A 72089-nucleotide genomic window follows, 5' to 3' on the forward strand; every position below is an offset into this window, starting at 1 on the left:
AAAAAAAAAAAATTCTTGGAATCCGTCCATTGGTTTCTCCGGCTAAACGAATACTTCTATCTAACGTGTGTCCAGTTATTCCACATAATATTATATTGCTGGAATGACTGACCCAGGATATAGTCATATTTTAGGCTTTAGGAGACAAGTTTATATTGATCCGGAAGACATATCTAAAGTACCTGACGCCCTTCAAGTTAATTACGACAACACGCTATATTGGATTTATATTTCAACAGAAAAACTTACATGTTTCCTATGCAAAGATGAAGGTCACCTCGCTAAACACTGCAAAAACGTGAACACCACCACCGAAGAACGAATAACAAAATCCCAAGATGAAATCACAACTACAGTAACCACAATAGTAAATCAAGCTAAAAAATCTCTTATTCCTTTAGACGTACAAGGGTCTCCCCCCTCACCAAATGACAACATCATGCCACCTCTTATAACAAAAAAGAGACCTCCATCCAACTCACTATCTACCATCGGCACTAGTGAAACCAGTTCCCTACTGAAAGAAGAGATTACAAGAGATCTGGTCACCAAAGGCGGAAAGAAAAAACGCAAAGTTGAACCTAAAACAGGGCCATCCACTGAAGAAATTTCTGCACTTCTCCTTCCATTCAAAGCGTTTTTTGAAGATGGAACTCATGTATTGCCATTAAACTTCGAAACCAGTGTTCAATTTTTAGTAGACACCTACGACAATCCAAAAGTGTTCGAAACTGCATTAACTTTTACTCGTGACATTCCAGCACTTATTAAGATGTTGACTTCTCTCAATGGTTATGCCTTGAAATGCAACCTAAAAGAACGTATTATTAGAATTATCAAACGACTCAACGGTTCACTCTCGGTCGAAGCAACCAGTGAAGACTCAAGTTCCTTCGAGGATCAAGAAGACCTTGCACACTAATCACTCCTACATATCCATTCACTCATGGCCAACATTCCTACGACTCTTCGCCCCTTCTTCTGGAATTCAAGAAGTATTCGTACAAAATTACCGGAAATTCAATCCATTTTGAATGATTATGACATCCTTATTTTTGTTGAAACTTGGCTAACCTTGAACGATACTATAAATTTCCCTGGGTTTCTATTGTTTAGGAAGGATAGGACGCACTCGAGAGGGGGCGGAATTTTTATTTTAATACGTAATAACATTGCGTTTGCACAAATAATTAACATAGCTTCTCCCGATGATTCAGTCGAGTTATGTGGAATTCACGTAACTAATGTAACCCCGTGTTTAGATATTTTTGTCTGTTATAGAGCCCTAGGTCAGATCCTTACCCAAGAACAATGGTTTACTATTGTTGGCAACATAGATAATAATCGAAATTGTATCTTTGTTGGTGACTTTAATGCACACCATACAAGTTGGATTTGTAACTATACGGACAGCAACGGAAGGAGGCTGTATAACTCTATAGAGCACGAAGACCTCTTTTTACACAATAGCGACTCATTCACTCATATAAATATGAACACAAATTTCAAATCTAATATCGACCTCCTTCTTTCCACTATGAACATTTGTGACATTATCAGTTCAAAAGTTTCTAGTGAGACCTGGGGCTCCGATCACTTTCCCATTTTCTTCGATGTCCAAGTGAGTAAATCTTACTATGAAAAGAAGACATTTAAAATAAAGTCGACCCGTTCCGACTGGTCCGGATTTAACAATTATATCGATGATGGTTTTACTAACTTCCTTACCGCTGACTATGAACAGCTTTCTCCAGTTGACAAATATGAATTCTTTGTTAATATTATCTCCAACGCAGTCAAAGACAACACAAAACAAAAACAAAGGAATAATATATGTCAGACGACATAGGAAGAATCCAGTTCCTTGGTGGGATAATGAATGTAACCGTTTGAAAAAACAGCGCAATTCTGCTTTCAGAAAATGGGAACGCTCAGGCAATCTAGCAGACCTAATTGATTACAAAAGAATCGCTGCTCTCGTAACCAAAACATTTAAGAAAAAGAAAAAAGACAGTTTCAGACTTTTTGCTGAATCAATTAATTTTCATACAAATCCAAGCTACGTTTGGGAAAAGTGCAAAATCTTCAAAAACAAACGGACTAAAATTCCTCCACCTCACAATACAGAAAACCTTCAACCTAACGATTCGATCACAACTTCCCTAAACAAGATCAGTCCTCCGTGAGTTGTAACCAATCCTCTAGTCTTTCCTAATTGCTCTTCTAACGACTTTTTCGACTCTCCTTTTAACTTTATAGAATTTAATGCATAGACGTCCTGGCATAGACGGAATTGATTTCGAAATCATAAAAAGGCTGAACATCAAATACAAACTACTTCTGTTAGATATATTCAACCTTATGTTCCATGACAATGCCTTTCCTCACACTTGGAAAGTTTCTTATATCCACTTCATAAAAAAAGCTGATGGTAAAAATTTTCGACCCATTTCTCTCACATCGTGCATGTGTAAACTTTTTGAAACCATGATAAAAAATAGACTACAATACTGGACAGAAGTAAATAACTGGCTGCCAATTAATCAACATGGTTTCCGAAAGGGCAACTCCTGTGTTGACAATTTAGCTAATTTAACCCTTAAAGTTGAAGAATCTTTTTCAGAACGAAAAGAAGTGGTAGCTGCCTTCTTGGATATAGAGGGCGCCTTCGATAATGTTAACATTAGTATCATGCTTCAAAAACTCGCTGATTTGGGCTGCTCTGATAAAATTCTAATATTTATAAACTTCATCACTCGTGAAAGAACCATATTCACTGAACACTCTCGATAAACCCAGATTTGTTTACAAAGGTGTCCCTCAAGAAATGGTTCTTAGTCCTTTGCTCTTCTTCATCTATACCGCGAAAGTTACTCAAGGTCTACCAAAGTCAGTTAATGTTTCACTTTTTGCTGATGACATTGCCATTTACACCAAATTTTCATCCTTAAAACGTGGAAAAAGCGATTAACATTGTTAGCAACAATCTCTTCAATCTAGGTCTAACCCTTACCCCAAGCAAAATTGGAGAGTATACGGTCAAATCTGTTAAGACTGTTCGATTTTTAGGTGTCCTGTTTGACAATCGCCTAAATTTTGGACCTCATGTAGATTATGTATACAATAAATGTATAAAATCTCTAAATTTGATAAAATTCTTGTGTGGAACGTGGTGGGGATCTGATCCCTCAACTCTGTTAGTAATATACAAAAGCTTTATTCGTTCCTTTATCGATTATGGTAGCTTTATATACTGGCCACGAACAATTACTCTCAAAAATAAAATGGATAAAATTCAAAACTCCGCCGTTAGGATAGCTCTCGGCTATCGAAGAAGTACCCCACTTAACGTGATGATAGCTGAATCTAAGATGATGTTACTTTCTGACAGAACGGCTTTTCTATGTGAACGCTACTTGGCCAAGATCCTATCGAATAAGGGTTCAATAATGTTCAATTCAATCTCCAAACATCATCACCTTTCCACAAGACTAAACTCAAGATTTAAACATAATATATTAAACAGTAGTATAGAATCCCTCTTTATTTTAAAAAACCAAATTATTTCTAACGATAACTTTAATTTATATTGTCAAGATTTTAACACATTATTTACATCTATTCCGATTAACACCAGCCTGGGCTGTGCGCTTAGAGACTCACCTAATCCTAATCCTCAAATCGACCAGGTCTTGTCAGACAATGCAGCTACTGCCATTTATACCGACGGCAGCAAAATTGGGAGCTCTGATTACGTAGGCTCCTCCTGTATTTGTTACGATTTAGATATTCGGTCAAAAACAAGTATTGATAGTAAAGCGTCGATCTTCACAGCAGAGTGTTTGGCCCTATGCGATGCTATGGACATTGCTCTTCAACATAGAAACCGCTCGTTCATTATTTTTTCCGACTCCTTAAGTGCCTTATTCAACTTAAACTCCACTAGCCTCAAAATTAGATTAAACCCTTACATCCTAGACATCAAAAGAAAATACTTACAATTCTGTCAAGATAATCCATATACCTTAAAATTTTTCTGGATCCCCTCGCATATTGCGCGGTAATGAAGACGCAGACTCACTAGCTAAATCTGCCACAACTTCTAACTCACTCGATTGTCCTCAAATCCCCTTTACCGACCTTACTTGCCACTTCAGATCCAAGAGCAATACTCGCACTAGAACTTTTCTTATTGAACAAAGCCAAACTAAGGGCACACACTACTTTCAAAAATTCAATAATGTATATCTAACCCCCTGGTTTGCTCACAACATGTCTATCAAATTCAAGAGTGACTTTATCTCCACAGTAAACCGCATCAGGGACAATCACTATAACCTTGCTGCTTCTTTGTACCGAGTAAATATCATTAATAATCCTAATTGTAAATGCAATGTATACGCCGAGGACTTAGACCACGTATTATGGCAGTGCTAAAGAGCTAAATTAGTAAATAAGCTACGCAAACTAAAGTTTTTTCTACCATTAAAAGCAGACATCTTTTTTGCCAAACCCAATATCAAAGCCTGTTTATACATTTTCAAATATCTTAACGATTGTAACCTCCACTTATAGCAAATAACACTGTTAAACTTTTGTACAAGCTATATAGCCAAAATAAACCTATAAGAGGTTTCAAAGGCTCAAAAAAAAAGAAAAAAAAAGGGCATGAGTGCGAGGAAGAAAATGCTCGGGCGCGAGAGAGAGGGAACCCGCGGGGCCCGAAAAAGCATCCCCACTCCTGCGCGCGAAAAGGACGGTTTCCCCCACCCTTACGCGCTTATTACGTTACATGTAAAATTTGCGTTTTTCTTATTTACTGATCACTGATAATTACCGACCAGTGGTGTCCCCCTCTACCTTAACGACCATAGGTAATAATTATATCCTACCTTACCGACCGTATGTAATAATTACCGACCCCCCACCACTTGTGCCCCCTCGCCCTCGTTTGCCCCTCCCCACACACCCCTCGCCCTCGGTTCCCCCTTCCTCCGCTCCCCCCTCGGAGCCCCTCAGCTTAGAATCGGCCTAGCTATACTACTTGCGCGAATAGATATTAAATTCAATTGGACGAAAAGTTCTATGTAATTACACTAAGTTTATTGTAACACTTATTGGTAAATGTCGGTCCTTTTTAACCGACTTCGAAAAGGAGGAGGTTATTCAATTCGACATGTATTTGTTTTTTTTTTGTCTGTTCACCGATTACGCCGAGATGGCTTGACCAATCGGAATGAATCCTCTTGCATCTTGTCGAATATTTCTTCCAGTTGGTCACGTGAAAGAAACATTTTGTGAGTTGTCATTTTTTAGCCGTTTTTTTTTTTAAACAGAAAAATTTTGTCTTGCTTCTTACTCCGAGACGGATGGACCAATCAGATTGAAACTTCTTGCATCTAGAAGAGCATTTGCCATTTGGTCCCATAACAAAACATTTGTCCTTAGTTTGTTTTTTACCACTTTATATCACTTTTTATCGCAAAGAGCGTACTATTTCACGTATGTTTGGCCTGAAATCGATGAAATCCCTTACATTTTGCTGCCGTACAGGTTTTCGCGATGATCACATTTCCAAAAATTTATGAATTTTTTAATTCTTTATAATTATTGCTATTGCAAAATTCCTTTTCTTTGCTGAAACTCGGCACGGAATTAACCGATCGAGATGGATTTTTCCGCAATTCATGATAGATGAATTCGTGATGTTCCCATTTGCAAAAATGTATGGACACTTCCATTGTTTGAAACCATTGTTGGTGCAAAATTGCTATGCTCTGGTGTAGCTCAATAAGGAATTTACGAAACGCAATCAATCCTTTCACATTTATTCCTGATAATCCCATTTGCAACAATACAAGGTGTCCTAAAAATGTTGGATGTTCTTGAATCGGGTGTTCTGTAATAAAAAATAAAATAACTTTTTGGAAAAAAATTTAACCGACTTCGAAAAAGGTGCAGTGAAAAGCATGAAATAATTTCTAGATAATGTATATGAATACGCACTAGCTCTAGATATAATTGCTTAAAAGTATGGGAAAATGCAGTGAAAAGCATGAAATAATTTCTAGTTAATGTATATGAATACGCACTAGCTCTAGATATAATTGTTTAAAAGTATGGGAAAATGCAGTGAAAAGCATGAAATAATTTCTAGTTAATGTGTATGAATACGCACTAGCTCTAGATATAATTGCTTAAAAGTATGGGAAAATGCAGTGAAAAGTGTGAAATAATTTCTATTTAAACTTCATTGTTCTTCACCGTCGTTTGATGAATTTGGTTAAATTATTCAATACATTATATTAAATGCAATGCACATTTTTCGGAGGCGGCGCATAATGTAAAATTACTGTCCTAGCGAATTATCGAGGACTGTCTGGATTCCAAAAAGATCGATATACGTCAACACGATTCGCCTGTCTCTCTCTCTTCTGTCTCTCTGACAATGTTGGCCACCACGGAGAGCGACGTGGTGCGGAGAGACGTAACCGCCTGGAAATTTTGACGTCCAAATTGTTCTTCGAAGATAGGAATACATAGAGCGCCACCGCTGACATGCGTCACGTAATCGTCATCGGCGTTTGCGAGAAATATGTTACAAAGCTTCGTGCTTCGTCTGTTTCGAACTGCGAGACTTCTTGACTTTCTTGTGATTCACCAGTTTCACATAAAAATCTTTATTTCCTTTAGACATCCGTATTTGCTTCGTCTGCGAAGTGGGACATTTCTTACGTTAATTCTGTCAACTCGACAAAATTCTGTTCAAGCAAAGATACCGAACAACTACCTACAGACACAACTACCAAATTTGGTTTAACTATTTGTCGAAGGAACAAAAAATATGAACTGTAATTATTGCTATTATACGTATTCATATTCATACAGTATTTCCATGGGGAGAGTTTATACATTAGCAGTAATCAATTTTGCCGCCTCTCCCCTCCAAAAAAGCCCCAAATCTACTCAAACTATATTTCCGTGTACATACTATATACATTAACTATTAATTCCACATAGACAATAAACATGTGTACATTGACAGCATTCAATATTGCCGCCTCTACCAAAAGCTAACCCAAACCAGAATTAAAAATTTTTTACATCTGCGCCGCCACCGAAAAATGTGCATTGCTTTTAATATAATGTATTGAATAATTTAACCAAATTCATCAAACGACGGTGAATAACAATGAAGTTTAAATAGAAATTATTTCACACTTTTCACTGCATTTTCCCATACTTTTAAGCAATTATATCTAGAGCTAGTGCGTATTCATATACATTAACTAGAAATTATTTCATGCTTTTCACTGCATTTTCCCATACTTTTAAACAATTATATCTAAAACTAGTGCGTATTCATATACATTAACTAGAAATTATTTCATGCTTTTCACTGCACCTTTTTCGAAGTCGGTTAAATTTTTTTCCAAAAAGTTATTTTTTTGTTTTTACACTCAATAGGTTCTTGTATATCACTACGCAAAACGGAAAATGTTTGTTAGACGTAACATGTCCACCGAGAATGTATCTCTGCAATTAACGAGGAATTGCATGTAAAAGTAATGTGCGGAAAAAGGAACACGCGATTTACTTGATTATCGTTTGCGATGCGTAAAAAACTCACTTGGTTAAAATCACACTTTTGTCTTGGAAATCGGCAATGGATAAAGGCGTTTCAAGGAGCGTACGCGACTTATATAGTCTCGTCTAACAAAGGATTATAGCCACACGATCGATAGATCGAAGAATTGATCTATCGATATTTGGCGAGGTACAGCGCGCGCAATCGCGCTTGCGTGGAGAGGTACATTCTCGGTGGAACTCAGTGAAGTAACTAGCAAGTTACATGGGTGGGGACTCAGCGAAAGCTACGTAGTCGCTTAAGCCAGTTCCCGTGTCTACAGGCAGTCGAAATGTATGTTAATCCCGAAACAGTTACAAATAGTGGACATATTTTTCTTATTTCTCACTTCATCTTTAACATTTCAGTTTCTTGCAACCATAAGTCGGTTCGAGTACCATAAACTGTACACAAAGTACTATATACGTATAATATAAAAATTATTTAAAGTCATTCACTATGCAAATTACCTTTGCAAAAAAAAGTGAAATTCCATAAAAAACTTCGAAAAAGTAAAAAAAATTACGCCAAGTACATGAAAAAATGGAGGACCCAAGGAGTTATCATAGCAAAATAAAAGATCCCCATAAAAAATTACAAGAAAGTAGAAAAAGATGTGAAATCGAGATGAGCTGCCAGTACATGAAAGTCCTTTCCAATAAAGTGTAAATGCAATACTGTGTAACACAATATAAAATTCGGTGCTTTCCAACTATGCGCAGCTAAAATGCTGTGTTCATATTCTAATGACAATTCATATAAAGTGACTGCTCCGCACTTTGGTGGTGAAATGAAGAAGCTAAATAGCATGTTATCCACAAACTGAGACTGTTTAAAAATTTGCCTAGATGTCCGCGGCCTGGAAGTGAAATGCTTGGCGTGGCCAGTCAAGGCATTCTCAGATCATCAATATTCATACTTCCTCTCTCGCAGGCTTTCACATAATTTATCAATTAAAAACTCTAACAATTTCAGTACATTTTCATTGTATTGCATTTTCAAATATTTCTAAGATCATTCATCGACACCGATACCTTTCCTCTTACAAGCTTTCAGATAATTTGTCAGTTTTAAGCACTGACAATATGAGTACACTTTTATATTTAGCGTTTTAAAATAATTCTTATTCATCGACACCTTGACCTTGGCTGGCCAAGCCAAGCATTTGACTTCCAGGCCGCGGACATCTAGGCAAATTTCTAAACTGTCTCAGTTTGTGGCTGATACGCTATTTAGCTTCTTTATTGTACCGCCAAAGTGCGGAGCAGTCAATTTACATGAGTTGTCATTAGTAGCTGAACGTCAGCATTGTTGAACACAGCATTTTAGCTGCGCATAGTTAGAAAGCACCGAATTTTACATTGTGTTAGTCACTGTCGCCTTTGCACTTTGCTGGAAAGTACCTCCATATACTGGCAGCCAGGATTACGAGTAATTAATTACTTTTTAGTCCTTGCAGCAATCACAGGCCCTACGGAGACACGGCTAAGCCTGCCGCGCGCCACTTCGGGCCGACGCGGTTCGATGCAGCGTTCCCTTCAATCAATTTTCATTCAGCCAATTTCAATTTGCCCATCTTTCTACAAGTACCACCAGAGAGAGGAAAAATGGGGCTATAAACTCATTTTTTTCAGATTTTTAAATACACACCCAGTGTAAAATTAAGGGATTTGTTTAAAACATTAAAAAAAGAATGGTTCAAAAAACTCTCTTTTGTTGTGAAATAATTTTTATTTGATACTTCCATGTCTTCATTATAAGCACGAAGAAGGTCATTCTCATCCATTGCCTAGTTCAATAGCTATATTTTTTTTAAGAGAAGATAGCACAAAACTTTAAACAGCTGTTAAATCGACAATTTTCAAAATTTTTTTAAATCCTTTGAGATACGTTGAAATATCACTAAAGACTACGACATATCCAAAATTCGGCAAAATCTAAGATGTTATTCCAAAAAGTGTCCCAGTTGGCATCGAATGACCCTCCAGCGATAAAAAAAATCTCCACTTTTTTAACTTAAACTTTTTTAAAGCGTCTGATTTAGCCTGCAATGCTCCTTATATTAGAACAATTTCGATTAGAGTTTCAGATTTTTTCTAAGTATAAATTATTACCAGCCAGCATTTACGGCTGGCAGTTTCAATAAAAAAATTAGTTTATTTGTCGAAAACGATTATTTGTGTAATACTATTAAGTCTTATATAGGTACATTTACCTTATGCAGATGTAAATAAATTTAATAACTAATTTCTACTTTGAACATATAGCATATAAATTAATATTCTGTTTTGTTTTCATTGCAGAATGGCTGGCATCGCAAAAAGTAAGACCTCCTATCTGTAATAACTGAACAATGTTGTAAGTACTTTATATATATAATTATATTTTTTTTCCAAAAGTCATTTATAGAATGTGCACTTGTTACTTGCGCCCACAGTTGTGGTCCGCAGTGGTGCCCCTGCCGCTGCTGCAGCCACCGCCGCACAGTGCACTGAACATATGGAAGATATGGACAAAAATCAAATGAGTAGTTAGATACTGTTTTTAATTTTCTATTTTTTTCAATTACATATAATAAACTTATTAAAAGTGTTTTTCTAACAATTACAAATTATTCAGAGTCATCGGTATCCGAATCAATTGACAAGTTTGAAATAAAATTAAAAAAAAAAATCTTAAAAACTTCAGATTGAACTTTTTCTGAACTATCACTTAACTTGAAATAATTCGAAGTGAATTTAAAAATTTCCAAATTCCTAGCATTGCTCGGAGTGGAACGTTTTCTATAAACAAAATTTTATTACAATTAGAGGGGCGAATTGGGGCAGAATTTTTTTTCATAATCTTTTACTAGGCAATCCAATAAAGAGTCTAAGCTAAAAATTCTAGAGACGGTTTTACCTTTTTTGAGAAAAATCAATTTCAAACTCTTGTTCAGAAGAAAAGGAGATAGTGACAAATTTGAAGTTAAAAAAATGGAAAATCGTTCAAAATAGTTCAAAATTATTTACCACACATCGTGAGACTCGTTTTGAATACGATAAAAAATAATACGGAAAGCTGAATAAATGTTTTCGGTTGGAGAATTTTTCGTAAGCTTTAAACTCAGTGGCGCCACTAATCCCAGTAGCTAAACAAAAATTTTCAAAAACTTTTTTTTGTACTTTTGTCCATTGTTCGATGCACTGTGCGCCGGCGGGGTTCGTATATGTACCACCATCCCCACCAACAGCGGCTGAATAACTACGGCTGTTTTCTCCACCGCCGGGGCCGCCGCTGTTTCCTCCAGAGACTCCTCCACCGCCTCCGAAAATATAGTACGTTTAAAAATAGTCCTTAATCAAAGTTATTATGTCAATAATTTGTTATTAGTACTTAAAACTAATGAATTCCGTTCTATTATTTTCAGAGAAGAAGAAGACAGAAGAGGAGGGCCTGGCGAGATATGGCCCAGGCGGCAATACGATTACTAAACGACAGTGGCTACACGGTAGCGCAGCCACAGCTCCAGCCGCAGCCACAGCCCCAGCCCAAGACGTAGCCCCCTGCTTTTTTTTTTTACGTGGAGAATGCCTTTACGCACACACCCCTCGAACAGGAGGGGGGTACTGTGGGACTCGCCCCTCTGAGGCGGGAGAGGGGAATACCCACTAAACTCCACGGCGACCCTCGGACGCCCTTCCGGCTTCTGGGGTATCGGGGGAGTCACGGGAACTCTTGCAAAACACTACCCCCTATCGTTCGACCGGTCATCTAGCCTTTGATAGCCGGCCGCGTCCCGAGGGGGGGATATACTGACCCCCCCCCCCTATCACCTTTCATTCTGCAGTGCAGGGAGGCCGCGTCCCGCACTGCTCCATCTCGGCGGTCGCTTTGTACAGGTGACCCAAGGCCCCCGCACTGGGTATCGCGGCCGCCCGGGGGGACAGTCGGCGGCGGAGGTTCATTTCAACCGTCCCCACCGCCAGCCAATATTCTTATCCGGGGGGCCCAACCGGGGGGACCGTCTCTGGCTCCAGCGGGTTCCCCCGAACCAGACGGGTAGCCCCCACGAGCGCATAGACTGACGCACGTGCAGCCGCCTGAAGTTCAAAGGGAATTTCCCCCGCCAGAGCCTGTGAAATAATTGTTGCTCTCACAGAGCACTCTTGCACTTGTGTGCACTTTACCTTACAGGAAAAAACTCTCTTTTTGCCATCTCATTGTCCATTTCTCTTTGTCTCATATCACTTGTTCAAAATGCTTTCGTATTACAAGGAAGCCCATGCCTTAAAAAACTGAGCGGACCGGCCGAGCTTCTCAGCGTGGTAGTCGGCTCCGCTACTCACTGCTCTACTGTCTGCCTAAGACGCAGCCCTAGGTTGTACCCCTACAACCGAGAGGCCGGGGAAGAGGAAAGAGCCGGGGAAGACGAAGGGGCATCATTAAAAATGTCAAAGTGATTTATATTAATAAATTTTAAGTTTAGTATAAATTTATCATAAGTTTATTATAAGTTTAGTATAAGTTTATTATACGTTTACTATATGCTAATAAATTTTGTTTACTTAAAGAAATAAGTGTTTTGCTTAACATTTTTCAATTTTAATATTTCGTCCGATCCGTGAAAATAATTTTTTTCCAACCGGCCTTTTTTTTTTTTTTATTATTATTATTATTATTATTGTGGGGACATGCGTAACGCATACCTCGGTTTCCCGGGGGGAAAAACCGAGGTTATGTGGGACTACCATCGGGGAGTGGGGACGGGCCGACCACACAACCTCGGCCCGTCCCGAGGGGAATTATATCCCCTCAGGGGGCCAGGGTCAGCTCAAGCCCCGGCCCCTCACATTCGCCGCCTCCATGCGAGGCACCTGTCGTCGCGGGGGCGCCCCTCGCGGCCCACCACTTTTTCCAACCGGCCTGGGGGCCAAAACAGTTGGCCATCCCTGGTCTAAACCATGTAGAAAACCGTATGTAGACTGACGATATAATAACAGCAGAAAAGACTGGTTTTAATATAATTAATTATATTCTTTAATATAATTCTTTAAATAATTCTGGTTTTAATATATTCGTTACACTTTGGCGGATGCGACTCCAAGGCCTGATTTTGCAATGTCGGCCTTAAAACTTTATAAACAATAAAAGTACGTTTTTTTTCTTATAAAAGAAATTTGTTTACAAACACTTTTTCCAACATCAGGCCTTGGAGTCGCATTTGCCAAAGTGTTACGAATATATTAAAACCAGAATTATTAGAAAATATTGCTTCTTTGCTTCAATATCATTGAAAAAACTCATGCTAGTCTAATCGTCCTGTCCTCGTCTCTTCTACAATTGTTGTATCGCCCTCTCCATCACAGCATCACTGGAGAGACAAGGATTTATCAATCCTTGTCCCGGAGTTTCCTACTTTTTCCGCGACTGTCGCTAAAGTCAATTCGGAGTTCTGTTCTGACGTTCTGACTCCTGCGCATCCTTAACGACCCTGATCCTGCAAACGACGGAACGTTTTTCCTTTTCCGTCGTATGCGCAAACGGGCTGCGCAGTCGTCTCCGCACAATCTCCGCCAATCTCTGCGCTTTTGGCATCCCTGGAAGCAGCCGCGAATTTCCCCAGCCCGGTGCCACGAGAGCGAACCGTGCATACAGGCTCGCCGGAAAAAAGCGCACTGAAAAATTCAGATCGTGATTGTGAGAAAACTAATTATCCGACAATCTCTGTTTTTGCACACATAGAGAACAGATTAATCGCTACTTATCCCTAAAAGGCCAGGTCAAAAAATGGCGGAGTTGCGAATTTTTGAAGAAACGCTGAATTTTCCGGTTTTTTCCAATTTTTCTCCGTTTCTCATTATCCGATCTAGGCATTCGACGTCTCATTCTATAGGTATTTTCATCATCTACATTTTATCTACTTCGAGCAATGATATTGCTGCATTAGTTTATAATTTACAAGCAAAAAACGACAAAAATCACGATTTCCTTGGATTAAATTGTTTATAACGAGAAAACGGAAAAGAGTTGAGAGTGAAAAACATATAACTATTCATCTACGCATCCCCTTTTATGTAATTGCACAATCGGTTTGCTGTTAGTAATTTTGTCACAAAAATGCTGTTTTAATTCTCTACCGATTATATTGTTGACGAATGGAGGAAAGTTGTTTTTGTGACGTATCTCGTGCCTGTATCGGGACAAGCGATAATGCTGGAAAATTCGTTTGGAGAAGAATGAATGAAAAGTTTCATCTAGACTGTTTGGAGTTTAAACAGAAATACTTACAATCGTATGTGGTGTGAAGTTGTATAAAGTTGTGTGTAGTTGTCATCGTAGCAAATTAGTACAAAATTATTTAATGAATAATGAGTTAGAAGTATTAGAAGTAACGGTTCCTTCAATCGTAAAGGAAATTTCGGAGACATCAACAAGTCTTCGAGGACTCCCAAACGCAGGTATGCCGCCCACCCGCGCTTCAAGGGGGCTGGCTAAAGGGGACCTGGAAGTGTCGTCGCGAACGTCGATAGGATCGTACGTCACTTCAGTTAAAAACGTCGAAGCGTGAAGAGTTTAAAAACGAAGTGACATTGAATATTTAAGGTAATTAATTAAGTATACTGACAAGACATCGCGAAGTGTGCACCGAATTCTGTAATCAGAAGTTTTTCCTGTGTAAAGAAACGTATGTAGAACAATCTGTGAAAGTAGTAACGCGCAACTCTCTCGTTTTCGAAAAATAAATGTTTAAATGTGGGTGGAGTGTCAAGTTGTGAAGTGAATATTTTGCCCTGAACGCGGTTCGATCCCGGTAGGAGACACTTATTAACTTCCCGATTTATAGGGAAGTTATTGTATTTGCCCCTAAAATGAAAAATCGATTTTTTTAGCAGATCTCCATGTTTTAAGGTCATTGGAGTAATTTTAACCTACTTTTAACAAATTGTTCGTACGTGCGCGTGCGTGCATGCGTGCGTGCGTATGTAAACAAATTTTTCGTTAACGTTTTCTAAAAAACTAATAGCGAGATCAAAATGATCGATGATGCAATCAATGTGTGCAATCTAACTTAGAGCTGATTAAATTTTGTTCTAATTCGGTCCAATTGTTTTTTAGTGTTTTCAAGAAAACTTAACTCACTAACGCAATCTAAATGAGGGAATATAAATTTATGAGTGAATAACTAAACGGAAATAAATAATATATATACATATATTATTATTATTATATTTATGCGTATATAATGCATGTATATATGTATAGTATATAATATACAAAAAGTATATTTCTGATAGAAAATTGAAATAGAAAAGAAAAACAGCAATCGGGATTCGTACCCGGGCCAGCAGCGTTACAACCTAATACTCTACCAATGTATTAAATGAACCTTGCTAGATACTTTTATTGTACATTGAAAACGAAGGCCCATTCTGGAAAAAAAACGCAAAATGGTTTTGCAGTACTACATGCAAAATCGGACGTTAGAGTGGCATGCGGAGTGATGTAAAGAATATTTTAGAAAAAGAATCGTGAGAAAATATTGCTTCTTCGCTTCAAAAAACTTGATGAGCTTCGTTGCTGTGAAATCTTGATGATTTGTATGACAATATGGCTGCCTCGCTATCGCGCTTTCCGTTGTGGCACTGTCGTCGTCTGTTCTGTTGTTACTATATCGTCAGTCTACACACGGTTTTTCCGAATTGAAAAAAAAAATATTTACGCTGGCCGGATGAAATATTAAAATTGAAAAATGTGAAACAAACACTTATTTCTTTATGTAAAGAAAATATTATTATGAAATTTGTTTATGAATAATTGTTAGTTAAGCAATACATTCATTTCTAATCGAAATGAATTAAATAAATTTAATTATTCGCGTAATGTAAATTCTACATATCACGCTGTTACACAGCAAAAAAATCTTAAATTAATCGATATTGTATCGTGTTTGGTACCATTTTCATCAGTATAACATCAGGAATTCAGTAGTGCAATTTGTTTCTTTAACTTTTATAAAACACAACAAAAAGTGAACAAATCATGACAAACATTTCACACTTTAATGCTCGGACCCTTTGAGGTCCGTCGTGGGTTAAAGTCGACTTTGGATGGTTCAACCCTTGGTTTTTGACTTTTAGTAATCACCCGATTTCACTTCATATGCATCGTATTATTACGGGAGTATAATGGATTCCTCCGCCGATGGATTCCTTACGTTTTCCTGATGAAAACGCTACTAAACACTATGTAAATCGGACTATTTTTAACGAAAATAGGCAAAAAGCGTGCAAATTATTTTTTCCGTATAATTTCCTTCTAAATAATTCGAATTGTATCGTGTCTGATACCGTTTTCATCGGGAGAACATAAGGAATCGATTGGTAATACAACTGTTAAGATCCGATAAGAAATACGGAAAATGATGGTTGGCCTTCTTTAGGTTTAGTTCGCTACGTCTTTTTTATGATACCATTGTTACCCGGCGGCGGAGTAACATGTGTACTCGGAAAAGCTTTAAACCATTCGAGTTGCCCGGTTCTTTCGGGCCATTTGGTTTTTTCGGACCGCTCGATTCTATTTGGGTAGCTTGAAAAATTCAAGTTATATATTTGGTAGCTTGAATCTTTCAAGCTACTCGGTTTTTTCAAGTACTCGACTCGGCTCGAAAATCGGGTCCCGGTTTGACTCGGCTTGAAAGCCGTTTGAATATTCACCGAATTCTTGATATCGGACAAGCGACAAGCGTTCAGGAACAAACCCCCGTACTCTCCCATCTTCGAGCAGGGGTCTAACGATGAGACTCTTATAGATTATTAATTTTAAGTGTAATGATCGTTAAATATATTATTATAATTTTAAATTTAAATTTATATGAAAATACTTAGGATACGATATGATACGATACGATATAGGATATGAAAATGCGAGGATTAGAAATTATACGATTAATATCGAGATATTATTTTATATTTTACACATTATTTTTTTCTTTACCTTTAGTAATATTTATTTTTTATATTAGAAATAAGGTTAAATAATGATAATTTAAATATAAATAAATTTACATTTATTTATATAATATATTAACAACAGATTAATAATTATCTATTTTTATTAAAATTCCTACATATTTAATTACTGGTTGGTTATTGAAAGCTCATGTTGAAGTTCCAGTTTTCGGTCGATGATTTTAGCTGTAATTTGTAGTTTATAACGCTGTTTCTATGACATCTCCAACACTTATACGAACACTTACACTCGTCAATCGAAATTTAAATATTTTTAAAATTTTATTTTTCGGAAACGAAAGAGAGTCGCTCCTTGCCGATTTTACATACTCGACTTTCTTATACATACCTTTACGAGAGAGAGAGAGAGAGAGAGAGAGAGAGAGAGAGAGAAGCTAAACACAGCCGTAGAATAAAAGTATTTTTAGGTTACTAAGTGGATTTTGTGACTCAAATGATGACTAGAGCACTCTTCGTTGGACCTTCCTCTTTCGAATGAGCCCTCATTCGACCCAAAATATGCTAATATAAGAACAAAAAGCGAAAAATCGTGAAAACATTCCTCAAGACGAGTTCTGCCATTTTGATGATAATGCAGAGCAAGTTACGTCACAAATTTAGTTCAGACAATCGATAGGAGATTGCGCTTACTGAGGACGACTGCTAACGTGAATCCGATACAATTGCGATGTTGCCGTTCTCACAGCAGCGCCTCTCTACACTGTTGCCATTTCACTGAAGTCGAAATCGCGCTTAGCATCCCGATCTCGTATCCTTACATTTGCCAACGTCGACTCTCAGTCTCCCTTCCTTATTCATCCAACTGTTTCTTTCTACTTTCGTCGTCGCTTCGAAACTAGCTTTGCGCTGGATGCGGTTCGATACGGTGAAAGGAGTTTCTACAAGTTTTTATAAAAACTTACGCCCTTATAGTTTGTTAATAACAATTTAATTATATTAAACAAACATTGCACAACTTCTTTCTTCTTTCTTTTTTCCTTTCCTTTTTTTCTTTTCTTTTCATCTTTTTTCTGACTTCTTTTTCAATTCGACAAAAAACAAAAATTACACACTATTGTATAAAAATAATCTTAATATATAAAAAGGTACTTTCCATAACAAAACATCATACAAACGGAAGAAAAAGTAAACAAAAAAATAATCGACTCCTACCGGGATCGAACCGCTTCCACCGCAAAAGATTGCCTTCGCAATATGGCACTCTATTGACTGTGCCACGCTGCTTCCATAATACTTCCGACTCTTATACGGTTGACATTCGTCAATCGAAATTTAGCTATTTTTAATCATTTATTTCTCGAAAACGAAAGAGAGTCGCGCCTTTTCACTTGCAGAGATTGTACTACATACCCTTCTTTACATATGAAAAAAATTTGATTAAATAATTCGGGGGATACTAGGCGATGTCTCCTTGTAAGCTATGTGAACGTGGGACCTGACTTAAAAAATTAACTTTTTTTACGGAAAGGTATAGTATTTCGTTTGTAGTTTCATCAATTGATAAATGATAAAAAATTGTAACAACCTAATACTAAAATCGAAACGAAACACTATCATTTTCCGTAAAAAAAAGTTAATTTTTTGGCAGTTGGGTGTCAGGTTCACATACCCTAGTAGCACAAAATATTGAATACATGTTCATCCAATAAAAGAGATTGAATCTCATTTTAATATTTAAATATACATATGATGTTTATTCTAGATTCAGAAAAAAATATTTTTTTTTAAGTATAAAATGACGATCTATTCAACATTTAGAATGGAATATTTTTTCCCAAATATAAAATACATATTTATTTGATATTCATAACAAAATATTTTTTCACGAATATAAAATAGATATTCATTTGATATTCGCAACAAAATATTATTTCCCGAATATAAAATACTGTGACGTGGATTCTCAAGGACGACTCGTTCCTCTTCGCCACTGATGGTTTCTTGGGCGCCAGGTGCAATTGCACCACCTCGACTCGTTCTCGATGCTTGGTAGAGGTGTTACGTCCCAATTAGTTTGGGACTTTCTTTAGGGATTCTTGTCTTCGGTTAAAGAGCTAAAGCTCATCTTATCTGTATTTAATTGGAAAAGAAGGAATTCTGGGATTCTATAATGATTGTCACTAAGTTTAAGTATTAACAAATATAATTATGAAACAAAACTGAGTTTGGGATTACATACAAACAAGAATATAAATTATACAATTGAAGATGGTTTTAACAATACCAATCGTTGATCTTATGCTATCGGCGGCGTTGTCAGGTTGTCCCGGGCTCGGCTGTGGCGAGGATCTGGTCTGATTGTACACTCGCTACACGGGACTCGACTACTACGAGACGATGCTGTCTGGCATCGGCAGCCAGTGTTTACGTCCGTGACTGTTGTTAGTTTTTGTCGCAGCGTGGGAACGCGGTTCCCACGGTCGGCGACTCGGTAAACGTTCGCTATGTGTCCGCGTTTCTTAATTTATCGTCTTAATCCTAATTGCACGTCTTGTAATAGATAGCGCCGGTTTTCTGTTACAATACATATTTATTTAATATTCGCAATAATATATTTTTTCCCGATTATAAAATATACAGGGTGTCCCAAAACTCGGGGAGGAGCCGGAAATGGGGGGTAGCTGAGACGATTCCGAACAACAATTTCCTTTGCAAAAATGTCGGATGGGGCTTCGTTTTTGAATTATTAACGAAAAACACTGACCAATCACAGCGTCCGAGGAGCGCGCGCTCAGAGCATAGGCGTAAGCCAGGAGGCTCGAGCCAGCGAACAAGCGGGCCGGTAAAACAGCACGCGTTAATACCAGTGTGAGGTTGTAGCACATGAAACGTCTGATTTATAATGAAAACTTTAAGCAAATATAACTTTTTCTTTATATTAAACGTTACTGATCAAGATAGGAGGTATCGAAATCTGTACATTTAATGAAGAAATTACACGTTTCCTACCTTCAAATACGTAATCGTTAAAAAATTTCAATGACAATTTATCATAATAAATTTGAATCTAACTTTAACATGAGAATCGTTAAAATGTACAACTTACAACTATAAGAAAATGGGTGAAAATATGTAAATGTTTGAAAATTAAAATGAAGGAGACTCTAAACTTTGCATTAATGCGTCAAAGATCTGAAGGATAGAAATATTTTTCGAGAAAGTGGATAAAAAAATTTGCCAATACAAAATGAGGCATTTCATGTGTTACACCGTAAAAATACCAGTAATAAAAATGCCTGAAATTAACCCTTAAATGCCCTAAGTTTCAAATTTGATACCGAACTTTTAAATCGAATTGTACACTTGCAATTGGTTTGTTTTTAATATTTGGCTGTATGTATGTTACCATTGCATAATGTTCTTTTGAACAAAAGTTGAAAAAATAAACGTGTCATCTGTCAAAATTGTTCAAATCATAAATACATTGATATTTTTTAAAATTTAATTTGGAAAATCAGGCTTCTAAGGGTTAACATGTGAAGGCAGAATTAAAATTAGGCTCACCCATTGACTTGTAAGTTGACCTGTTTTCGTGAAGAAGGGCTTCCAGCGCAAAAGATCGACTTCCCAATCTGGCACTCCAACGACTGCGCCACGCTGCTTCTATGATACCTCCGACTCTTGTATGGTCGACACTCGTCAATCGAAATTTAGCTATTTTTAAAAATTTATTTCTCGAAAATGAAAGACAGTCGCGCCATCTCACTTGCAGAGATTGTCCTACATACCCTTCTTTACATATGAAAAAAATCTGATTAAAAAATTCGGGGGACACTAGGCGATGTCTCTTTCTGAGCTCGATCTCGTTCAAAAAGCGCTCGTCCGGATCGCGATCTCCCCTTGTGAGCTGTTGAACGTTTTCGAAACGGCATTTTCTCCGCGTCATCCATAAATGATTGTAAATACTACCCGAACTGTATTATATGTGGTATCATTGTAATCAGAAAAATGTCACAAATGTAATATTGAAAGTCTCGCTTATTCGGCTAGTCCCTTACTTTCAGGTATCGCGGCATCACGCAGCCTACTCGTAGGCACACGAACATGCCACCGGGCATTGCATGAATGAGTGTGTCTTGACAATGCTGCTCGCCAGCCTTCATGGCCGGCACCATGCTGCCGAATATTGTTAACCCTTTCGTTACGAATGCCGACTATAGTCGGCGGCCGCGTGACGACCTGTGTGTACGGGTGCCGACTATAGTCGGCGGCCGTGCGACGTCCTGTGTGTACGGGTCCAACTATAGCCGACCGCGGGGCCCGCGGGATGACCTGTGTGTATGGGTGCGGCACATTTCGCGGCACGATGCCCCGTTCAGTGGCGTCACTCCCGCGGCGCGTACTGCCGTAACCAAAGGGTTAATTATGACACAAAAGAGCAAAAGTAGACTACCCATAGGAGCTTGCACTCTAGTTTGAACATTTATCTAGCGGAAACGACTATTGAGAGGTCTCAAATTTGCATTGTCGAGACAAAAATAGGACAATACGGAACCCTTGCAGTTCCGTGTACGTATACAGTGGTGTGGAGCTGTGTGAGTGCGTACGAGGTCATACAAGGCACGGGAGTCCACTCCCATAAGTACATTGTAACGTAGTCTTAGCTTAGTTCAGTTTAGTTTAATTTATGACCAGGCCACTTGAGTCGATATTATGTGCAGGCGCGCCCCGGTGAGGCCGCCTGTATTTTAGCGTGTTATCTTTTAACATTTTCCCATATTCCAAAATAATTTTAATGTAAAAATCAAATACAAGTATAACATTTTTATAAATATATTGCTTATTTTCCATTATTAAATTTATATTTGTAGATGTAATATAGAATTAGGCAATTCCAGTAGTTCGAGGAGGTTACTCTATTCGACATGTATATATATATTTTTTTTACTACTACACTTTTACCATTTATTCTCTTTCAATAACACTTATATTTCATTATGCGTATGCTTTTACCTATCTTATTACGTTCATACTAGCTATACCTACTTTTTTCATCATCGCAAAAGACAATTTTTTCAATCTATTGTAATCAATCCAAGTTAGTTTACACGTACATAATGTTTTTTACCAATTTCTATATATACACACCTACTTAAAAGAAAAATGTATGACCGCGGGCATTTTTTAAACTTACTACGATACTGAACCATGATGAAAAGCGTCTTAGACTATTAGCGCAACGACCGCAGCAGAGACGACAGCAGCGCTACAGTGGACAGCATGATAGCGAGGCAGCCATATGGGCATACAAATCAAGATTTCACAGCAACGAAGCTCATCAAGTTTTTTGAAGCGAAGAAGCAATATTTTCTCACGATTCTTTTTCTAAAATATTCTTTACATCACTCCGCATGCCACTCTAACGTCCAATTTTGCAATTTCAACTTTAAAATATGATAAAAATATGTTTTTAAGGAACAAATTTGTTTTTTGCTAATTTTCAAAACAAACTCTTGATAGATCGATAGATTTACTTCCCCTGATTACGAAATGCATAATCATTATGTGTTTGTTTTCATTATTGTGCATAAAAAACGCGAAAAACAGTTTCGTAGTTCACCTATTCTCCGTTGCTCTTCGTTGGAATAAATATTATCCATCTGTAACCTTCTTTAGCTATGCTCATATTCAAAATGGCGACGTGCTTGGTAGTTATCTCATTCATGGAATAGGTTATACGACACAAGTCAAAATATTTAAAACAATAACTAAATAAACCGGTTTGTCAAAGTTACGAAAACAATACTATGATTACGTTGAAATAACGTATTACGTTTTGACGCCTTTAATGTTATATTGATCGACGAATTCGTGGATAATGGCTGAAAATGCTGTTCAGTGCGACGACGAGTTTTTACATTCCATCAAAACACTTCTTTGGGGTAATGCTGTCAAGGAAGATGTTTTTAAACGCTGGGCCCAAGGTAAATGTATATTTGAATAAATTTTCAACGCTTTTATGATTTAGTCAGTGTTTTGAATTGACTCTCTGTTATTTTCAAATCATTACAACAGTAAATGACTATTAATCGATAAAGTTCATTTTGGTCATTAATAACAAAAAAATAGGTTGGAAGAATAACAAAATCATGCTTATAAATAATTTAATTATTTCTACATAATTAATTTAAATACTTGTTTAATAATTTTAATTTACTTACAGTTTTGAAAATCGGAATATTATGAATTATCAAATAATGTTATAATATATTATATATATATATATATACTTTAGATGACAGTGAGTAAATTACATTAACAACTGGTTTAGTTAATCAATGTTTGAAATAATCACAATTGAGTTTATATATTTTAGTAAGCTCTTAAGCTAAAAACTGTAATATAGGATTAGATTCTTTGCTCTATGTCTTTTGTAAATAAATGATAATATTTATTAAAATTGTAAAAGTATTAAGTTTTCTTATATATCATGATTTACTCCTTCCATACTATCCTTCTTGAAGGATAAAAAAGTTATATGTTAACACTAAATATTATTCTAATAATGGAATTCAAAACATCAATTTACAACATTGAAATTATTAAGAAAACAATTTAACGACACATAGAAAGCGCAGTAACAGAAATGATAATAAAAAATATTATTACTTAAGCTTGTAATAAAAACCTTATAGTTGATATGATTTATGTTAATTTATTTCAGGTTTCTATTTTAGTCCAGATGAACCCACAGCATTAATACAAGCAGAAGGTGGTCCGTGTGCAGTGATAGCCCCTGTTCAAGCTTTCATCTTAAAGCAGTTACTCTCTGAAACAGACATTTCAACCTGGAGAAGTATAAATTTAGACAAATGTTATCAGCTTCTTGTGCGAGCTTCTGTTGAAATTCTAAAACAAGCTGCAGGAGAAAAAGGTCCAAAATATTCTGTTATCTATATGGAATGCAAGGTTCCAAATGAAACAAGCGAAGAAGAACCTAGGTGGTCGAAGAAAGTGTCAAAAAAAGGAAGCGAGGAAGAAGAAGCAAATGCAGATAACCAAGAAGTCATTAATACGAGGGACAAAACATTAGCAAAGGAAATCAATGAGGATCTTAAAAGCATACACCCAGATGTCTTTCATTCTCAATTGAGGTAAGAAATCGACTTTATTATATATGATACAGAAATGACTACAACACAATCATATATAGAGCAATTCATTGTGCAGAAATAAGTAAAAATTGTGAATGAAATTATCTTTCTCTGAATGCTTTGTAAGCAAATTCAAATATAGTATATCCGTAGATTGGGTGTGCGCTGAACTAACATGCAGCATTATCGAAATGATCAGCGTAGAGCAAAATCTGAAATTTGTTACAACAATAAACAATGTTTTAGGTTATTTACAACGAATATCTCGGAACATGTGGAAGAATTCTTATCAGAGAGGTTGGAAATGTTGAAAGACCGATATGGTGTCTTATTGCTTCTTTACAGCGTAATTGTTACAAAAGGTATTACCGAAATTCATGTGGAAATGTCGGATCCTTTAGAGGCAATGATTGATGCAACATATGGTTACGGAAGTCAAAGTCTTATAAATTTGATACTCACTGGCAGGGCAGTCAGCCACGTATGGGATTACGATCAAACCATTGGAGACCTCAGTAAGACATTTATTATCTAATAAGCAAATTACATACTAAACCAAAAAATATACCAGTAGAAAATGGTTTCTACTTATGTCATCGATCAGTTCCATTCATTAGTTTGAGAAATAGTTTATAAAATCATTTTATTAACCTTTCCAGTATGGTAATGTCTGGTCATTATTTGGTAGCTGTTTGTATAGTAATAATTTAATAACAGATACTTTCCTTTGTTACTTTAGGTAGCACACTTTTATATCTTTCCAAGTAACCATTTATTTGCTTATGTGCTGCATTGTCTTTTGACTGATCCTAAATTTAGATGGTATCATGTAAGAAATTATGATGCAACTAGGTTAGGTCTAGATTAGATTTTTCCTCTATCTTTGGCTTCACAGATTTCCTTTGTTTCCTTAGTCACTCTCAATATCCATTATCATAGCAGAGAAACAAAATTAACTCAATGTACTTAAATTATTAATTAATATGCAGAGTGTTTTGACGTATAGGATAGTCAGAAAACTTATATGCACAAAATAGACTATTGCCATACTCAATTAATATTTGTATCGAATTAAAAGCAATTTAGTTAAATTAATATATATTAATTAGGGTGGTCCTTATTTCAGTGATTTTTGAAATCTACGTCACGCACCTCCTAAATACATTGCAAATACATACAATAAAATTCCTGCAAAATTTAAGCTCTCAATTTTAACTTTAACGCGTGCCCCAAATCTTCGAAAGTTTTAAATGGAATACATGGAATTCAGTTACTAATTTTTTTAATCGACTTTGAAAAAGGATGGCTTGACCAATCGGGATGAAACCTTTTGCATCTTGTAGAGCATGTCTCCAGTTGGTCCCGTTATCAAGACATTTTGCGATTTGTCATTTTTTTACACGTTTTTTTTTTTCGAATAACCGAAAAATGTTGTACTGCTTCTTACTTCGAAACAGATGAATCAATCGAATTGAAACTTCTTGCATCTGGTAGAACATCACTGCCACTTGGTCCCATAAAATAACATTTGACCTTATTTTATTTTTTATCGCACAAAGAGTACTATTTCACGTATGTTCGGCCTAACATCGATGAAATCGATGGTACTTTTTGCTGCCGGGCAGGTTTTCGCGATGGTCATATTTGCAAAAATTTATGAATTTTGTTATTGTTTATAACTATTGTTATTGCAGAATTTCAATTATATGATGTAACTCGGCGAGGAACTTGACCGATCGAGATGGAATTTTTCACATTTAGTGACTGCTGATTTCATGATGTTCTTATTTGAAAAAATTTATGGATTTCTTAATGTTTATAACAATTGTTATTGCAAAATTCCTATTCTTTGATGTAACTCGGCAAGGAATTTACCGATCGCGATGAATCCTTTCCCATGTAGTTGCACATGTATTCCTGATGATCCGATTTGTAACAATATACATATTGTTCATAACTATTGTTATTGCATAAAGCCTATTGGTTACAGATTGCCACAAAAAAATCTAAATTAAATTACTTTTTGGGATAGAAAATATAACCGACTTCGAAAAAATATTAAATTGCACTAAAAAGTATGAACATAATTTCTAGTTATTTATATGAATACTCACCAGCTCTAGATATAATTGCTTAAAAGTATGAGGAAATGCATTGAAAAGTATGAAATAATTTCTGTTTAAATTGCATTATTGCTTACCAGCTCTTGATGAATTTGATTAAATTATTAAATACAGCGTATTAGATACAATGCAATTCTGATTGCTGTTAATGTATACATGTATACTGTTTATGTGGAAATACTATCTGCGTAGGTTTAGGATAATATTTAGTGAGGGCGGCAACATTGAATAGTGTTGATATATATGATGTCTAAAGCGGATATAATAATAGCAATAAGTAAAGGCCCAATTTTGATTCCTCCGACAGAAAGTTAAATCAAGTTTGGTAATTTTTTAATTTTTCGCCGCCTCTGAACAGGTTTCTTTGATTAAAAGAAAATGTAATCAAATTCATTAAAAGCTGGCGAGCAATAATGCAGTTTAAATATAATTATTTCATACTTTTTAGTGCAGTTTTAATGTTTTTTGAAATCGGTTATATTTTTTTCCAAAAATTAATCTTTAATTCCAATAAAAATAGATGAAATGATTTGAAATTTCGCAGAGTTATTACTTATAATAATAATAATAGGACCAAGCTCTGAAAATTCAAAATTTGTATCCTAATTATTTCCTTATATATCAGCCTAATAAATAAAAACCTATTTTTTTTAATTAAACTATTTTTATAATATTTTTTTTTTAATGTCTTAAAGAGAAACTTATTTATTATTTTTTATCAATTTTTCATAAACAAAAATTCTTTTCCTTTTATTTACTGGACTAATATATAAGGAAATAATTCAGATAAAAGTTTGAAATTTGTAGGGTTCGATCCTACTATTATAAGTAACAACTCATTCAAATTTCAAATCGTTTCATCAATTTGTATTGGGATAAAAGAAAAAAGAAATAACTGATTGAAAAAATTCCATGTATTTTCCATTTAAAACTTTCGAAGATTTGGGGCACGCGTTAATGTTAAAATTGAGAGCTTAAATTTTGCAGGAATTTTGTTGTATGTATTTGCAATGTATTTAGGAGGTGCGTGACGTAGATTTCAAAAATCATTGAAATAAGGACCATTCTAATGAATATATTTATATGTGTGCTATAACTACTTTGCTAATTTCAGAGTTACGAGGGATAGACAAGCAGAATTCTGTTGGATTTCTTGCACTTCTTGAACATTTACGTTACTTTGAAGTGGGAACGTTCTTAAAGTCTCCATCGAATCCTGTTTGGGTGTTGGGTTCAGACACGCACTTGAGCGTACTTTTCTCTTCTGAGAAGAGATTGGTGAGTCCCGAAACACCTGCTGAACAAGCTAAAAGGGTTTTCCGAAAGTTCGATCACGAAGGAAATAATTTCATTCCTGCTAATTTACTGCAAGATGTTCTTGCTGAACTGGGATTAGTCGCAGATGCAGAATAGTAAGTATTATTAATTCATTCCAGAAAAATAAGAAAAGAATTTGTTAATGCTTCATTTTTTAAGTTGGTATAATTATTATAGTCTGCAAATCTATATTTCATATTTATGTGAAAAAGCTGCGTACAGCGACACTTCTGCTTTTATTCAAATAAGATTTTGTTATAATAAAATATTAATTAGTAGAGAAAAAAGTATTGACCCTTTTCGCTCTGGAGATTCTGCTACGGCTCCCAAACATAGTATATGCACCACAGCTCCACAGACGTCACTATAGTAACATACTGAACCGCAAGATATACTGTGATGAGACTGGAGAGTTAAGGGTTAATATTATACATTAATTTTAATATTGATTTGGCTATTACTGTTAATCGTGTAAAGCCCCTGAGACAAAGTTTAACCCATAATTTTATTTACAGCGTCGACATAATGAGGAAAAAATTGGATAGTGAAAATTTGGGAATTATTTTGCGTTCTTCATTTATGGACGAATTCTTTCCCGAAGAAACAAGAACTTGTCCTGACATATTTCCCTTATATCATTATAATGGTCTTCAACGTAGCAACTACGAAAATAAAGTGATATATCGCAAAGGTCAAGCGGTATTATTAGAATGTACTATTAAGGGCATTTTGGAAAGCAATCCCATGCTGACGGTACTTCAAACAAAGTGGCCCAGAATTGAAGTTCAGTGGGATGGTGAACAGACTCCGAGCCTTAATTAATAAGTGTTGCTCAAATTGTATTTTTAACGATATTGTTGGAATTCCTGGACGCGGAAACCAGTGACTAAATTATAAAATGATTCGAAAATAAGTGCTACACTTATGACTACACGGAACTTAAACAGAAAGATGTCTTTGTGTTTAACGAAGCTAGAGGTGTTCAGTTATAGAACTAATTTACAATGAAAAGGACTTGTTAAAGATATTTAATACTAATTAGATATTATTTTTTAATTTTTAATTATCAAAATTCAATAAATTTTAATGTCATTGCCACTGAAAATTCAAATGATTTGAATATCATGGAATGATTTCAGTTATAAAAGAAATTCAGTTCAAAACTAAATTCTGTGCTACAATTTAAAAGAATTTGAAGTATACTTTACATGTATATTTGATATTGTAGCGATTATGTTGTATTATCACAATTTGGGAAGAAATTTAACAATTTATGTAATACTATACCTTAGTTTATTTCAACATCAAATAAGTTATAGTTATTCGATTATGTTCATTTAAAGGAAGAAAAGGAACGTACTAATTAATTGAAACGAAAGGAGATTAAATAGTCAATGAGGATAAATGAAGGGACACGCAACGTTATTTACAAAACAAAAGTGAAGACGATAATAACAGGAACAAAAAATAATAAAATTAACAAGAAAATTTTTATTATTGAAACGTGATATTTATAAATAAAAACACGTTGAATGTAACGAGAAATACGAAAAGTGGTTAAGTGCAAAATAATGAAAAAAGTATAAAATATGTAACAAAGAAAAACTGAAATGTAAAAAAAACGAAAAAAGGAAAATGTTGGATGAGTATGTACAATTCTGCATAAGTCGTACATAATCTAAATATATAATTTACTTTAAAGTTATAGTCTAGTCACTTTATAGGAGTTTTATCGATGGTTGTTACTATTCCTGTGTTCTAGGTCAAACAATGCATTTAGTTCTGAAATCAGTGTTGGTATTATTTTGATCTTTTGGCTGGTGATACGTACAGAGTGACTCAAAATTATGAAAGAAATCGAAGCATGCAAGTTCCTCGTGGGGAAAAGGTCGAATAACCTACCGTTTTGCAACCTGAGAATCTCTTTTGAACATATAAGCACTTAAAGTTTTTACACATTGGTCAATTTTAACTACTTATATATCGAAAACGAAATTTCAGATTGCATGTTTCGACTTCTCTTACAATATTAGGACACTGTATATATGTATCTAATGGTGGAGCAATAATTGCTTGTTGTTAATAATGATGCTGGAAAATTTAATGATGCGAGCGACTGTTGGAAGGAGACCTTTGCTAATAAATTTTCGGGCATCGATGTGTATATGTCACCGAACAATATACAATGAATCCCGTCTAAGAGGCGTTGGCTCAGTTTCGAACTATCTCAGTTAGAAAGAGGAGTAGATGAAATTTAATTGCTATTTAATTAGTATGACTGAAATCCAAAATCTCTAACACGTAACGCAAAAACATTTATTAAGAAAATCCACGAATACGATTGATTTTGCCCTAATAAGCTTCTGATCTTTTCTTAGACAGGATTTATTGTCCATAATAATAGTTGATTCCTGCTGTCCTACTAGTCCTTAAGCGACGCTTACGTCAAATTTTAAAGTGTTACAATTCAGAGCATACTCTATAATGTGAATACTAAAACAGTGTTATAATTTTTCTCATGAACGTGAATTTTATTTGAACACAAAGGGCTCTTAAAGGCCAGTAGGGATCGAACTTTAGTATTCTACTTCGTTTGAAAAACAGGAAATTATCAAACTACGTAGGTACGTACAATTTTTGCAGGGCTGTACTAATTATTTCTGTTTTGACGGTATGTAATAATTTAAATTATTTGACAAAGCGGTTGATTTTGTTTTGCATGTAATGTATAAGTGAAGGTAAGTAAGTGTACAATCTGCTAAATTCGTATACATTGTTCACCTAAATTGTTTCCAATGTTAGTGGACCAATTTAGTTTAAATTTATCCGAAATAAATTTTAATATTAGAAAACCACGTAACACTTCATGGACTCTTCCTAAAGCCATACATCTCATGTGCAATGTTACTAAAAATATAAAAAGATTTATTTAAATGTAAATTAATGTCTCGCTTGTAGGAAACTTCGTCGATAAGAGAAATTATTCTGGTGATAAATCCTTCGATCACTTACTAACAGGATAACCCTTTCCTGATATTCAACCGACTGCCGCACAGCAGGTATATTATTTTCTCAAATATTAATGTTGAACATGTTCCAAACTATTAACTAAAAGCATCCAAAACTATATTCCATAATCTTAGCATTTCAACTTCCGTTGTTATGCAAAAGCTCGTTTTATTTACATATCAGTAAGTCTATTGGGGAAGTCTCTTTATAACTGCCGAGCTTTATATTTATATTGTTACTTTAGACACAGCTGAGTTACTCTAACTATTACAACTACTGTCTCCTAAAGGATGCAGTCTGCTTACAGTTTCGAACATAAGGATAATTAGTAAAGACTGATAATATTTTTCTACAATTCATCTGTTAAGATATTCCATGAAAAATAGTTCAAAATAGTTCTGTTGCGACTAATGTCTAGGCATTATTCAATCAAGAAGTTAATGTTCTGTTATATTAATGTGCTTATTAATTATACAAAATATTATTTTGACTTACAATTTCATTGTTTTGACTTAAAAATGACCTCCTCATAAAAGATCTCGAAACATGTAAAATTCTTGACTGTTAAAAGGTTACTGTCAACCTAATATTTGTTTCTTCTACATACGAATTTACGAGTGGTCGTTCTAATGTACAGAAAAGAATGTTCAGGAACGTTATGCGAAAAAGTTACATATCAAGTAATTGAAAGTAATTAATAATAATAATGGATACCCTGCTGCATTGTAGTATTAGTCTAGTAATACTTTGCCAGTAATATTTTAATCGAGTCACTAACATCGGAAATAATAAAGATGATACGAATGTTACAATAATATGAATTGGTTCATTCTGCATTTGCAAACGAGAAAATATTTATTAGAAGCATGTATATTGTTGAAGTTAGTACAACCCACTTTTTAATGTACGCATGTTGAGTAACGCTTATGTGAAGCAAAACGATACAAAGAACATCGGCGATCATACCTATTAAAAATATGAATTCATTATTGAAAATTTCATTGCTTTTGGGTCCCATGTCAGCTATGCGATTCTAATAGTTAAAGGTCATACTCTCACACATAAGTCGTGCATAATGATAAATATTTGCGTAAAATTATATAACTAATAATTACTATTAATTAACCGCCGTAATTAAAAAGGATTAAAATACTGCTATTGAAAGAATTATATTATATTACATAAACACACCAAGGTAAATTTCATTTTTCCGTGATGCCTCCACCTAGAATGCAAATATTTTCATCATCTAATGCACTCAGTGTAACCATATTATACCATGGAAACAGTTTTTGAAGTAATGGGAACAGAGGAAGTATTCTATACAATAGACGGAATAATTTGCAGATCATTTTGTGTTTTAAATAAACTATATTATCACATAATTATAGTCGGGTTGAGAACTGTATTTAAGAATTTTATAAAACAAATATATTTATTTATTATTCCTCCTATTACTATTATCATCGTTAAAATAATCGCTATAATTTATTTTATTATTATTAGCTGAGTTCTTGATGAAGTTATTAAACAAAACGCAAAGATTTTGAAGAAACTTTATGAAATTTATAACGCTTTTCTAATTATTGTTAAGTAGTGCCAAGAGACCAGATGATGGATTGAGGATTTTATAAAATCTATCGTGACAAGTGCATTTCAAGAAGATGCGTCAGTTCACGTTAGTACTACCTGTTTCTCTACATTATTCAAGTAAAGCTCTCATTAGCTCTGATTTAAATGTTACAGAAATTATTTTTTTATGAATTAGAATTATTGTAATGGAAAAGATTGAGACAACATTCGTAATATATATATTTATTTATTTTTGTATTATATTACACTTGTACACATAGGGTATGCTCGTTTTGGACGCTTATGTACTATTTAGAATCATTCCCTTTGGCTTCTCAGCACTTACACTCGTACGTGTGGCAAAATGTTGGATACACACAAAATTACTTTTTTTATACTTAAGAATACCGTAACTAAAAACGCCAATTATGAACCCTGTTAATATTATTACTTTTATTACACTGTTTGTTGTATGTAATGTTATTGAAGTACAAAAAAGTGTATAAAATATTGGATGTACATATTAAATTCATTCTAACCATATGGCAAAACACAGTTAATAAATAACAGTGGTATTTGACTTAAATAAACAATTTGAAGGTGATATTGACAGAGTATTGTCCCCATCATGCAACCTATCACATATCATTTTCCTTATTGCAAATGTATGAATTTGCTATTTTATATAAATTTAATTGAAACGTACGGGTTGGTAGTGACTCTTTAACTACCGTACCTCAACGAAAATAAGTATTTAACGTAATCGAAGTTTACAAGCACTATCAATGCATAAGGGTTCAAAGCGAACCCACCTTTATTCGTTTACCTGTTAAATTTGTGTGTATTGTTTATTTGTATTTTTACGTTCCTGTTTGTAGTTAATGTTACAAGTAAGCAATTCTGTTAAATAATCAGAAAAGTACAAGATGTCAATAAGAGTATTATATCATTTCGTAACTTAGATATATTAAAGTGTTGAAAAATATAGTAGTAAAGGGTAATTTGATAAAAAATTAAGAGTGAGAAAACCAAAAGGTCCTTAACAGATTCAAAACCAGAACCTTACCTTGAACCATTGATGTCAGCCTTACATTCATCGTTACTATTGAAAATGAAGCGAAATTTGTTCCTACATCCAGGATTACACAATTAAAAAAATGATAACCAAACTTATAATTTTATATCATATTGGTATATGATGATATTTTCACAATAATGGCTAGCCAACTAGTATACTGTATATTAAACAGCATTCTCATAGTCATCAGCCCCTATGATTTAGGCTCCATCCCTGTACGCAATTCTCTCATTTGAATCGTAAACCTTCTCAAAGATTTAACATATACCAACTAAACACCATTGTAATAAATCACAGCACCACCAAAGGTAACGAAAATACATTCACTTTTCTACGTGGAAGTTGTGTTTTAAGCAATATATAATATGTTAACTCATATCTTACAAGTTAAAACACTTTCGAAATACAATCACTTATGTTTTTATAGCTTTCAAGGAATTCATAATTAATATTGTACTGATTTCAATAAATTAGTAATAAAAAATAAGGAAAACACTTTAAAATAAACCTATTATAATTATACATCGTTAACTAACCGAACTATCATATTGAACGAAATTTAATACTTTCATAATTATTGAAAATATTATAGATCTAAGTGGGATATTTTGTACATTTCAATAACATTGATATTCATGATTACTTCGAAATATATACCTGTCAAGTCGTACATTATTTCTTTTTTTTTTAGATGACAAAATTATCGCAACAGTTACGTATACAATACACTCTGCAACAATCACATTGTAATTCTTACTACATTCCAACTGACGGAGTACCAGTATACACCATTTCGCCTGCTCTTGTTTGGAATATTATCGATAACGATATCTGTACTAGTTCTTCAATTACATTAACAATTAATAAGTAGTACATATGTCAAACCTTTCTTTTACGCAACTTTGCTTTTGCTTCTTGCAATAGAAGGTCGAACGTATTGTCCTCGCTGCCCTGTGATTTGTGTGCACTATTAGGAGAACTGCTTGCCATACCATCTGTCAGAAACAATGTACCGTATTTAAAATACCGAGTTTAGCTTAAATCGAACTTTATTATATTCAATTAAACACAGAACGCGACGTATCGTGTATAATTTGTTCTTACCAAGATCAGCATATTTCACTTTACAAAATGCTCGACGGCCCCCGAAACATAAATCATATCTGGGTAAATTTCGATCATCGTTACCATGTTCTACTGCTTCGTATGCGTCATTTTTATATGCAAATGTTACAAAACCGTAATTGTCACTAAAACGTGACGAAAAAATTTAGATTTTTTACGTTTTTAGGAATACAAGATAAACTTACAGAACATCAAAACACTTACCCATGTTCACGAATATGTATACTAATGTCTACGATAGGGCCGAAAGTTTCGAATCTTCGGCGCAAATCAGCTTTAGTAATTCCTTCGTCTAAACGACCGACATAAATCACCCTTCGTTCCTCCACTTGTCTTTGCTTTTCTCTGTCACACCAATCGTATGATTTCCGGTAAGAGCTGGACGGAGATCTAATACAATTAAAACCATGAAATTTCATTAACTGCAATTTATTTTGTTGAAAATTTCTAAATTCGTCAAAACAATTTTTAAAAAATATCTCCTTACAGAGAATGACAAAGTGAAGCTTTTTTATATTTACATTTTATTTTATTTACTCGACGTTTAGTTTCAAAAATAAAAATAAAAAACTTAAAAGTCCTTTCTCCCAAAATTCTCAAATTCAAATCTCGTTCATTTTATAAGAATAACTCCTCACAAGGTCGTCTGAAGGTCAACATATTGTACATGTTTGAATTTGTCTTTTGATGAGCTATAAGAATATAATAATGAAAATATTCAATCCTAAAAAAAATGCCAATGACCTTGAAACCTGGAAAAAATGACCTTTAGGAAAAAATGATTTCGCCATTACATGCGATCCTTGAAACAGTGTAACTTTGTTCTCTAAATTTTTTCGTAAAAATTTTATTTCGTAATTTTAATTCGTAATTCGCATCACCCTGTATACATATACATATGTATATTGACTTTGTATGGTCAGCCCAGCTGTCTGACAAAAGAAGGCACGGATGTGGAAATCGCGTTTGGAACGATACCCTATAGAGGTGTAGTACGTACAGTCGGTCATGAAAATATTCGGACTCCATTATAGTTCTGATTATTATAGTGCGTACTTCAGAAATGTATGCATTAAGAACAAAAAAAGGTTTCGCGTATGTTACTATGCAGTGTGTAGTTAACCAAAACATAAAAGATGTTTATTTACAATAGGTGATTACATAAATAATAAAAGAAAAATTAAAAGTACGCTCATTTTCATGTCACGAAAATATTCGGACACTATCAAAACTAAGTTTATAACATTATACATAAATCTTGTTTTTAGAAATTAATATTTAGTTGGATATCCCATATGCTTTATGACGTGCCGCAATCGCGTTGGCATATTATAAATTATTCTTTTTAAATAATATTGCCCAATACGTAGCCATTCTTCTTACAGAGTCTTTTTAGTTCGTCCTGTGTGTTTATGGGGGTTATTCGAATTCGGCGATCTAATTCATCCCATAAATTTTCAATGGAATTTAAATCTGGCGATTGCGGTGGTGGGTGGAGGACGTTCTTGCAAGTGTATAGTAAGAATTCTTGAACAATATGGGACTTGTTTTGGATCGTTATCCTGATAAAATTTGATTCCGCTTTGCAGTCCCATGTTATCAGCACTTTTTTTTAAATTGTTTTGCAAAATGTGCAGATACCTATTTTTATCGAGGATGTCGTCGATAAAAACTAATTCGCTCTTGGGCCAAAATACATCCCCACACCATCACAGACCCATCACCGTGTTTCACAGTCGGTTGCAAATGTCTCGGATTTAATTCTTCTCTCGATCTCCGCCATACCCTAATTCTTCCATTGCTTCCATAAATATTAACTTTTGCCTCGTCCGGGAAAATTACGTCTTCCCACCACTGACTCTCCTTTGAAATATACACTAGCTGTCAAAAAAAACGGGACACTATTTTAAAACGTCATAACTCCGAGAGTTTTCAACCGATCTTCGGGAAACTTCGTGAGGTTTAGTTTTGAAGTGTTCTCTGGGTGTGTGCAAAGTTGCATTGACGAGGGTTGATGAGAAAGGGTTAATTCACCTCCCCCCCCCCCCCCCCACCCACCCCTAAATGGGTAATGCAGAATAACGGCACTTCAAAGGAAGCGAGTTTTTAAAAAAATCGACATTTTCGAATTTTATTGCCATACACGCGGGAAAAAGACATAAAAACTGTGTCGCACCGATGCCCTGGACTGTTGGACATGTGAGCCACGCAACGAAACAACGTTCCAACCCTTACACTTGGGGGTGCACCACCCCTACCTTTGCCCCCCTTCCTTCAGCTCTGGGGGCAGTTTTCGAAACGGGACCTTTTCGGCATTCATCCTTAACGTATTGAGAACAAACATGGTGAATTCCATCGCCCTGCGATGTGTGGAAGTGCTCCGCTACGAAGGGGGTTGAAAATTTGTGAGCTGTTCCACCCCCCCCCCCCCAAAAAGGGTGCCTGTGGGGTGCACGGTATGGGTGATAGCATTTTCTGGATCAGGGGAGTCCAGAGAATGCATTGAGCCCAAAATCGAGACTGTAGTCCAAAAATTGTGGATTTTAGGGGGAGTGGGTTTGTCCGAGAGCAATTTCAAAAGGTGCATTTTGTAGGCGGTATCAAACAGAGTCGCCTGAAAGGTTTTTTTGATTTTTTCACCACCTTCCGTCGCCCCTGGACCCTTCTGAAGTGCCGTTTTTCTGCATTACGCCTTTAGGAGGGGGGGGGGGGGTGAATTAACCCTTTATCATCAACCCTCGTCAATGCAACTTTGCACACACCCAGAGGACACTTCAAAACTAAACCTCACGAAGTTTCCCGAAGATTGGTTGAAAACTCGCGGAGTTATGACGTTTTAAAATAGTGTCCCATTTTTTTTACGGCTAGTGTAGTTTCTTGCAACATTCAGTCTCTTCGTCCTGTTCTTCGCGTTAATATACGGTTTTTTTTCGAGCTATTCTTCCATTATAGCCCTCTGATCGTAACACTCTTCTTATGTTTTCCGGATGCACTGACATTCCACGATTATTATTTATTTCAGTTGCTAACTTTGGAACATTTATCCGAGGATCACAGTTAATTCTCCTAATTATGGCGTTTATCACGAGTATTGAGGATCGGTTTGCGTCCGCTTTGAGGGATAGATTCAATTCTATCATCATTGTTGTAACGTCGCAGAATATCCCATACCGTGCTCTTACTAATATTTAATAAATCTGCAATTTTGCGAATCGATTTCCCCTTCTCACGATGAAAAATTACTAATTGTCGCATATCAAACGACGTGTTCTTACTTTTCCGACTCATTCCGTACAAATTTTGAGCAAGACTGACAAATATTAGATCTCTAACGTACTCTGTACATAGTAGGAACGCTATGTTTACAAACACTGTTTCAGTCAGTTCCTGGAACCTGGAAATTTGAGAAGTACAGCAAGTGTCCGAATATTTTCGTGACATGAAAACGAGCGTACTTTCCATTTTTCTTTTATTATTTATGTAATCACCTATTGTAAATAAACATCTTTTATGTTTTGGTTAACTACACACTGCATAGTAACATACGTGAAACCTCTTTGTTCTTATTGCATAAATTTCTGAAGTACGGACTATAATAGTCAGAACTATAGCGATGTCCGAATATTTTCGTGACCAACTGTATGTAGTACTGCAAAACAATTTTGGCTTTTTTCAAAAGGGGCCTCCGTTTTCGAAGTATTTTGGTTTAAAGTTTTTTGTATGTCTTCTTGAGGGGTCATATACGGTTCTCGGTAGTAAAATGTGCTCAATGTTTGCAAAAGATTTGAGGGAAAATTATTAAGCCATTTGGTTTAATTCTTTTTGTAACATAAAAGTACATGCTTATACAGTAGTAAACCCGCATGAAAAAGTATAAATTGTTAAAATTTTGCCCTCTAAGTACGTTGTAATAAAACAATTTTTTGGACGTCACCGCTAACGGTGGGCGTGATTAAACTTGTACAAATGATCTCAATCAAAAATTTCCGATTTATTTACACTTTCTCGTACCGTAGTTTTCGGTTGACGAGAGGATTTTTTAAAAAACAAAAAATTATGGTTGTAGCAACGATTAGAAGGCAAGGATCATGATTTCCGTATAAAAATCCATACATTATTATTTGCTATTAAAAAATGGTATAATTTATTTAAAAAACTCTTCATTGACCGATAAATAATTTTATTTAGAACATGTATGTAAAAGATAAAGTCAATCGGATAAACGGTGAGGCATTCCCCTCCACCGCCCTAAGAAATACTATTTCGAAAAAAACGCGTTTAAAGTTTTAGGAGAGTTTAGAGTTTGATAAAAGAGAAATTTTGTAACTCATCCTCAATCTGCAATAGTGACACCATAAAGTTGAGCTTCCTATGCAATGTGACACATGCTGCACGCTGCATTGCCAATGCTAACATTTAATGTGACCAAAATTTTCAATAAAGACATGTGCCCTTCATTGAGTATTAATGTTGCAACGTATGCAGCGATTTCAAGAATGGTAGGACCGCTACATGTTTATTTTGGATCGACCTTCCATGAGAGCATTCAGACTCTCATTAGAGTTTCTTTTCCATGATCTGCGGATCTAGCAGCCCTAAACAACGCGTATCGTGGGGAACATACAATTTTCTACGGTTTTAGTTCGGGGTAATCACGGATACAACTCCCCGTACATTTCAAGAGTCAAATCAAACAAGGACAATCAACGCTCTAACCCGCTGATACGTGATGTAGCGTGACTTGTTCCATATACACGACTGTAACTTTGTAAATAATTCGAATTTTATGTTCGTTGTAGGCGTAAAAATTTTCTACGACGTGCACCTGTAAAAGTATATAATAAAAAAAAATCGATATTTTGAAGTGGAGAAACGTATATGACCCCTTAAGAAATGTATAATAAAAGCATCTATAACAAGATTCATTGGGTTAATTGATAAAGTATTAGGTTGTAACGCTGTTGGCCCGGATTCGTGTCCCAATAGATTTTTTTTTTTTCAATTTTGTATGATAGAAATTTACTTTTTTATATATTATGTACTATATACTGTATATTATGTATTACCTTACGCTTATTTCAAGGTTGAAATTAATTTTTAACAACATATCATGGCGGAATACCTACTTGCTACACGCTGATCTTCTAATACATATATACAGTGATGAATGTTTCTAATAAAAATATTAATTTGGCGGTAAAAATACACATCGTACGGTTGTACTAACGGTGTACATTTCAGAGATATCACTGCCAGTTTCCAGTCATTACTATATTCATGATCTGCTTCATTAAATATATCATCATAAACGTCTTCCGCTTGAGCCCCCCCCCCCCCTCCCACAAATCTCCGATTAATAAAAATTGATTACAATCTACATACTTCTTTAAAACTTCGCGTAGATACATCGCATACAAACATTTTGTTAATTTTTGCCAAGATATGTTATGTTAAAAATTAATTTTAACCTTAAAATATGCGTAAGGTAATATATAATATACAGTATATAGTACATAATACATAAAAAATATATTTCTATGATACAAAATTAAAATAAAAAAACAACTATCGGGACACGAATAGCGTTACAATCTGATACTCTACCAATTGACCCAACGAACCTTAAGTGTTTTTATTATACATTTTTTAAAAACACATACACAAAACTTTAAACCAAAATATCTCGAAAACGAAGGCCCATTCTGAAAAAAAGCCAAGATGGTTTTGCAGTACTACATGCGTACTACAACCTCCATAGGGTGTCGTTCAAAGAGCGATTTCCCCATTCGTGCCTTCTTCTTGTGAGCCTATTTTTCGAAGACGTATACACGCTCTTTGCAATCAAAAGGTTAAATATACTCCACCCCAAGATTTCTTAACCACTGGCACGCAGGTTCTCCCAAAGAGTAATCAGAAGTGTTGGTGTCAGATCACCGACAATGTTTACATCGACGCCGTTTCATCGACAAGTTCAAGTCGCCGACAATGTTTACATCGACACTGATTTCACTGACACAATCAATTCAACGACATTGTTTTCGTCGACACTTATTTCACCGACACGTAATTACTTGTAATCTCACCGACAAAATTACTTGTCCACAGTCAATTTTCGTTTAATTTGTATAGTTTACGTTCATTGTTCATTCATCATGTATTTACTTTGTTTACAGAAAAGTAAAAAATACTTCTATTTATTTTAATTATTCACCTGTACTAAAGTATATTTGTTACATTCTTATGTATTTATTAACCATGTACGATAATTAATAAAGTTAAAGAGCATAAATGAAACATAATAATATTCCTCAATTGCCATCCCTATTTCCCATACAAAGGAATGAGTAAAACTATTAAAAAAGTTGTTTTTAAGACTGATCATATATGTATATACATATATTAAAAATCGGTATCGGTGAAATCCGCGACGGAAACAATGTCAGCGAATTGAACGTGTCGGTGAAATAAGTGTCGACGGAAACAATGTCGGTGAATTGATCGTGTCAGTGAAATCAGTGTCGATGTAAACATTGTCGGTGATCTGACACCAACCCAATCAGAAAGGGTAATAAAAATTCCATCGGTTAGCATAAATACATATGTCTTCACTGATCATGCCAAACGCATTGTGTGGATTATTCATGAACAAATAGAATTTTTGCCTACTCCAGCCGAAACCCTCAAGGGCTGTAGCTATGTTTGTTTGAATATAGTTACAGTACGGATCTAGCGATCTCGAGGTACCCGAGTTTTTAGAAGGTTAGAAAGTCCTGTTCTAGCCAAATTTAAATGCTTTTATCAGCATCGTTGGATTTATGTAGCTATAAACGATCTTTGTTGCATCGATAAGTATCGTTAATACTAATTATATACCTTCTCCAATCTTTGTAGCTACGGTAACTGCTTGAGGAATGTCGTCTCTGCCTGTCGTAACTTCTACGATAGCGTCTTTCCTTTTTCCGGCGAATCGACCATTTACTTCTTCCGAAATTCGAATGAGACGACGATCTAGAATTACGGTTTTTGTAATGTTTTCATAACAGTGCTTTCATGTTTTTTTTTTTTGTACATTTTGTAAATATGTACCTTGAACAACTAGAATATCGAGAGGAACACTGGGACCTTGATCTGGACGATCTAGAACGCGATCGCGAGTATCTCGATCCTGAACTGAAAGTAGATCTAGTATTTGAACGCGAACGTGAGCGAGATGACCAAGTACTACTTGAACTGACAGAGCTACGACGATGGCTTATTCTTCGATGACGTGTATTGCTCCGTTTACGTGATCTGCTTCGACTACTACTACTTCTACTTCTGCTTCTGCTTCTGCTCCTACTTTTACTTTTACTTCTCGATCTAGAACGACTTGATCTAGAATTAATTCTTTGTTTTGTATAAGGTCGTTGGCTTGTATTTAGAATATGCTGATCTCTGAAAATTATTCAGAATTTTTATTGAATAATATTCGTTCGATGCAAATAAATTATTTAGTACAACGAATATACTTAACAAATACGCATTTGTTTAATGTTTACCTTTCCTCCACGTGCCTTTCATCGACATCAATTAAAGATTTTGGTGGAAATTCAAATACAGTTTCATAAGTTTGTATTCCTACGTCACAAGTGGGAGGTTTTGGACGAAGTTTTTCCTCATCTATGTCTGCTTTTGGTTTTAAAACTGATACAATTTCTCTTTCCGACCATATTAGAGTTCCAGGATCATCTTTGATAGGTTCAGTTGTAGTAGAAGCATGATGAACGTATATCAATGTCATAGGTTGTATTGGTGAATTTGTTCTACTATTATCGCTACGATTTTGTTCCCTTCTACTCCTATATTCTGCCAAATTTAATTTTTTACGAGGTTTCCTCTCTTCTTCTTTTGGAAAGGCCTTTTTAGTATCTTGAACAATAATGTTGTGTACTTTGTCATTTGACCCATTAGAGATAGTTATTATACTTTCATTAGAGGTAGTCATTACAACTGGTAGTTGTGTATTAAGTGGTTTCTTTAACACGGAAACCATTTGTGTTGTTTTCTGATTCCCTTTTGTTTTATTTAAAACACCCTTTTGTAATTGCAAAATACTTGTCGCTAAAGCTGAACGTATTTTTATTTCTTGCGTCAATTTATTTAAAGACTCGTTGTGTACTTGATTAGTACAGTTTGATGTATTACTTGAAACATTAATATTTTGATCATTCTCATGTTCCGTTGGAGGTTCTTCTTTAATTTCATTTTGTAATTTTACCGATCCACTGACTTGAACATCATTAGATACTGTAACATCTGACTCTTCCTTATTATTTACTTTGCTTGATTCTAAATCACTATCTTTTCTTGCAGTGTCTTCAGTCGAATTTTCTCTCCTTTTGATTATAGGTTTGTTCAAATGCGATGAAAATGTTTGTTTTAGATATGCTGTATAAAAATGAGATGACTGCCAGTTATTATCCTTAAATGCAGTTACTTTTTCACTGTCACTAGATTGTCTTTCATATTCACTGTTACTATCTGAACTACTGGAGCATGAATTACTACTACTACAATAATCGTGATCCAAATGGACTAGTCCACCATCGACAGTTTTACTTTTGGTATTGTTTGTTACCTAACATAATAAAATAGTTATTATTTATGTTTCTGGAAAAAGTATCATTCATGTCATTTAATTGTGTTTAGCACATTGACTGCTAGTCCTGTTGGACGAAATAATTCTCGATGTCATTCATTGTATAAACGCTAGCTATGAGGCAACTTTGTTATTTTTACTTGGCAGTCAACGTCTTAAACATGAAAAAAAGGCGTTACTAATCAATTTGTATACTTAACTATTTTCAGAAGCTTGTTTCGAGAAAGTGTTGCCGCGGCATCTTGCATGCGTGTTCCATTGCTGCGACCACTACTTTGGCGATTTGACATTGTTGGTATTATTGAAATTACCTTTTTACGCCCAGACGTCTAACAAATATGAAATGATTATATTACAACACATTCAAAGTTAATTTAATTTTATGCTTAATAAGATTTTCTTTTATCCAGGAGAAAAATGATCGGACTATCAATTACTGCACAAAGATTCAAACTCGGATTATTTAAGGCATCAGCAAATTATTCTCTACTAAGTTTTATACCCCATAGCATCCCCCACCTATGTTTGTAATAATTAACTCTTTGTATAATTACCTTTATCTTCTCGATAACTCCTTTAGGTTGGGATTCTCTAATATTTTTATGTAAATTTGAAACTTGCGATAATTTCTTTGCTATTGTAATTCCAGACTGTTTCATACGTTGCTGAATCTTAGTAGGTTTCATGTGTAATTCTTGTTTACATTCTGTACTAATTTTGGTAGATCTATGAGATGATATTGCAGTATTTTCAGAAGCTTCAAACTGTTCTAATAAACTTTCAACAGTTCCAGCTTCCAAAACTATAATAACAAATGTTAATCAGCCTTGGCCCATTTTATATGTTTGTTTACTTAAAACACCTCTAGATGTAAAAGATATATCACCTGGTAAATGATTTGAAATAGATTTTTTATTAAAATTATTATTCTTTGTATTTTTATTACGTTGTATCAAATTTTCTTTCTTCTTCTTTTTTTGCTTTACTAATACATTCGCAGTGACATCGATTCCTATGTTGTCACATTCCATTTTATTTTGTTTATTTGTATATTTAGGCTCTTTAAGTAGCGATTTAGATTCTCCTTCTACTTTCTTATCGCTCTTCATAATGTCACTTTTGTTATGATATGAATTTTGTTCTCTTGTGTCTTCTATAGAAAATGTGAATTTGCATTACAAAAGAGATAACTGTTAATTGAATAACATTAATATAAACTTAAATTAAATAAACCTATATCTGTACTACGGCTTTCTAATTCTTGTATACTCTGACTGCTTCGAAGGGACTCCTTCCCTAAATTCTTTTGATTTGTTTTTAAATAATTAGATTTTCGAGTTAGTATTGATTTCTCATCTTGAAATGCATTCTCTGAAATAGAAAAGCTCTTTCTATCTGTAGTATTCGTGTTTAATTCTATTACATCCATATATTCATCCATGTCTGTGGCCTAAAAATGGGTTGTGTAAGTTTCATTCTACAAATAAGAAATAATATATCCAAATATTAGTACTACCTGTAAATAGCCAATATGTTCTTGCCAATCTGTAAGAACTTTAGCAAAATCTTCTTTAATATTATCAATTTTAGAAATTGTAGGACTTTCTGAAATTGATACGTCATCCACGTCTTCTATATGTCTGAAATACATAATATCCGTTAAAATATTTTATACTGAAAATTTGACACAATAAAACATAAATTTACACTTACTCCTGTTCATTGCTCCATAAACTATCAGAATTTGCAATGTCAAGATGTGTTTCCATATAATCAAAATCATTTTCAACCATGTGCATTAATAAATCTTGAGGTTTATCCATTAAATTCTGTTAAAAGTGATATATTTTACAATACTTAGAATAATATAATTTACAAATAGAATGTACTTCATGAATATACCAAACACAAAATTTACACTCATGAATCATTGAAAAACTAGGAATACAACTTTAGACAAATTTTCCTTGTATCATACCTTAAATAGCTTAGTAATTTAATACAAGATATAAGTAAGCTAGAATACAATAAACTGCTTAGTCTATAATCTTGCATCAAACTTTAAGAAATTCATTTGTATCGTACAAAAACAGTGAACTAAAAATTCATTTACAGTTTCAACATAATTGATAGATATAGTAATACCGAAGTATTATTGTATATATGGATTGCATTTACATAGACCAAGTAACATTGACATTATAAACATAGATATGCATGAAGCATATTGAATAAGCTGAAGCTTATTAATTTCTTTTTTAGAGATTAATATATAAGAATTAATTTTCCTCCGACTATATAAATGTTTATAACATATTATATGATGACAATTTTTAACAACTTCACAAGAATCATGTTTGACAGAAGGATGTACCATGGGTAGATGATTATTATAAATGTAAAAAGAAATATGGAAAGTTTATGAACTAAATAGACCAATGGAAAGATACAAGATAAGACTGTAGAACTATAATGTTGAACCATGCATTCTATACTTTAGAATTTATTGTATCAAAGTAACTTTTAAAAAATTACTCGCAAGAATATGATAAAGTAAATACAGAATATGATTTTCTTAAATTTTCATAATAAACATAGATACTTTATATTATAGAAAAAATAGATATTTTTCGAACCATTTTTGCTGTTTTACTAAACTATGCAAGAATTTAAACAGGGCTAACTTGCACACATTCACAGATTCAACAATAATAATTAAATAAACACGTTACCTGATCTAGAGATAACGAAAAATCTGAAAAGTGTTCTTCATCACGAAAATTTAAATATCCTGTTTCCATGATATGATTCAAATACTTGAATGAAACGATTTCTTGTATTATTAGTCTGTAATTGAAAGTATCGATAAGAAAATAAGTGAGAAATTTAACAAAGCGAGACGAAGCAGCCACGCGTTTACTTAAGGTTATGTTTGAGACAATGGTAGTGTGACACGAATTTGATATAAATATATTGGAATATAACACAACTTGGATTACTTTATTCTTAACATATTAAACACATATAGAAACAATAATAAAATACACTTCACCAGAAAACATGAAATTTGTACTTATTACTGTGAGCAAATGTGATAATGCTAAAGATCGACAGACGCGAGATACCGTTACTCTCGATATACAAGAATTTAAAACACGTTGTCACATAACTACACTTCACATTCATAATACAGCGTGACGTATTAATGAAAACTCGAATTTATAGAAATGCTTTAATTAATCGCAACTACCATTCGATTTTAAATGTATATTTCCGAGCTTCGTTCTTGGGAACGACTTACACTTGCTCACACTTGCTCATGAGTTCACATATACACATGCATATGCATGCAATAACTAACCATCAACCATGTGCACGTGTACCTACGCGAGTAGAAGAAAGCGTAGGACATACATATATTATATATAGTTCCTCAAGACGCAACACCTCCGCGTATTTCATACAGTTATTAAAAGTCAACCTAAAGTTTTTGGATTTGAATACTGCAGTTATTGAGAAGATTCTAACGATTACGCTGATATTAGCGATACGATTATTATTTGTCACGTGTTTGTATGTATTAGTACACCAAGTGAGCAGCATGTGTCACTTGCTGCACGCTGCCGATCGACGGATGATCACTTACATGCCTAAGTTAAGAATTGCGCATATAAATAACGCATCTTCGTGTAATACTACACTGCAGACAGTATCACGAGCAATTTTTTGCTTTCACATGCGATTCCAATATTGTATACTTACTCAGCATATACAAGCAGCCACGCACACGTGATCGAAACGTCCGTAAACCCTTATCCCGGTGTCATCATGCGCCTGCATGCGCCCTAGCTTCCGCAGGTAACGCACCCGCGATGCACCAGTATTTTTCTATATTAGTCGACCACAATTGACCGCAATCGTCTGGTACTAGAGACCACTAGAGATGGCTGTAACTCAGTAAATGCTTTCGCAAACTATTACGACTTTAAAATCCATTTGTAAATTTAGTATAACGTAAAATAGGCTGTCCCTATTAGCGTCGTCTGAAACATAATAACAGATCAAGTCGAATTGTTACGGTATCGTAAAAAAAATTGTTTTCATTGCGATATCTAGAGACGCGGTATCGTCTCGACGCCAAGTACATGAAAAATTATACGCCACCACGTATACCTGGCGCTGGAACTACCGCGTATCTTTTACTCGTAAACCGGCTATTCCAACCTTACCTGAAACTTCTTCCATTAATATCTCATCCCGCTTGCAATATTTTCTAAATTTAACGGCATTTTTCTCATGTAAATCGCATATAAGCTTTCAAATAAAACCAAAATCAATAAAATCGGTTCACGTACAAGTGAGATAAAGTAATATAATGTCATTACGGTATTTTTCGTATGATTTTCCTTTCATCAACCCTTAGCCAATAGAAGTTAAGCTAAAGCCGAGTGTTCGTTCGTCAACTCTCGGAATCATTCGGTTCGGCATGGCTCTTACAGACCGTGGTCGAAACAGATGTCATCATTCATAACCTGCCAAGTGTCAAAAGTTTTTACACTATTGCGTTATTAATTATATTTATATCAGCAAAATGTTTTCAATTTAGACTTGTTATACAGGGTGTTAACAAGTATGTGGGACATTTGTTCAGGATGAAGTCTTCGTGCCAGTATAAATCGAAAAGTCTCTTGCCATTTTGCGATCTGAGGCTTCGTTGTCGAGATATCAGCGGTTGAAATTTACAGGTGTGACTTCCGGGGCGGGCTATTTGAATCCTTGTCAGCTGAACGCGCGGTCGCACGTGGACGCACTCACACGGGAGAAAGACGCACCGATGCACACTCACATGCGTCATTCGTCCGACGACACTGCACCAAATGGACTCTCGCGAAGTTTAATACATTTTTATACTGGTTTTATACTGTTTACAATAAATGTTCAAAATGTCCGCCACTGTCTTCTATGCATGTTTTTAGTCTTTTTTAAACAAATTCCGGATTTTTTCAAATATTTCCGGTTTTTCTCCAATTTCCACACAAGCGTCCATGATACATTGACGAAGAGTATTCGTGTCAGGAATGTCACCTCTGTACACTTTGGATTTTAAATAACCCCACACAGAAAAGTCTAAAGGATTTAAATCCGGGGATCGGGCAGACCGATCCGTGTATCCTCGACGGCCTATCCACCTGTTCGGGAAAGTTTGATCCAGACGTCGCCTCGCAATTGCACTGAGGCGAGCCGATGCGCCAGAAAAATGTGTGGTCCAATTAATCTGTCTTCAAGTACACCCAACCACAGATTTGTTCGGATTTGGTGTTGGAATTTATTTGTTATTATTGCATGTGGGTTTTCATTCCATTAATCCTTTCTGTGTAAAACTCGCCTCGTTCGTAAATAGTATATGACCCACGAACGTGTCATCTTCTTCGCATTTCCGTGCAAAACGCCAATCGTCGCGGATGATCTGTGACTAGAAGTCCTTGAACTCCTTGCCAATGTTATGGATGTAGGTTCTGATCTTTCAAAATTTTCCACGCAATTACATGTGACATATCTTCAGTCGCCGCTAATTCTCGTGTACTCAGGGACGAATTGTCATCAATTGCGCGCAGTATCCGTTCTTCATTAGCAACAGTCCTTTTTCTTTCAGGTCGTCCTACATTTTCTCCACGTTACGCATACTTTCCGTCGCTTCGCAAACGTCCACTAAACGTTGAAACGTTTTTTTAACCGACTTCGAAAAGGAGAAGGTTACTTAATCCGACATGTATTCCCCCCCCCCCCTCTCTCTCTTTGGTACGTTCACCGATTACGCCGAGATGGCTTCACCAATCGGAATGAAACCTATTGCATCTGATAGAGCATCACTGCCACTTGGTCCCATAAAAGATATTTGGCCATTTTTCATTTTTTTACCACTTTATACCACTTTTTAGCGCAAAAGACGTACTTTTTGTTACACATATATGTTTGGCCTGAAATCAATGAAATCGATGAAAACCCCCTTACATTTTGCGTTACGTTTTGGCGATGATTACACATGCAAAATTTATTAATTTTTTTATTGTTTAGAACTATTGTTATTGCAAAATTCCTATTTTTGTTATGTAACTCGGCAAGGAATTAACCGATTGCGATGGAGCCTTCCGCATTTCATGATAGATAAATTCGTGATGTTCCCATTTGCAAAAATGTATGGACTTGTTCAGACAGAAATGTACTTTCATTGTTTAAAATCATTGTCAGTGCAAAATTGCTATGCTCTGGTGTATGATCTCTTCGTTCATTTACTTACTTCATCAGTACCATTTAAATTTTTTGCAACAAGAAACAAAATTTGCTAATATTTATATTGTAGCGACTTCGTCACTACCAGGCCTCTGCTTTCTAATTTCACTTTTCGACAATCCTATTGTAACAATTTGTCAGGTAGGTCCCCGGCGTTCGAGCCTGCCGAGGACCGTTCAAACCGTGCGAACTTGGGTTTTTCCGGACTCGCTGTCCGTGTCCTGAACCAGGTATGAATTCCGGCAGGACACGGCAGTCATCAGTCAGTAACGCGTCAGTAACGAGTCAGTAACGAGTCAGTAACAAGTCACGACCGTGAGCGAAACATATAGAACGCACGACTCGCGTTTTCCTGTAACGTATATTTATGCGTAACCAATAAACACTCTTGCTTCGTTGAGTTTAATCGTGGGAGTTTAGTCGCAGTATATCCTATCCATCCCCACAATATTAATTCATAAATTGAACGAATAAATGTTTATAATTAATAAATTATATCATATGAAATATACATATATATTCACTTTTGTTATCCCATCTCCCTTTCTTTTTCTCTATTCAATTAAAAAAATAATAATTTTGACTATTTATGTAGAGCTTATAGAAATTGTGTGGTACACCTTGTATTGCCCAATATCTTGAAAAAAGCATTTGAATTTCAAGATATAATAAAACACAATTTCACAGGATGGGCAGCCCACGTTAAACTGGAGTCCGGTCTGGTCTGACCATGTACGGCTGCAGGCCCTCGCTCCACTTCTGAATGCCGGCTGCGTCCGGCCCACTTATTACTCTTTCAAATCTACTCCGATTTGACAACGAAAGCGTGATTGAAAAAATCTGAATTTTTGGGTATCTGTTAATAAAGCATTCGCGCATCCGATACCATGAACGGCGTTGGCGTGGGGTTGTTCGTTCACCCTGCAGATGGGTCTGAAGTTGAGGGTGGATTTTCCCCAAAAAAACGACATTTTCGTATTTTATTGCCATTTACGCAGGAAAAAGGCATTACAACTGTGTCAACCCGATGTCCTGGACTGTAGGACATGTAATCCACGCAGCATGACAACGTTCCAACCCTTACACTTGGGGGTGGACCACTCCTACCTCTGCCCTCTCCCTCCCTTCAGCTCGGGGGTAGTTTTCGAAACGGGACCTTTTCGGCATTCATCCTTAACATATCGAGAACAAACATGGTGAATTTCATCGCCCTCCGATGTGTGGAAGTGCTCCCTTATGAAGGGGGTTGAAAATTTGAGAGCTGTTCCACCCACCCAAGGGGTGCCTATGGGGTGCACGGTATGGGTGATAGCATTTTCTGGATCAGGGGAGTCCAGAGAATGCATTGAGTCCCAAAACGAGACCGTCGTCCAAAAATTGTGAATTTTAGAGGGGGTGGGGGTTTGTGGGAGGTGGGTTTGTCCGAGAGGGATTTCAAGGGGTGCATTTTGTAGAGGGCATCAAAGAGAGTCACCCTAAAGGTTTTTTTAATTTTTTTAACCCTTTCCATTACTCCTGGCACCTTCAGAAGTGATGTTTTTCGACGCGCTCCCCTTTAAGGGAGTGAATGAACCCCTTCTCATTAACCCTCGCCAATGCAACTTTACACAGGTCTAGGGGACACTTACTCCTCAGGGGAAAAGTATTCCTCACGCAGTTTCATTTCAATCGGTTGAAAAGTCCCATAGTTACGACGGTTTGAAAAAGTGTCCCTATCTTTTTGCGGGCCAGTGTATGAGTATTGCAGCGCACCTCGAAGGTGTGTACATGGTTACTCTGAAGGATGTATATTGCTCATAGGGGGGTCCAGGGGGCGCAGCTCCATAGCATGCGTATAATTTCGAGGTGTATGCTTTCAGCTGAAAAACCATTTACAAAATTTAAAAAACATACGTCTCATAACTATGCGCATTCTGGGGGGTGCTGCGCCCCCCCCCCCAGCCCCCTGCCAGACGGGGGTTGCGTCTCCTCGACCCTCCGCGAAACTATAAACACCCCTCAGACTAACCGTGTACACACCTGCGCAGTGCTGCAGTACTCCTTGTTGGGGCTTCGCCCCCAAACCCCCGACCCGAGGTAAGCCCCCAGACCCCCATTCTTTTTACTGTACGAATGAAGATCGTGCATGATACAAGCTCTCAGAACAAGTTTGAACCGTTGTAGTGTGTTTGTGTATGCTATATATAGTGTAGTGTATTATGTAAATGTATGATCTTTATATGCAAATATCTCGGAAACTAAGGCCGAGCGGCGATAACATATATAGGGAACAGTTGTTCAGAATGATGACCTTAACAACATATTTCAAGGTTATCGAAATCGGTAATGAGGACATACTTCTAAATAATTACCAAATTTCCATAAAAAACTACAAGAAAGTAGACAAATATGTGAAATCGAAATGAGATGCCAGTATATGGAGATACTTTCCAGCAAAGTGTGAAGACGACACTATAACATAATGTAAAATTCGATGCTTTCCAACTATGCGCAGCTAAAATGCTGTGTTCAACAGTGCTGACGTTCATACCATAATGACAACTCATGTAAAGTGACTGCTCCGCACTTTGGCGGTAAAATGAAGAAGCTAAATAGGGTATCAGCCACAAACTGAGACTGATTATAAATTCGCCTAGATGTCCGCAGCCTGGGAGTCAAACGCTTGGCGTGGGCCAGGCAAGGCATTCTCAGATCATCAATATCCATACTTTCTCTCTCACTGACTTTCAGATAATTTGTCAATTTAAAACTCTGACAAGATTATGAGTACAGTTTCATTATTTAGCGTTTTAAAATAATTCTTATTCATCGACACCTTGACCTCGCTTGGCCCACGCCAAGCATTTGACTTCCGGGACGCGGACATCTAGGCAAATTTCTAAACTGTCTCAGTTTGTGGCTGATACGCTATTTAGCTTCTTTATTGTACCGCCAAAGTGCGGAGCAGTCAATTTACATGAGTTGTCATTAGTAGCTGAACGTCAGCATTGTTGAACACAGCATTTTAGCTGCGCATAGTTAGAAAGCACCGAATTTTACATTGTGTTAGTCACTGTCGCCTTTGCACTTTGCTGGAAAGTACCTCCATATACTGGCAGCCAGGATTACGAGTAATTAATTACTTTTTTAATTGATTTCCGTCTTTAATTGACAACTAATTACAAACAATGTAATTCAAAATTATTTAATTAAAATTGGATTGAGCAGAGTAAATCGAAAGTCGTTTAACTGGCGATTTATATGAGCAAATTTAATCGAAGATATTCATTTGACGATTACTTTAAAAAGAATTAATTCAAAACCATTTAATTGACGATTGATTTAAGAGAAATTAATTTAAGCAATATTGATTACTGCTAATGTATAAACTCTCCCCATGGAAATACTGTATGAATAGGTTTGGGATAGTATTTGGTGTGGGCGGCGATATTGAATAGTGTTAATGAATATTATGTCTAAAGCGGATATAGTAATAGCAATAATTAAAGGCCATATTTTTTTGTTTCTCCGACAGAAAGTTAAACCAAGTTTGGCAATTTTGAATATACTTAATTTTAAATTTTGCGCCGCCTCCGAAAAAAGTGCATTGCATTTAATATGATGTATTTAATAATTTAGCCAAATTCATCAAACGATGGCGAATAACAATGCAGTATAAATAGAAATTATTTCACACTTTTCACTGCATTTTCCCATACTTTTAAGCAATTTTATCTAGAGTTAGTGTGTATTCATATAAATTAACTAGAAATTATTTCATACTTTTCACTGCATTTTCCCATACTTTTATCTAGAGCTAGTGCGTATTCATATAAATTACCTAGAAATTATTTCATACTTTTCACTGTACCTTTTTTGAAGTCAGTTAAATTTTTTTTTCGAAAAATTATTTTATTTCACTCTTTTTAGTGGCAATCTATAACCAATATGTTTCATGCAATAACAATAGTTATGAGCAATATACAGGATGAACCAAAAATATATTGTCGGAGGTCCTTGAAAAGGTTGTTCCGCGGGTGGGGGGGGGGGGGGGTTGAAACAATTTTTCTGACAAGGAGAGTGCAAGACCTTCAACTCACCAATTTCATTGAAACTTTGTACACTTATAGATTTTGCTCCCCTGATTACGAATATATACCATTATAGGGGCAGTAACTTAATAGTTTTTGAGATATTTGTAATTAAAGTTTTATTATTACCTTGATGTACGAGTTTAGTTGCAGCAATCGGTAGCACCAGTAGAGTACCAGACTCTCGTACACCGCTGACCGGGGTTCGAATCCTTTCTGATGAAAGTTTTTTTTTTTTGTTCTAATTAATTTTTCTTTCGTTGGGCTCATACTATGTATGAAATAATTTCCCCCACAGTCACAGAATCTTCGTGCGTTATTTCTTTGCTTCGTCGAACTTCTCGTCTTACGTTTATGGTGACTATTTATATTATTGTTAGAGCCGATCAGGCGGCTTGCACGCATCGAAATGAATTCTTTTCGATTACTTTATCATATATTATCTATTTTTTCATTTAATTTTGTTTTTCTGGCGCGTTGGGCGGAGGATTAATATTTTTACTATATTGTTTACCATTTTGAATGTTCGTGTATGAAAATAAATTAATTAGAACAAAAAAAAAAAACTTTCACCAGGAAGGATTCGAACCACGGTCAGCGGCGTACGAGTCTGGTACTCTACCGGTGCGCCACCGTTACAGTTGACGATTCCTGCAACTAAACTCGTACATCAAGGTAATAATAAAACTTTAATTACAAATATCTTAAAAGCTATTGAGTGTCTGCCCCTATAATGGTATATATTCGTAATCAAAGTAGCGAAATCTATAAGTGTACAAAGTTTCAATGAAATTGGTGAGTTGAAGGTCTTGCACTCTCCTTGTTAGCAAAAATGTTGCTCGAGGCTTCGTTAAGGGGGTTGACACGGGTAATGCAGCGCTCTGTAATGCGACAAAATCTACCCCGAAATATGGGTTAGCTTTGCTCACAGATTTTGTCCTTATATGAGCATATTTTGAGCTCAATGAGAGCTCATTCGAAAGAGGAAGGTCCAAGGAATGGCGCTCTGGTCGTGGTTGAACGATATTGTGTTGATATTTAATAATATAAGCGTCCAAAGTCGAGCAAAAATCGAGCAAAATACATCCGCAGAATAGTTCTATTTTTAGGTTACTAAAAGAATTTTGTGACTCAAACATTGAAAAAGAAGTCAGAAAAAACAAGGAAGAAAAAAAAAGAAAAGACGAAAGAGAGAAAAGGAAAAAAAATAAAGAAGAAAGAAGTTGTGCAATGTTTGTTTAATATAATTAAATTGTTATTTACAAACTATAATGACGTAAGTTTTTATAAAAGCTTGTAGAAACTCCTTTCACATCCTGACTTCTTTTTCAAAGCGATAAAAAACATAAAAATTGCACAATATTGTATAAAAATAATATTAATATATAATAAGGTAGTTTTCATAACAAAACATGATACAAACGGAAGAAAAAGTAAAAAGAAAAAAATAAATGACTCCTACCGGGATCGAACCGCGTCCAGCGCAAAGCTAGAGTTTCGAAGCGACGACGAAAGTAGAAAGAAACAGTTCGATGAAGAAGGAAGAGAGACTGAGAGTCGACGTTGGCAAATGTAAGGATACGAGATCGGGATGCTAAGCGCGATTTCGACCTCAGTGAAATGGCAACAATGTAGACAGACGCTGTTGTGAGAACGGCAACATCGCAATTGTATCGAATTCACGTTAGCAGTCGTCCTCAGTAAGCGCAATCTCCTATCGATTGTCTGAACTAAATTTGTGACGTAACTTGCTCTGCATTATCATCAAAATGGAGGAACTCGTCTTGAGGAATGTTTTCACGATTTTTCGCTTTTTGTTCTTATATTAGCATATTTTGGGTTGAATGAGGGCTCATTCGAAAGAGGAAGGTCCAACGAAGAGTGCTCTAGTCATCATTTGAGTCACAAAATCCACTTAGTAACCTAAAAATACTTCTATTCTACGGATGTGTTTTGCTCGACTTTTGTTCAACTTTGGACGCTCCTATTATTAAATATTAACACACTCTCGTTTAATCATGACCAGAGCACCCTTCGTTGGACCTTCCTCTTTCGAATGAGCCCTCATTCAGCCCAAAATATGCTAATATAAGGACGAAAAGCGAAAAATCCCGAACCCCATTTTAGGCCCATTTTTGCCGGTAATGTCACCTCGCTGCATTACCCGTGTCTATCCCCTTAAGGAGATATTTCAGAAATAGAAACTCCCGACCAATCAGAGTGCAAGTATGCCGGAAGAGCGCCTGCGGAGCCTATGCTACCACCGTATAATTACAAATGGAATTAACAGGAATAAATGTGCAACTACATGTGAAAGGATTGATTGGGTTTGGTAAATTCCTTGTCGAGCTACACCAGAGCATAGCAATTTTGCACCAACAATGGTTTTAAACAATGAAAGTGTCCATAAATTTTTGCAAATGGGAACATCACGAATTCATCTATTATGAAATGCGGAAAGTTCCATCGCGCTCGGTAATTTCCTCACCGAGTTACATCACATAATAGGAATTTTGGAATAACAATAGTTACAAACAATACAGAAATTCATAAATTTTTGCATCTGTGATCATTACGAAAACCTCTCCGGCAGCAAAATGTAAGGGGTTTCATCGATTTCAGGCTAAACATACGTGAAATAGTACGCTTTTTGCGATAAAATGTGATATAAAGTAGTAAAAAATAAGACAAGGACAAATGTTTTGTTATGGGACCAAATGGCAAATGTTCTTCCAGATGCCAGAAGTTTCAATCTGATCCATCAAGCCATCTCGACGTAATCGGCAAGCATACCTAAAAATCACGGTTTTTTGCAAAAAAAAAAACGGGTAAAAAATGACAAATCGCAAAAAGTCTTGATAGCAGGATCACCGGGGGGGGGGGGGGGCATGCTCTACAAAATGCAAAAGAATTCATTCCGATTGGTCAAGCCATCTCGGCGTAATCAGTGGACAGACATTAAAAAAAAATATATATATATGTATATACATGTCGAATTGAGTAACCTTCTCCATTTCGAAGTCGGTTAAAAATTACTGACATTGATGGAATATTACTGAACTGAACGGGTACGGAACTGACACGTTACGGATGTGTGTAAATAGACCTTTAGCTGAACTGCCTTATGTTTTTATTATATTACTTTAACTTATACCTATGTTATATATTTGTTTTATTTTGTCGTCTGATTATTGTTAAAAATCTATAACGTAAATAAAAACAAATTTTTATTCTTATTCAATGACGAAAAAATGAAATAAATATATAACATAGGTATAAGTTAAAGTAATATAATAAAAACATGAAGCAGTTCAGCTAATTTGCATTACCGGCATAACCCTTTCTAATAATCTCTAATAATAATAATCTTTCTAATGATCTAATAATCTTATACGTGTTACTTATACAATTAATTGAATTTTATATAAATGTCTTCTAACATTGAAGATATAAACAAATCGTCAATTGAATATCTTCGATTAAATTCGCTCATATAAATCGTCAATTAAATGTTACGAGCCAGGGCGATAGCGACGCGCGTGTGAGCCCTGCAAGTGGGTTGAATTCAAGAATCGAAGAAGATACGATTAGTCCTGTTAATTTCAATGGATCCAAAATCGCAGACGACTCTGACGCCAAGTCAGATAGCTGCTGGAAATTGGTATCTCCCGGTAAAGGGTAACCGTAAGGTCGGTATCTCCCCCCCTTCGCGGCCGAGTGCGTCCTCGACGGCGAGGTCGAGTCGGCCTGCTGCCTCGAGGTCTGCGCCCGCCGGTCCGTCGCGGAAGCCTGAGATGGGCGGGGCGACCCTCGCGCCGAGCGTGGACGTCGAGGGCCTCATCCGTCGCCTCTGCGGCGAGATGGAGGTGCGCCTCGCGGCGCGCCTGGGGGCGGTCTCGCTGGCGGCCGCCGCGAGCGGGGCTCCGCAGCGGGTGCCGCGGGCCGCGCCGCGCCCACCTGCGGATCCCTCCCAACCTGGCCCCTCGGCGGTGGGGAGCCGCCCCGGGACAGTCAGCGGGGAGCCCGCGAAAAAGAAGAGAGGCAGGAAGAGGAGCGGGAAGAAGCAAGCGGGTGGCGCCGCTGCCCATCCTGCTCCGGCCTTGCCGGGCCGAGACCGGCCCCGTGCCGCGCCTGCCCCGGCTGCGTCCCGGGCGAGGCCTCCGCCTACGCCTATCGCGCCCTCCCTGACCCGTCCGACACCTGAGACATGGTCGAAGGTGCTCGAACGCAAGGAGAGGCGTGCGGAGGCGCCACGCTCTCGCACTCGCGGGGCGTGGCCGGCTGGAGCTCCGGCCGGGCCGCGGGTTCGTCCGGCGCGTGCGCCGAAGACGGCGGCGGTATCCCTCACCGTCGCCCCGGGCAGCGCCATGACCTACTCAGAGGTCATGGCAAAGGCGGTCGCTGGCGTGCGGTTACGGGATGTCGGGGTAACCGGCATCCGGTACCGCAAGGGGCAGACCGGGTCCTCCATTTTGGAGATCCCGGGACCGGACAGCGCTGCCGGGGCGGACCGCCTGGCCGGTAGCCTGGCGGAGCTGTTCGCCGGCACGGACGTGAGGCTGTCCAGGCCGATTAAATCCGCGAGGCGCGGGTTAGCGGCCTGGACGAATCCGTCACGGCCGACGGCGTGGCGGCGGCAGTTGCCGCGGTAACCGGGTGCCCTGTGGACAGGTTCCAAACCGGCATCATCCGGCGTTCCGGGTCCGGGCTGGGCACCGTCTAGCTCCGCTGCCCGGCGGCTGCCATGAGGGCCCTCCTGGCGGCTGGCCGCCTGCTCGTCGGCTGGTCGTCCGCCCGAGTGGAGGCCTTGTCCGCGCGAGCCCTCCGATGCTTTAGGTGCCTGGAGCTCGGGCACGTGCGGCAGAAATGCCCCCTCGAGGTGGACCGCGGGGACCGGTGCTACAGGTGCGCCGGTGCGGGCCACCGGGCACGTGAGTGCACGGCGCCCATGCGATGCCCGGTCTGTCTGACCTGGGCAGGCCAGCCGACCACCGGCTCGGGGCCAAAAAAGTGACTTGGCGGGGTCAATCGACCGGCGGCAGATGCGCCGGCGCTGGCGCCGGCTGAGGTGCTGCGGGCGAGATCGCCCGCTGCGATGGAGGGAGGATCCGGCCTGGGGGAGGCCATGGACATGGCCTAAAGTTCATGCCCCCGGTCCGGATCCTCCAAGCCAACCTCAACCACTCGGCCAGGGCGCAGGACTTATTTATCCATTGCCTGGCCGAGTTAGGTGTGGGGTTGGCGGTCGCCGCGGAGCCATACCGCGTCGCCGACCGCCCGAACTGGGTGGCCGACGCGTTGGGCTCCGTGGTGATAGTGGGCAGCGACACCGCGGCCCTCCGCGTGTTCGCCCGCGGCGACGGGTTCGTCGGGGCGGAGTGCGGCGGCCTGGCCCTGATCGGGGTCTACGCCCCTCCGAGTGCCCCCCTCGCGGCGTTCGAGTGGCTGCTGGACGGGATCCGGGACGCATTATCCCGCTCTCCAGTAGCCCGAACGCTCGTGCTGGGCGACTTCAACGCCAAGTCCACGGCGTGGGGTGGCCCGGCAACGGACGCGAGGGGTCGGGCGGTGCTGGAGTGGGCGGCGAGCGTGGACCTCCGGCTGCTTAACCGGGGGTCCGTGAGCACGTGCGTGCGGTGGCAGGGGGAGTCGATCGTCGACTTGTCGTGGGCGACGCCTGCCGCCTCACGTCTCGTGTCGGGATGGGGGGTAGCGGAGGAGGTGGAGTCCCTTAGTGACCACCTCTACATCCTTATGGATGTCTCCGCTGCCCCTCAGTACCATCCCACCCGCGGACCCGCGCCGGGCCGACCGCCGCGCAGATGGGCGCTGAAGCGCTTGGAGAAGGACGCCCTGATGGCGGCCGCCCTCGCCGCGTCCTGGCCGGATGCCCCGTCTGGACCGGTCGCGGACGTCGATCGGGAAGCTGACTGGTTTCGGGAGTCATTGACGGCGGCGTGCGACGCCGCCATGCCCCGAGCCAAGAAGCTACCGAGGCGGGCCGCATACTGGTGGAGCGACGAGATTGCCGCGTTGCGTGCTATATGCAGCGCGGCGCGACGTCGCTTCACGAGGGCCCGCCGGAGACGGAACTGCGACCCGGCGAGGGAGGCGGCGCTGTATGAGGTCTACCGAGAGGCCATGGTGGACCTCCAGCGCGCCATCAGGAGGGCCAAGGCGAGCGCCTGGGGAGAGCTCCTCGGGACTCTGGACAAGGATCCATGGCGGCGGCCCTACCGCATTGTGCTGGGCCGCATGCGCCCGGCCGCCCCCCCCTGTCACGGAGTCCCTCGACCCCCCCGTTCTGGAGCGTGTCGTGGATACCCTCTTTCCGGTAGATCCGGAGGAGGGTCCGCGGCCGCTCCTGCCGGCGGAGGCCAGTAACTGGTCCGCCGGCCTGGGGGTCACCGAGGGGGAGCTCGGAATGGCCGTCGGGCGAATGGTGGCCAGGAATACGGCACCAGGGCCTGACGGCATCCCTGGGCGGGCACTCGCTTTGGCGCTGCGCGTCCTGGGTCCCCGGCTCAGGCGGCTGTTCGACGGCTGCCTAGAGTCGGGCCGGGTTCCGCTGGCCTGGAAGCAGGCCCGGATGGTCCTTATCCCGAAAAAGGGAAAGCCTGCGGATTCGCCCTCCGCGTATCGGCCGATCTGCCTCCTCGACGAGGCGGGCAAGCTCTTCGAGCGTGTGCTCGCTGCCCGCCTGTCGGAGGGCCTGTCCGACGGGAGTATGCAGTTGGCTGACTGCCAATACGGTTTCCGCGAGGGCCGGTCGACGCTTGACGCGGTCGACCACGTCCATGCCCTCGCGGACCGGGTGGTCTCTCGGGGTGGGGTGACGTTGGCGATTAGTCTCGACATCGCCAACGCATTTAACACCCTGCCCTGGGGCACGATCCGGGAGGCGCTCCGAGAACACGGAGTGCCTCCATATCTACGGGTCGTGTTAGCCGACTACCTGTCGGACAGGTGGATCGAGTACCCTGGCAGAGGCGGGGTGCCGATACGTCGGAGGGTCAGCCGAGGCGTGCCCCAGGGGTCCGTTTTAGGACCCCTGTTATGGAACTTTGGGTACGACTCGGTGTTGCGCGGGCTCCTCCCACCCGGTGTCTTTGTGGTCTGCTACGCAGACGACACATTGATCATCGCGGTGGGTCGGGATGAGACCAGGGTCCACACGCTGGCGGAACTAGCGGCCGCGATCGTGGTCGCGAGGATCCAGGCTCTGGGGCTTCGGATCTCGCCGCAAAAGACGGAGGTAGTCATGTTTCATGGGCTACCTCTGACGCGGGGGGTCCCCCAGACCTGGATCCGCGTGGGTGATGCGGCTGTCCGGGTCGAGGGCCGGATGAAGTATCTGGGCCTCGACCTGGACGGCCGGTGGCGCTGGGAGGGGCATTTCGACCGCCTGGTCCCCCGAATTGAGGCGGTGACGACCCTGTTGGGTCGTCTCCTGTCCAATCTCGGGGGGCCGGAAGAGAGGGTCCGCCGCCTCTACCTGGGGGTCGTGCGCGACCTGGTGGCCTGCCGTCGTGGGCGGCACCTGCTGCGCCGCGTGCAGCGGCATATGGCCATCAGGATCGCGCGCGGGTATCGCACGATCTCCCACGAGGCGGCGGCCGTCCTGGCGAGGGTCGTCTCCTTTGATTTTCAGGCGGAGGCACACGCCGACGTGTATCGGCGTGTGCAAGATCTCCGCCGGAACGGGGGCGATCCGCAGGACGAGGCGGTCGAAGCCTACCGGCGCCAAAGGTGGCAGCTGGCCCGCGAAAAGTGGCGGCGCCAGCTCCTGGAGAGCGGCGCCGCCCGAAAGAGGACGGTAGCGGCGGTCCTGCCGAGCTTCGATGCTTGGCTGGACCGCCGACACGGGCGACTCACCTACCGGCTCACGCAGGTGCTCACCGGACATGGTTGTTTCGGTGAGTACCTGCACAAGGTGAGGGCGGAGGGGTCGCCCGCGTGCCACCAGTGCGGCGCGGAGTCCGGGGACGTTCCTCGACCTGCAACAAACTAAAACAAGAGGAACCGAGCTACGAAGATAACTTCGTAGCCCAGACCACCAATTAGTCTTAAAACTAATCTTCTTTCCTCTTGAAATCTTCGCGTCGAGAATTGTACCGGGCCAAACGATTCACGTGGATGACCTTAGGCTTCAACCTTGTGAGACGAATTATTCTATAAATCAACTTGTTTAATCGTTCCTTGATTTCATACGGTCCTTCCTAGTCAAATTGAAGCTTCGGGCACTTGCCCTTTATCCTTCGAGGGTTAAAAAGTAACACCTTCTCTCTTGGCTTGAAAGAAATAGGCCTCACAAAAGAATCGTACCACATCTTTGTCTTCTCAGCACAAACTTGCATCTGTTGACGAACGAAGCGGTGAACTTCCAGAGCCTTCCTTCGAATGCCCTCGATGTAGTCTTTTTCTTCTTTTCGTGCATCGGGCTCTGCCCCTCTAAAGAGATCCATCGGCAGACGTAATTCTCTTCCCATAAGAACCATAGATTGATTATTTTGAGTCATTTCGTGTCGAGACGAGCGATAAGCGAGAAGATACATAGGGATCCATTTATCCCAATCTCTCTGATGCTCCGAAACAAACTGGGACAAATACTGCAGCAAAGTTCGAATCATCCGCTCCACGAGTCCATCCGATTGAGGGTGCAAAGGAGTTGTCCTCGTCTTCTTGATCTCCATCATCTTTATTAATCCTTTGAAAATGGTGGATTCAAAACTCCGACCCTGATCAGAGTGTAACTCTAGCGGTACACCATGCCGACTGATCACCTCTCGAAGAAGAGCTTGCTGATTTGGTAAGGGAAATATTTCCGGCCACTTCGAAAAATAATTCACTATCACCAGCGCAAATGTGTTCCCAGATGAGGACCTCGACAAGGGACCTACCACATCGAGTGCAATTCTCTCAAAGGGCACTTCGACATTATAAATCTTCAAGGTCCCTCTTCCCTTGTCTCTGGGGCCTTTCCTCGCCGAACAACGATGACATCGACGACACCACTCTTCTACATCTCTCCGATGATCCAGCCAGAAGAACCTTTGTCGAACTTTCGCAATGGTCTTCCTCACTCTAAAATGTCCTCCCGCAGGTGCATCATGACATTCTCGTAGCACCGTCTCGACTTTACTCTTCGGAACTACTATTAATTTCGTGACTTCATTTCCATCCACAGATTCCCATTTTCGGAACAACAAACCTTGTTCCACTTCCAAGGAATCCCAAATAGCCCAGAAATACTTTACCGCAGAAGAAAGGCCAGAGACCTCTTGCCAAGTTGGTTTATTCCCTTCTAACTTGTATCTTCGAATAACTTGAAGATCCATATCCTCTTCTTGTGCGCATACCCAATCTTCTAACTCGGGTGAACGACAAATTGTTCTCATAACTCGTACTTCCCCTTCAAAGTCCCTTTCTTCCGGACGGAAACAATGCTTATACTGAAGAGCTTCGCAAGGTCTTCTAGAAAGACTGTCCGCATTTCCATGGTTCCTTCCTGCACGATGTTTAATTTCACATTCGTACTGCTGAAGACGCTCTATCCATCTTGCTGTCTGTCCCTCATGATTTTTAAATGAGAGAAGCCATCTTAACGAAGCATGATCCGTCCTGACTAGAAACTTCCGACCATAGAAGTAATGATGAAAATGTTCTATTGACTTCACTATAGCTACAAGTTCCTTCCTTGTCACGCAATAATTCCTTTCAGCTTTACCCAACATTTTTGAGAAAAGACGATCACTTTCTGCTGTCCGTCTTGAATCTAGGAAAGAACTGCTCCAATTGCGTCATCTGATGCATCGGTATCCAGAATGAAATTTGCATCGGCCAAAGGATAAGCCAAAATAGGAGAACTTGCAAGATGCGTCTTCAGCTCCTCAAGAACTTTCTGACATTCCACTGTCCACTGGAAAGAAACTTTGTTCTCTGTTAAACGATGCAAAGGTCTCGCAATCGATGAAAAATTGCGAACAAATTTCCTACAATACGTGCAAAGCCCTAAGAAACTTCGCAGCTCCGTCTTATTCTTCGGCACCGGCCAGCCCTTAACCGCAACAATCTTCTCAGAATCAGTCTTCACTCCGTGTTCAGAGACTATGTGTCCCAAGTACTTCATCTCGCGGCAAAAGAAGTTACACTTCTTCGGACTCCTAATTAATTTCGCGTGACGGATACGAGTGAAAACTCTCTTTAAATTTTCTATTTCCTCTTCAAACCCCTCCCGAAGATTATGACATCGTCCAAATATACAAGACAATCTTTAATTTCCGGAGTTTCTAAATTGAACTTTATATTCCTCCCAGTCCGTAGCTCCGTCGAAAACCGAGTGTTTCAGAGTGTAACCCAAATCAGAAACATTTCGATTTTATCTATTCACTCCCTGAGGTACCGGTTGTGAAGCTAAAGGGTCCACGAGCCTGGCAGAAGGTACAGGTTCGTGTCCTCTTTCATGGGACTGAGTGTCCGATAATTTTTCTAATAACTGTGTAAAATTGGAAGATAGCACCTGGTATTGACCCTCGATGGCACCAATTCTTCCCTCAAACGCAGCTTCCCTCGTTGAAGTAGCTGTCCTCTCTGCAGCCTGTCTCTCTTCGGCCCTCACTCTTTCCTGCTCCCACCTAGAGAGCAGACTCCAGACTCCAGACTCTGGAAAAGACCTTCCAACGACGCAGGAACCTCTTCCCCAGCAGAAGAACGTGTTGCCATCCCCCTTCTGACACCAATGTTACGACGGGAGGTGGTGCTGCATCGAGGAATAGTCATTTTAAATAATTAACACGTCTTTTATAAAAGGAGCAAGAACACAAAACGTTTATTAACTATAACAACAACTCAATTAATAAGCACGTCCGTTCGATGGTAAGTCTGGCGACGTTCTGCCCATTCAAAAGTTGCCGGTTCTCTTGGAAACCGGAACATCCTGACGATCCGCTTCCGCTCGCTCTTCAGAACGCACTTCGCATCGTCATAGCATCTTCACACTGCCGCGACGATGCAACTTCGCAATATTGCGGCATCTTCACGCCGCCGCAACAGTATCAATCAACTCCTGATGTTTTTCCGATAAAAATGATATCAAACACCACATAATTCGGATATTTTTTACCTGAAGAAGCAGCGAATACGTCAACCTGAACAAATGGCTTGCCGGGAATAAACGGTGCCGATATTGAAATTGCGGACCAGCCAGCTACTTATTTCGGATCAGGTATGGTCAGCTTGTAGCGATAAATTAATTAAGTGATCGGCTCAGCAAAGGTGTTCTTCGGAGATAGATAAAACATGACATACAGGATGATCCGCTCGCTAGTAGACACAATGGACAACCACAACAATAGCCGACCGTCATTGTAGAGTTTATGACGATGACCCCTGCATGGAAAGCTGCTGTGTGGGTGAAAATGTGGGTGCCAAGCAGAAATGTCCCGTTTAAACGGTGTCCATGTTTTCATCAGCTGAGTAATTTTGATCCGGTAACTGCTTTTTAACATAAGTGTTAAAAGTGGGCCCCTCCAAAGTTTAACCACTTCTGAACTCTTTACAACAAATTAGTGAAGAAACATTGGTGCAATTATCTAATAATTTGAAAAAAAAGAGTTCACGGAACGGCACATTTTTCACCCAGACACCTGCCACCCGCCTGGGGGTGCGGGTGGAAGGAAGTGTGGGGTTATGCCCACTAAAACCTCCACGGCGACCTTCGGACGCTCTACCAATACTGGCAATTTAGGAGGAGCCGCCTGATCTCTTATAGAACGCTGCCGCGGCTCCCCCTCGCCTAGGCCGGCCATCTGGTAGCTTATGGCCGGCCGCGTCCCCGGGGAGGAGGGAGGGGGGAAGATTCTGTCCCCCCTTACCACCTCCCAATCTGCGGCGCAGGGAGGCCGCGCCCCGCACCGCTACATCTCGGCGGCCGCATTTCTAGCATACCCAGGGCCCCCGCCCTGGGTTTCGCGACCGCCAGGGGGATCGGCATTAAGCTTGCCGTCCCCCCTCGCCCGTCACCATTCATCCTCGGTGATCAGCTGGCGGCAGAGGTTGTCTACAACCATCCCCGCCGCCAGCTAACATCATTAGTCCGGGGGCCCGACGGCGCGACCTCTGCCAGGTCGTCGCCGCCCCCGGTTCCTTCGAGCAGGATCGGTCAACTCCCGATCCCGCTCTGCGGCCTCCTTCTGCGAGATAACCTCTTCGCAAAAAGAGACCGCCGCCCTCCAGTTCCTCTCGCTCACCAGCATAGACTCAACTACTGCTGGGAGCGAAAGGTCATGCCCGACTTGGGCCCTTAGGATTCAGCGCGGCGCTAAAAAGGCGGGTTATTCCTCCAGCGTATGCCGCGCCGAGTCCTCTTCCTCGTGCCAGTGGTGACATGCTGCCGTCGCTTCCCGTCCTATGCGACGCAGGTAGACGCCGAAACGACTATGCCCGGTGAATACCTGCGTCCCTCGGTAGGTGAGCCCACCAAAGCCCCTCTCCCGCCATCTTTTGAAGTACGGCAGGAGAGCCCCGGGGGCGCGCTCGCTGGCATGGGAGCTTAGCTCCAAACGCCACTTTGCGAGCGCAAGCCGCCAAGCCTGGCGTTTTGAACACCTCGACCGTCTCTGGCACCGGCGGGTTCCCCCGAACCAGGCGGGTAGCCCGCACGCGCGTATGGACTGACGCGCGTGCAGCCGCCTGAAGTTCAAAGGGAATTTCCCCCGCCAGAGCCTGCGCCGCCATATAAGATATGGTGCGGTTCCCGCGGATGACCCTGATGGCCATCCACCTCTCAGGCCGACGCAGTAATTGCTTTATGCGCCGGCTTGCCACCGCGTCCGGGGCCCAGACAAGGGCCCCATACAGCAGCATGGACCGCACCATTCCCATATAGAGGCGGCGCACCCGATCTCCAGGCCCATCGATGTTGGGCAGGAGGCGGCCAAGCGCGGCCGCTGTCCTTTCCACCCGGGGGACCAGGCGGTCGAAGTGTGCCTCGAAACGCCAGTGGCTGTCGAGGACGAGTCCCAGATATTTCATCCGGTTTCCGACATCGACGCAGGCACCAGCCACTCGGACCCACGACCTTGCAATCGGCCGACACCGAGTGCCACCGTGAAACCAGATGGCCTCGGTCTTCTCGGGGGCCTCTCGCAGCCCAAGTCCGTGGATCCTAGAGACGACAGCCGGCTCCGCCACCTCTGCTAGGCGGATAGTCCTCTCGAACGTGCTCCCGACGGCGAACACTAACGTATCGTCTGCGAAGCAGACGAGACTGGCGCCGTCAGGGAGCGGAGCCCGCAGGACCGTGTCGTAACCAAGGTCCCACAACAACGGGCCTAAAATTAAGCCCTGTGGGACCCCACGGTCCACCTCCCTCCGCTCAACTCCGTAACGGCCTAGGTACTCTATCCATCTGTCGCGTAGATAGGCCCCAATCACCTACCTTAGATAGGGAGGCACTTGGTGGTATATAAGTGCCTCCCTTATGGTTGCCCAGGGTAGGGTGTTAAACGCGTTGACGATATCCAAGGATTTCGCAATGCACACCCCGCCCCGAGTGGCTGCGCTGTCCGAGAGGGGCCGCAAACGCTTGATAGCGTCCACGATTGACCGCCCCTCCCGGAAGCCAAACTGGCAGTCAGCCAGATCGGGACCAACGCGCGACAGGTGCCTGGAGAGGCGGGAAGCGATGATGCGTTCCAGCATCTTTCCCGCCTCGTCCAGGAGACATATCGGCTCTTCCATAGTCGGGAGAACTCCCTCGACTCCAAGCAGGAGGTAAACAACCTTCTCACCCTGCCGAAGAGGACGCCTAGGGGCAAAGTCCAGATTCAGCTGGGTATCTCATCAGGCCCAGGGGCGGTGTTCTTGCCCCGGAGCCAACTGATAACCGCGGCCATCTCCCCATCCGTGGCCCCCCCCCCCCCCACCGGAAGGCCGCTCGATATCGCGGCCCTCTGTCCCGGGCACTGGTCGGGCCGCCTCCCAACCAGGGGGGAAGAGCGTGGCCATGACCCGCCCGAGGGTGGTGGAGTGCCTGCGGTAGCATAAGCTACGCGTTAGCTGTCCGCAGACGCTCCATTGGCATGCGTTCCACTTAACGCAGCACTTATGCTAGTGGAACGGGTGATCGTAACGTGGCGAGCGTGAGTGTTGCAAGCGTAAGTGGAACCCACCCTTAAGGCTGCGCAGTGTAGATCTCCTAGGCCCACGACTCCTACCGTTCCAGGAATGGAGAAGGAAGGAGAGAAATGTAACCAGTTAGGTTATAACAAAAGGACCCGCGTCCCGGTGGCCTGCTGGCTCTGGCCTTGGGAGTCCTTAGCCCGAATTACAGGAGCGTCCTGGATAGTAACCTGAACCGGGGAACGTACAGTCAGTATGGTTTCCGAAGGGGGCGCTCAACGATAGACGCGTTGGAGCGTTTGTACCTCCACCAGCTGTCGTTAGGGGCAGGGTGTTGATTTCCCTGTGGGTCGGGGAACAGAATACGCCCACAGTAATCCCTGCTTGTCATAAGAGGCGACTAAAAGGGACAGGCGAGACCGCGGGCTGTGGCACCCGCGGTCAGGTGGGGAGGTATTCACTCCCCTCCAGAGATGACACTCCTTCCTTCGTTGGGGGGGGGGGGGGAGGCGGGGGGGGGGGGCCCGGTGCGTTCGTAAGAGATCCCGGGGCCCCCCCCCAATGCGCCGTGGCCGGCCACCGTGAGGTTTCAGTGGGTATTCCCCTTGATATCAAATCAAGGGGCGAGTCCCACACTACGCCCTCCTTATGAGGGGGCGTGCGTAAACGCATTTCCTCACGTAAAAAAAAAAAAAAAGGGGCACGGTGTTGATTGCTGTATCATTGGCAATATCCAATGCTTTCAACGCCCTGCTCTGGATGGAGATCGTAGGGGAGCTGGAATATTTCCAGGTGACCCTCTATCTCCGCGAGGTGGTTCGGGACTATCTTTGCGGTAGGAAGGTAGTATTTACCGACCTGTACAAGATACTAAATACGAGGGAGACGCACCGCGGGGTTCCGCAGGGATTGGTTCTTGGACCGCTTCTGTGGAGCCTCACCTTTGACGCGGTCCTGCGGGTTGTCCTCCCCCTTGATGAAAGCGCATCTGCATAGCAAGTGACACCCTGGTATATACAGAGGGGGAGGGGTAATTGGGGGTAGACCAGGCGCCTTGCTGAGTTCGCCCTAGACTGTGTCGTCGGGCGAATCCGCAGGATGGTTTTGACTGTCGCTGACGCAAAGACCGAGGCAATCTGGCTTTACGGATTATCTCGGACGTGGCAGCTACCCTTTGGTCGGGACCTCCGGACTCGCGTCGTGGATATATCCGTCGACATCAAGCCCACTTTGAAATATCTGGGCCTGATCGTCGACGGCCGCTGGCGCTTCAAGGAGCAATTTGACCTCCTAGCTCCCCGAATGGAAGGAACAGCGGCACCCCTTGCACGGCTGCTGCCCAATATCGGGGGGCCAGAGTTGAGGGTTCGCCGCCTATATGCGGAGGTGGTGCGGTCGATAGCCCTGTATGGGTCCCCTGTGCGGTTCCGCGCGCTGGAGGCCGACCGGCGAAATGTCGCACTCCTGGAGAGAGTGCGACGCGGGTTGGCCTTGCGGATCATACGGAGGTACCGCACCGTCTCCACAGAGATGGCGCGCCTCCTCACGGTTGTGACGCCCTTCCACCTGGTGGCGGCGGAACGGGCGGCATTGTATATGGTTGCCTGCTCTATCTGCCGCCTGACGGGGGTAGGGCTCACCGTCGGGGAGGAGGAAGAGATGAGAAGGCGACAGTCTCAGGCGGACACTTGGACTCGATGGGAGCGGCAACTGACAGCCGCTTCTCCGGGCCGTCCGATTGCCCGGGCCCTCCTGCCCACACTTGAAATATGGTGCAGGAGGCGGGTTAGTTTGACCTTTCGCCTCGCGCAGGTGCTCTTCGGACAATGTTGCTTCGTAGAATACCTGCACAGAATGGGGCGGAGGCCGACTGTGCAGTGTCGCCACTGCGACAAAGACGTGGACACGGCGCGACACACACTGGAGAAGTGCCCTGCGTGGACAATGCAGGAGGAAGCCGCCGAGCGAGCCCGGGAAGAGACCTGGGTTCGGCAAGGAGAATGTGGGCGTGGGGCCGTCTCTTGCGCCGGCGTACGGCCCTGCGTGGGGGGTTAAGCGGTGGGGGACTGCGCCGCCGCCCTCGCGTTGATTTGTGCCTCGAACGTAGGCGGCACTTGTGGACGGCCGGGGCGTGAGCTGACCCTGGCCCCCGGAGGGGCTACTATTCCCTTCGGGATACGACCTCGTGTGGTATCACATAACCTCGGTCTCCTCCCCTCCGGGAAGCCGGGGTATGCGTTATGGATTTCCCCACAATAAAAAAAAAAAAGAAACAGGAGCCCGCCTCCTCCGCCTCTCCTGTCGAGGTCGGCGCACACCAGACAGCTCGGATGCACTGCGCAGTCCCGGGTCCTGTGCTCGGTGCCATCGCAGGGGTAGCACCTGGTACTGCGGTCCGCTTCGCAGGGGTACATTTGCCGCACGTGCCCTAAGCTCGAGGCACTTGTAGCACCTCAAGGCACGCGCAGCTAGGGCCTCCACTCTGGCGTACGTTCACCCGCCCACAAGGCGTCCAGACGCGAAAAGGCGCCTTATGGCAACCGCCGAGCAACGCAGCCAGACAGTGCCAATACCGGACCCGGACCGCCGGACAACGCCAGTGTGGACGTCGTCCGCTCGGCACCCAGCCGCGACAGCCACAGCACCCGCTACGTCCCCCGCGGAGGCAGACTCGACCAGGCCGCTTAGCCGTGCCTCAACGGGCCTGACGGGCCTGGACACCCAAACGTCCGAGCCCTTGAGCAGGTCGCTTAGGGGCTCCGCCCCTGCGGAACTGTCCGGGACCGGAGTGTACAGGATGGAGGATATAGTCTGGCCCTTCCGGTATCAAATGCCCGTATTTCCGACATCCGCCAGTCGGGCGCCGCTCACTGCCTTGGCCATGACTTCTGTGTACGTCATGTCGCTTCCGGGGGTGACGGTGAGCGACACGGCTGCACTCTTCGGTGCACGCGCCTCCCGCGGCCGCCCCCACCTGAACCGCTCTGTGGGGGCACGGGCTTCGGGGGGGGGGGGGCAACCGCAATTGCTGCTCTAGCCACCCCACGCCTCGTCATGCGGCCGACGACCTCCGACCAGGTTTCAACTGGTCGGGACCGGGCAAGTGGCGCAGGCGCCGAGCGGGCAATTGACCGTGCTTCCGTCGAGGCGGCGGTGAGTACAACACGATGCGGGCCCGCGTGCCAGGCCGTGCAGCCGGCGGCTCCGCAGCCGAAGAAGCACCGGCGGCCCTACGCTCCTCCGTGGTCTTACGGCGCCTCCTCCTTTTCTTCGAGGAGGTACTCAGACTCCCGCCCGGCTCGGGGGCCCCCGTGCGCACCGACTGTTGGGCGGAACCCGCGGCGGGCGCAGTCGCTCCCGGTGCGGGCGCCAACGCAGTGGGCGCCGGAGACGGGACGCCGCTTGATTTCACCCTCCGACGCTCGGCCAGGCACTCCTTCATCTCGCCGCAGAGGCGCGGATGAGGCCATCCACGTCCGAACCCCTCGTCAAGGCCGCAGGGAATCTTGGAACCTTCTCCTTCTCCGCCGGACCTGGGCATTCGTCCCGGGCCCCCCGAGCCAGCCGGGCCTCGAGCTCTGCGATGCGGCTGCAGAGCTCCGAGACCGTCCTCTCCAGTTCCTCCTCCCTCCCCAAGACATTCGTTCATTCGCGCATACGTTGCGCCTGCTCGACTGCGGCAGACTTTATAGTCAGCGCCGCAAGTCGAAGCTGGCGCACCAGCGAGCCCTTAGGATTATTCGAGCACAGGGCGATCTTCTGGATCGCGTCCAACGACTCGAAAATCTATGCCCCCAGTTCAGATCAACTTAACCTTTCCTACTGTTACCCTTTACTGAGAGATACCGATTCCTGCAACTATCTGACTTCCCGTCAGAGTCGTCTGCACTGTTTCCAACAATCTCACAATTGTAACTTTAACCTGCAGTTACCCTTTACTGGGAAATATTGATTCCAACAGCTATCTGACTTTGCGTCAGAGTTGTCTGAAATTGTCTCCAATAACCTAACAACCAAAATACCCGAACCTACGGTTACCGTTCACCGGGAGCTATCTGACTTCGCGTCAGAGTCGTTTGCATTTCCTACTCCATCCTCAATCAGCGGATCCATTGAAACAACAGAACTAATCGTATTGCTTCTATTCTCGAATATATCCCACTCGCTGGGTTCACTCGGGTCGCTATCGCCCTGGCTCGTAACATGTCGAATTGAGCAACCTTCTCCTTTTCGAAGTCAGTTAAAAAATACCTACAAAATGAGACCTCGAACGTCTCGATCGGATAATGAGAAGCGGAGAATAATTGGGAAAATTCATAAAATTCACAACTCCGCCATTTTTTGAGCTGAAGCGCTGGCCTTTTGGGAATAAGTAGCGATTAATGTGTAATGTTAAAATTATGATTTTTTTTTTATTAAATTGTTTATAACAAGAAAACGGAACAGTGTTGGGAGTGAAAAACATATACCTATTAATCTACGTATTCCCTTTTATGTAATTGCACAATCGGTTTGCTGTTAGTATTTTTGTCACGAAAAGGCTGTTTTAATTCTCTACCGATTGGCTCAATAAGAAGAACATATGGATCACCTGGCTCAAGTTTGGCGGCAATATATAGGAGCACACTAGTATTAAATTTTACTGAAGAATATTACGGAGAGAAAAAATTTGAATTCTTGAACTTCAACATCAATAGTCTTAACAATAAACAATTATTTTCTTTGAAATTCATTTGTAGAAATCTTGTAACAAACTTGAACAAAGACGACTGGAGAACCTTCTTTAACAAACTGAAAATAGATGACAGAACCTATCATTTTTGGAGATTTTAATGCAAAAAGTACAACATGGAACTCTCATAAAGACGATCCATCAGGGAAAACCTTGGAATTTGTTTTAGATGAGTTACATATGGTGATTACTAACACAAACACAATCACAAGAGTCTTTAAAGGAAATACAGCTTCTAACATAGACCTAATAGTCGCACACCTACGCATAGTAGGAGAAAT

At 40.4% G+C, this 72089-nt stretch overlaps 2 protein-coding genes across 10 annotated transcripts; one reads left to right on the forward strand and one right to left on the reverse strand.

Annotated features, from left to right (window-relative positions):
- Window positions 1–22271: 22271 nt before the first annotated feature.
- LOC128874818 (ubiquitin carboxyl-terminal hydrolase MINDY-3 homolog) lies at window positions 22272–33375 on the forward strand. 2 transcript variants are annotated; one of them, XM_054119908.1, is made up of 6 exons: window positions 22272–22562; window positions 23303–23732; window positions 23979–24247; window positions 26970–27267; window positions 27449–27591; window positions 27688–27827. In XM_054119908.1, exons 1-5 carry the CDS (start codon window positions 22457–22459, stop codon window positions 27540–27542), a joined length of 1197 nt encoding a protein of 398 aa, XP_053975883.1. In that variant the 5' UTR covers window positions 22272–22456; the 3' UTR covers window positions 27543–27591; window positions 27688–27827. The 2 variants fall into 2 exon arrangements, with proteins under 2 accessions (XP_053975883.1, XP_053975882.1); XM_054119907.1 differs by lacking the exon at window positions 27449–27591 and having other exon boundaries at window positions 27688–33375.
- A 148-nt stretch (window positions 33376–33523) lies between these two features.
- On the reverse strand, window positions 33524–46603 carry LOC128874816 (NK-tumor recognition protein). 8 transcript variants are annotated; one of them, XM_054119903.1, is made up of 14 exons: window positions 46357–46603; window positions 45327–45441; window positions 44308–44423; window positions 44111–44234; window positions 43828–44044; window positions 43481–43747; window positions 43149–43396; window positions 42795–42923; window positions 41495–42573; window positions 41043–41390; window positions 40830–40964; window positions 34161–34346; window positions 33936–34081; window positions 33524–33826 (listed from the first exon to the last, which is right to left on the reverse strand). In XM_054119903.1, the coding sequence occupies exons 2-14, from the start codon at window positions 45393–45395 to the stop codon at window positions 33711–33713; spliced, it is 3180 nt and encodes a 1059-aa protein (XP_053975878.1). In that variant the 5' UTR covers window positions 45396–45441; window positions 46357–46603; the 3' UTR covers window positions 33524–33710. The 8 variants fall into 8 exon arrangements, with proteins under 8 accessions (XP_053975878.1, XP_053975874.1, XP_053975875.1 ...); XM_054119899.1 differs by lacking the exon at window positions 46357–46603 and adding an exon at window positions 45978–46021; XM_054119900.1 differs by lacking the exon at window positions 46357–46603 and adding an exon at window positions 45982–46000.
- Window positions 46604–72089: the final 25486 nt, after the last annotated feature.

Source organism: Hylaeus volcanicus, chromosome 4 (assembly GCF_026283585.1).
Source record: "Hylaeus volcanicus isolate JK05 chromosome 4, UHH_iyHylVolc1.0_haploid, whole genome shotgun sequence".
In the NCBI taxonomy this organism is placed as follows: Eukaryota; Metazoa; Arthropoda; class Insecta; order Hymenoptera; family Colletidae; genus Hylaeus; species Hylaeus volcanicus.

What these genes read in the sequence shown, in the direction of transcription:
- LOC128874816 (XM_054119899.1), bottom strand. Translation starts at nt 46,006, where the DNA reads ATGTCCTACGCTTTCTTCTACTCGCGTAG. An exon ending in AAGCCGTAGTACAGATATAG is followed by an intron (nt 43,748 to 43,827) that starts GTTTATTTAATT and finishes CATTTTCTATAG; the next exon opens with AAGACACAAGAGAACAAAAT. An exon ending in TATTTCAAATCATTTACCAG is followed by an intron (nt 43,397 to 43,480) that starts GTGATATATCTT and finishes TTGTTATTATAG; the next exon opens with TTTTGGAAGCTGGAACTGTT.
- LOC128874818 (XM_054119907.1), top strand. Translation starts at nt 22,457, where the DNA reads ATGGCTGAAAATGCTGTTCAGTGCGACGACGAGTTTTTACATTCCATC. An exon ending in TTTTAAACGCTGGGCCCAAG is followed by an intron (nt 22,563 to 23,302) that starts GTAAATGTATAT and finishes AATTTATTTCAG; the next exon opens with GTTTCTATTTTAGTCCAGAT. An exon ending in TCAAACCATTGGAGACCTCA is followed by an intron (nt 24,248 to 26,969) that starts GTAAGACATTTA and finishes TGCTAATTTCAG; the next exon opens with AGTTACGAGGGATAGACAAG.